The sequence below is a fragment of the Mus caroli genome, unplaced genomic scaffold (genome assembly GCF_978045245.1).
Source record: "Mus caroli unplaced genomic scaffold, Mus_caroli_1 scaffold_8, whole genome shotgun sequence".
NCBI lineage: Eukaryota > Metazoa > Chordata > Mammalia > Rodentia > Muridae > Mus > Mus caroli.
This window is the reverse complement of record NW_028227263.1, coordinates 35,863,051-35,929,135: the sequence shown is the minus strand read 5'-3', so window position 1 is coordinate 35,929,135 and position 66,085 is coordinate 35,863,051. Positions and strand designations below refer to the sequence as shown.

Below are 66,085 nucleotides of genomic sequence, written 5' to 3'. Positions count from 1 at the left end.
CGTGAGCCATGTCTTCAGCCCCAACTTTATTTTTCTTAATTATTATTTTACTTTATGTGTATAAGCAGGTTTTTTGTTTTGTTTTCCCTGCATGTATGTCTGTAAACTACATGCATGCCTGGTGTTTCTGCAGGCCAGAAAGGGTGTCATTCCTTCAGGAACTGGAGTCACAGTTGAGAGCTTCCATGTGGGTGCTAGAAAAAATGCTTTTTCCTTTTGGAAAAGCAGCCATTGTTCTTGACTACTAAGCCATCTCTTTAGCTCTAACACAGAACTGTTTCTGCAATTCTGAGTTTTGACTAATGAAGCTTTAGACAAATTACATTAAGTTTTTTTTATTATGATGATTTATTTTTATGTGTGTGGGAGTGCACGAGCCAAGGTGCATGTGTAGAGGTCAGAGGACAACTTGGAATTTGTTTTCTCCTTCCCTCCAGGAGGTACTAGTGACTGAACTCAGTCATCAGATTTGGTAGTAAGCACCTTTACCAGTTGAGCTATCTTGCTGTCCGTACCCTGAGCATGCATGCGGGTCGGTGCACACACTGCTCGTGTGGGAGTTCAGGACAACTTTGGTTCTTTCCTTTCATAGGTGAGTCCCAGGGACTGAACTCAGGTCATCAGACTAAGTTGAGAATGCTTTAATCTGCTGAGCCATCTCCCCAGCCCCAAGGAAGCTTTAAAAGGAAACCAAAACAGAACAAAAACTCTAGAAATCTATCAGAGGTGAACTATTTCTCCAGGGCTTAAACACAAACTAGAAAAGACTGCTTTTTGAAAAGCCCCTCTAGTCTCATGGAATATTCCTCTGATTACCTCACTGAGACAAGGATCGTTCTTAGTTCTGAAGAACTTTGTCTGGAGGGCAGAGCTTACGTTAATGAGAACAGGCCTGGACTCATGTGCTGCCCTGTATTTAAAGTACTGGAGACGGTGTCTCTTGTCTCAGCTAAAATCCTATTTCGCGACAAGGAAGGTGAATGAGCCAGTAGGGGCATTCAAGGCTTTTATCTGCTAAGTCATTGGTCTAAGGAGGATAAACAAATTGTTCTCCCTCCTGCTAAATTCTTCTGTATTTTTTTTTTTTTTTTTTTTTTTGTCCCAGAGCTAACTGTACGAAGAGTGTGAGTCTGCAGCAGTTGCCAAGCAACATTACTGTTAGGAACAACTGGGTGGAGAGAGAACTGGAGATTTGACTTCTCCAGCCTGGGGCAAGTGGGTGGAACCCTCCTGTCTAGTACATTTTGTACTGTACTTGGAGGAGCATACAATTTTAAAACTCAGAATTGTTTCAGTTAGATGTTGCTGAAATTAAACCATAACATCATGCCCTGTGCTTAGCTGGAGGGAGTGGGGCCTGGGTAGCTTAGTCATTTGGGGACTTCTGTCACAAAGATCACCACTAGGTTTTCCTTTAAAAAGTTCCTGGGATTAAAGTCAATGGAGCTGTAGAAACAAAACTTGGTTCTAGCCCTGGGTGGAAGAGAACAGACAAGTGAACATCAGGCAAAAGAAAAGTCACAGATGGTTTTAACAGACTGGTGTGTGAGTGCATGTGTGTGTGTGTGTGTGTGTGTGTGTGTGTGTGTGTACAGGAGGTCACCTCACAAGTGCTAGGTGAGTGCTCTACCATTGAGCAGTATCTCTGATAACATTTCATAATCTATATAAGAGCACATTGTACATCAGTTTAACATTACACTTTAGCCGGGCAGTGGTGGCGCATGCCTTTAATCCCAGCACTTTTTTTTTTTTTTTGGTTTTTCGAGACAGGGTTTCTCTGTAGCTCTGGCTGTCCTGGAACTCACTCAGTAGACCAGGCTAGCTTTGAACTCAGAAATCCACCTGCCTCTGCCTCCCAAGTGCTGGGATTAAAAGTGTGAGCCACCACCACCCGGCTCTGGGCCCTGTTTTAACATTTATTTTTAAAGACAGACTCACATAACCCAAGCTAGCCTCCTATTATTTATGTACTCTCAATTCTTCTGATTCTCTGGCCACTACTTCCCAGGCACATACTTCCCAGGAATGCAGGTATGTGCTACCACACTCTGCTCAGGCTATCAGGGATTGAATCCAAAGCTTCACACAAGTTAAGCAAGAACTCTACCAACTGAGCCACATTCCTAGTCTATTTGGCTTTTTTGCACAGGGTCTCTTTTTTGGCCCAGGATGCCATTGCATTTTCAAGGATCTTTTCCTTCTATCTCAGTTTCCAAGGTGCTAGAATTACGAATAGGTATGAGCCACTGAGGGTTTTTTTTGTTTGTTTGTTTTTGATTTTTTGTTTTGTTTTGTTTTGTTTTTGGTGATAGGGTGATGGATGTAGACCATGCTGGTCTTGAATTCAGAGTCTCCTGCCTCTGCCTCCATTGTGCTGGGACTAAAGGCGTGCGCCACCACAGCCCATCTGAGTCTTGCCTTTACTTTTTTCTTTTCTACATTTGTGTGTGAGCAAATGTGGAGGTCAGAGGACATGTTTTGGGAGAGGACATGTTCTTTCCTTCCATCATGTGGGCTCTGGGGAGGGAATTCAGACCACCAGGCCTGGGTGCAAGCACCTTTTCTTGTGGAGCTATCTACTGCCAGGCCAGCAGGCATTTTTAACTTTCATACTACCATACTACCACAAGGTTTGGGAACTGACCTCTCCCATTCTTCCTGACTACTTGCATGGCAAGAGTCCAAATCCTAGCTCTACAGACTAAGAGTTCTTCCTATCTGGAACCAATGTCCTTTGGGCCACCCAGCCTTACTTGGAGGAGCTCCCAGTCTAGAGAGGTACGCAGGTGGCAAAGTATGAGATAAAATCAAAACAAACACTATTAACAGTGTTTAGCTCCAGGAAATTGGGTTGGGAATGAAAGGGAGATCTGGGAGACTTCTGAATCTTTGGAAACTTTATTATTTTAGAGAAAGGGGAAAAGACCATGGAGGAAAAATAGTATATCTGTTTATAAGCTTTCATTGAACACAGTAGTAACCTTGTGTAACATCTTAAATAGGCAAATTTACTTGGAACAAGAAAACAAACCATCAAACATCTTAATTAAGGGCCCTTTATCAGTTAAAAGATAATGAGCACCAAAGCCACAAGAGAAGAGCGCAATAATAAAGGAGACTGTTTAGTCCCTGAGGGTGGCAGGGATGGTAGCAAATGCCTTGCAGATGGATGCAAGCTGGAGAAGGCACTAAAGCAGAGCCTTGGGCCTGGGTGTGAGCTTGCACAGCCGCAGAGCTTTTATTATTACATGTATTCAAAGCTGGTTATTACCTCCGTGTGTATGTGTGTGTGTGTGTGAGAGAGAGAGAGAGAATATTACACTGTATGCATGTGTGGAAGTCAAAGGATAACTTGTGGGAGCTGGTTCTCTCCTCTCAACGCGTGGGTCCTGGGGATCAAACTCAGGTTGTCAGGCTTGGTGGCAGGTGCTTTTGTGCTTTTTACCAACAGAGCCATCTTGCTGGCTGTAAATGGAATTCTTATATAGGAGAGGCTCAGAAACATCTATTGAATTTGGGACAGGTATGTAAGGGGTTTTAATGTTCCCCTTCACCTAAAAAGCACAATTTAAGATATAGCTCATTGGGGGGCGCTATGGGGGACTTTTGGGATAGCATTGGAAATGTAATTGAGGAAAATATGTAATAAAAATATTAAAAATTAAAAAAAAAGATATAGCTCATATTACAGATAAATTAAAGGCAGTTTTCTAAACTTACTTTTATTTATATGCCCTGTAAAATTAAGAAAATGTCAACTGTCCATAAAAAAGTGTGGAGAAAGGGAGGTGTGAAGAGGAGGTGACAGATATCCCCTCCAGGGCTCTCACCACCATCAGGTGTAAAGTTCTTATCCTACACAGAATTAAAGGCAAGTAAGTGTGTGAGCCAGGTGTGATGCACCTTGGAATCCTGAATCTCCACTGATAGAGACCTACAATCACACAGAGAGAACAACCAGCTCAACGTAATTACAGTTTGGGTTAGAGTATGAAAAGACACATTTAGACAGTTGTGGTTACTTCGAAGTACCAAGTGGGATCTCAGGAAATCCTTCATGCTATGTTTTTAGGTACTAAAATGGGCTTTTATTAAAAATTCAGCTTGGCAGGGCTGACAGATGGCTGCTCACAGAGTGAAGGCCTTTGCAAGCCTGAGTTTGATCACTACAATTCAAGTAAAGGAACATGTCCTTCACATACATACTACAGCACACTTACATAGTAGCATGTACACAAACACTAATAATAATAGTTTATTCTTGAAATAGGGTCTTACTTGGTAGTTTCAGCTGGATGGTAGTTTCTGCTTGCCTCTACTCCTGAGTGCTGGGATTAAAAGTGTGTCCCGCCCAGCCTGGCAATAATAATAATTTTAAAATTTAGCTTGGAAGCTGGACCTGTGACTCATAATTGGAGGGCTTTAAAAAAAAAAAAAAAAAAAAAACCAAACCTCAGATGAACTGAGAATCTCAGGACAGAAGAGTTGACAAGCTGATAAAATTTGCCCACAAGAAGATCACTATAACAACCTCCTTTGTATTTACGCTTTTGAGATACTATTAAGTGGAACAGATCTGCATATGGAAACTTCCACTCTAGAAGTTCTCTTTGAAACTGCCAAACTCACTGGCCTGCGTTGTTCTAAGTAAAGGACAATTTGCTTCTGTTGAGCTCAATCTTACTTTCAGGTCACCCTGATCAATCCAAACCTACCAGCAATGTCAGAACTTCCAAGTCAGATGGATCCCTGTGAGTTAGTGGTCAGCTAGGGCTACACAGTTTTCTTATCTTGAAAACAAAACAAGACAAAACCAAACCAAACCAAACCAAAGATCAGTCCATCAGCCTGGCCTGGCAGGTGCACAGGTCTATAATCCCAGCACTCTGGAGGTGGTTCAAATAATCTGGGCTACACGGCAAAGGCAGGTCTCAAAAACAAAAATCAGTTTGACTTTTCAGCCTTTGAAGTGTTAAAAAAAGCACACACACACATTAATACTCCTAACTACAGTAAATGACAACATAAGAGTATAATCGGTAATTATCCAGATAATGTGAATCTACATTAAAAAACATCAAGCTTTCTACTGATAGCGTCAGCTCCCCAAAAGTGGGTTCTAATTTCCTAGTGAAAAAGAAACTTACTTTTCTGTATGACAGTCTGGCCTCAGAAATTCCCACTCCAGCAGAGAATGCTAAAAAAACAAAAACTGATAACAAGGAGAAATGATTGATCATAGCATACAAAATGGGAACACACTTGTTGTAAATAGATTTAAGTTACGGTTGGTAAGGTTGTGGAAACTTATTTTTCCTGGAAATTATGAGACAGGACCATTACAGAGCAAAGGGGTTTTAAACTTCTGTCCTCCTGCCTCAGCTTCCAGACTGTTGGAATCACAGGTGTGTGCGCTAGCACTCACCTTTGTTTCACTTCAGTTTTGTTTGTTTTTTTTCTCCCCCCGGACCAATCAGTTTGGCTAGCGCACTCTCACGTGTTAGCGAAGAAATATAAACACCACGGTTGCAGGTCAGGCATTCGGGCTTGTGGCAGGACCAATTATCACGGATAAGTATGGCTGTGAGGGACACAAGACTGTGAGAGGCCACCTCTGTGTCCTGGTCCTGCAGCTAGCTCATTATCTGAGTTCTGCGCTGGGCAAGGTCCAGAGCTCGGTCACTGTTTCCGGCTCGGACCGCGACTATAGAACGTGACTGGACACAGCCACGCCCAGAACGCCCCAGGGGTCGGGCCTCAGAACCTGGGGTTGGGCCAGGCTTCTAGGCGTCCCCAAAGGCTGCTAGGTGTCCGGATGCTTCTGAACCTGGAGACAGGGAGGCCGACCCAAGGCCAGCACAGGGCAGTAGCCGCCGTCCTCTCGCCCCTCCTCGCAGGGCGGCTCCCGACAGGCTCCGGTCCTCTAAACATAGACACTGGGCGGGGTTCTGTGCAATCCAGGCCCACTCATTGGCCCTGGATGCCGCGACCCGCCCACGACTGGCGGCGCGCCTAGGCTGTGGGGCGGAGTCAGCAAGTTCCCGCCAAAATCGCGTAGATGGTTCCTCCCCCGTAGGCTACGTCGCGCCCTCCCTGTTTTTTCAAACCGGGGCTGGGCGGGGATTGGTGGGCTGGGTCCTCACGTGGTTAACGGTCGCGGGAAGCCGCGGAACCCGAACTTGCGGACGAACTTGCGGAGCTTTTCGCCAGCACTGGACCGGTCAGTCTCCGCTGGACATACCGCGCCGCAGCCGTCGCCGTCGCCCCGTCGGGAGCTTGACGGACTTCGGAGTTGCCGCCGCGCAGGCCCGCTGCAGCCTCAGCCCGGCGCGCCCGATCGCACGTGGCGGACCCGCCCCCTGTGCCAGCCGAGACCTGGACGCCGCTGGCCTCTGCTCGCCGGTCCTCTGTTCTCCGGTGCTCCGCCGTGACTGCAGCCGGGAAATGAGCTTCCTGAGCCGACAGCAGCCGCCGCCCACCCGCCGCGTCGGAGCCGCTTACAGTCTGCGGCAGAAGCTCATCTTCTCGCCGGGCAGCGACTGTGAGGAAGAGGAGGAGGAGGAGGAGGAAGGCAGCGGCCACAGTACGGGGGAGGACTCGGCCTTCCAGGAACCCGATTCGCCCCTGCCTTCTGCACGCAGCCCTGCCGAGGCCGAGGCCGAGCGCCGCCGTCGCTCGCCCGGCGCGGAGCCCAGCAGCCCCGGAGAGCTGGAGGACGACTTGCTGCTGCAGGGCGGCGGCGGAGGCGCGCAAGCGGCGGGTGGAGGCGCCGAGGGCGACTCTTGGGAGGAGGAGGGTTTCGGCTCCTCGTCTCCCGTCAAATCACCTTCGACCGCCTACTTTCTGGGCAGCCCGTTCTCGCCAGTGCGCTGCGGCGGCCCCGGGGATGCCTCCCCGCAGGGTTGCAGGGCTCCGCGGGCCATGGACGACCCCTGTTCGCCGCAGCCCGACTTCCCGAGCACCCCTCCGCACAAGACTTTCCGCAAGCTGCGCCTGTTCGACACGCCGCACACTCCCAAGGTAATGGAGGGGGCGGAGGGGCCGGCTCCAGGGCCTTTAAAAAAAAAAAAAAAAGCCGCGGAGCTGCAGCCCTGCGCGCCACTGCCCGGGTTCGGTTACATAACCGCCCCGCCGCACCCCGCTCGCTGTCCTGCACCGCCACTCAAAAAAAAAAAAAAAAAAAAAAAAAGTTGGCAGCCCCCTTTTTTGGCTCTGCCCAGAAGTTGTCGGTTAAGATTATGTAACTGAACAATGGGCCTGGTCTGTAACTACTCCACTTTACAAAGGGCCTGGTCCCCGCTGCCCAGGTGGTTGAGTATTGGGTCCCGGTGGCCCGGTGTGCCAGGGTGCCGGATTGCTGCTGGCCACCTGACACTCCGAGCCATATGGTGCCTGTTAAATCCGGTGTCCGGGCCTGTAATTTGGGGGGCACGGATGGAAGGAGTTAGGTTTATTAAAGGGTTTGTTCCAACCCCCTGGACTTGTGGTTCCATGTGATATGGCATTAGAGATTCTGCGCGTCCTTTTGGGTCTGTGTGTTTACCGTCGTGAACTCATGGATATTCCAGGTTGCTTTTGATTGTCTTTCGGGATTTAGTATTACGGAAGCTTTGTGTTTATTCTGGAGTTTTCCCTGCCGTTTTGTTGGTCTGTGTGTTAAAACTAATGTGCCTTAAAGCAGTGTGTGTTCAGAACCCGTTCAGAATAGCCGGTGAATATGCATACTGTCATGGTAATACTTGAGAAATCACAAAAACATTAAGAGTAGACAATTTCCAAAATAAAAACTGGCATGGTACCTGTAAGTTTAACACGGGAAATAAGACCCCCTTTTTTGAGAGAACGTTTCTCTGTGTAACCTTGGATGTTCTGGAACCTACTTTGTAGGAACTCGGAGATCTCTGCCTCCCGAGTGCTGGAACTAAAGGCGCCCTACCATGCCCCTCGACATAAGCCTTTTAAAGGGAATCTGTTGATTTCCATGCAACTTTAGTCATAAACCTCGAGCACCCATGTGCTTTTGTGCTTTGCTATTTTATAGGCCGACAGGCCCAGGGCACCATCCCCCTTAGTAAGGGGAGGAGTCCAGTGAGGTGGCCTGCAAAAGCCTACTTGAGGTGGAGGTGGGGATTTTTTTTATGAGAGTGAGTGTTTTTATTTTTAGAATGTTAAAAGAGCCTGTTAATTTTTAGCTACTGATAGGAACTTTTTTTGTAGTTTAGTCACTGCAAATGGTCCTTTTTAGGATTAGCTACGGGTTTTTACTTTGCTATCTTTTGCAGATAAGTAGTTAGTATTCAACCTGACTCCTAAGTCAGCCGCCGTTGGTTTTACTTGAAATATAACTAAGGCTTGTGTGTTGCCCCCTCCCTTGTTCTTTTCTTTCCCCAAGTCGGGTAACGGAACCTCTCTGTGCATGGGCTCTAGTGCAGCGCTTCATTCACAGTGTGCTGCTTTGGGCTACATACTTGGCCACTTAGGAAGGCCAGTTGGAGGTTATACAGAGAAGACTCCAGAGGACGGAGTCCTGAAGATTGTATTTCCCTTTCCTAGAGTTTACTTTCCAAAGCTCGAGTTATTGATTCCGGCTCTGTTAAACTCCGGGGTAGTTCTCTATTCATGGACACAGAAAAGTCAGGAAAAAGAGAATTCGACACACGGCAAACTCCTCAAGTGAATATTAACCCCTTTACTCCGGATCCTGTACTGCTCCATTCCTCAGGACGGTGTCGTGGGAGAAAGAGAGCGTATTTTAATGAGTAAGTATAGTTTGGTTCCTCTGTACACCTAAGGTACACTAATGTAAGTAAGTAAGTAATGTAACTAACGTAAGTAATGTAAAGTAAGGCATACTATCACAATTAGGTTTCTTTCTTTTTTGGTTTTTTGAGACAGGGTTTCTCTGTGTAGTGCTGGCTGTCCTGGAACTCACTCTGTAGACCAGGCTGGCCTCGAACTCAGAAATCCACCTGCCTCTGCCTCCCAAGTGCTGGGATTAAAGGCGTGAGCCACCACCGCCTGGCACACAATTACTTTTTACTGAATGGCATGAATGTCTTCACTATGAAAGTTTTTCTTACATTAGCACTTAGCTCTCAGGAGACAGATAATCAGTTACAGGAAAGAAGTGGTCTGAGAAAGGGAAAGAATAAGAATTGGTGATTCCTATGCCTGGAGAAGTGGTTTAGGCGGCTTAGGTGTTGAGCTCTTGTTCTTGGGGTTTAGTTCTCAGCACCTATGTGGCAACTCACAAATGGCTGTACCTCTAGTTCTAGGGGATCCATTGACCCTTCTGACTCTTCAGGCACTAGGCATGCATGTGATTTTGATACCCACAAAACGCTTATACACAAATCTTAAAAAAAAAAAAAAGCCTAGATTTCTTGTCAGGTTTATGGTGTTAACTAATGGGAGAGAGTTGTTGTGCTCAGGTGGCAAGAGAAGAGGTAGCTAGAGCTCTTTCTTACCTTTGGAGCCAGTGCTTCTGAACCTTCCTAATTCCTTGACCCTTTGACCCCTCAACTAGAGTTATTTCCTTGCTATAACAGTAATTGTAACTGTAATTTTGTTTCTGTTGTGCTTTATAATATTGAGATTATAATATCTAATATTGAGAACCATTGTTCTGAGCTATTTTGGTGGCCCAAGACTTCATTCCTTTTTTTTTTTTTTTTTTTCTTTTTTCTTTTTAGTTTTTCGAGACAGGGTGAAACTTCATTTCTAATGCTTTAATTTTTGTCTATGTGATACCAGTCTAGTTAGTGAGCTTATCTCAGTAGGGACTTTTTTTTTCTATCATTTGAGTCAGATTTTTTTTTAGGGTTACAAAATAAGATGCTTTCTCTTTTGTTTGTATACATTAAAAATGCCTTTCACTCTGTAGTTAGTAGGTAAGGTCTCAAGTTGATGTTTTGGTAAAAACCCATATTTTTTTCAGTTCCTCTGAAGACATGGAAGCCAGTGATTATGAGTTTGAAGATGAAACAAGACCTGCCAAAGTAAATAACTTTTTATGATTTAAAAGTTAATATATGTTTGCATGTTAAATAAACTGCAGAACCTAAGGTAGAATGATATTTCCAAGTTTCATATCTTTGTATTGTACATGGACACTCTTCTCTTACAGAGAATCACAATTACTGAAAGCAACATGAAGTCACGGTACACAACTGAATTTCATGAGCTGGAGAAAGTTGGCTCTGGAGAATTTGGTTCTGTGTTTAAGTGTGTGAAGAGGCTCGATGGGTGCATTTATGCCATCAAACGGTCAAAGAAACCACTGGCCGGCTCTGTTGATGAGTATGTAGTAAACACTTTTGCTTTTGCTTTTTATTCCCTTTGTTATTAATAAACATTAAGGTTTTGGGTAACCAAATACCTAATGCTTTTATTTATTAATTTTAAAGGTTTATTTTATGTATGGACCTCCGGAAGTCCATTGCTTTTAACTGCTAGGCCATCTCTTCAACATCCTAATGGTTTTGTGTGTAGCTCAGACTAGCCTTGGTGAGCTCACTGACAATTTTGAATTCCCATTCTTCTGCCTCAGTTTCCCTTATGGTAGGTGTGTACCACCATGCCAGTTTGCATAATTCTTAATTCTCTTAAGTCACCTTTTAGCATAGTGATAGTTTAAAAAGGCTAGGCTTACTTTATGGTGCATCAGATAAATTGATTATTCCTGAGTAGAAATGATTTAACATCTTATTTATATTGTTTTCTAGGCAGAATGCTTTGAGAGAAGTGTATGCTCATGCTGTGCTTGGACAGCATCCCCACGTCGTTCGCTATTTCTCTGCCTGGGCAGAAGATGACCATATGCTTATACAGAACGAATACTGTAATGGTAAGCACCATGGGAATATTTATTACAATCTTAAGTTTTTCTTTTTGGGGGGGGGGAATGGCAGTTCCTCATGTGTTAGGATACATCCCTGGCTCTCTCTTTGTGTGTGTGTGTACATTGAGATTTTTTAAGCTATTATTTATTTGTTTATTTATTTATTTTCAAGACAGGGTTTCTCTGTATAGCCATGGCTGTCCTGGAACTCACTTTGTAGACCAGGCTGGCCTCGAACTCAGAAATCCACCTGCCGCTGCCTCCTGAGTGCTGGGATTAAAGGCGTGCAACCCCCCCCTCCCCCCCCAAAAAAAAAAAGAAAAAGAAAAAGGAGTGCCCTACCATGCCCGGCTCTTAAAAAATGTATTTTTATGTGCACTGGTGTTTGAGGGTGTCAGATTCCCTGGAACTGGAGTTGCAGACATTTGTGAGATGGCATGTGGTTGCTGGGAATTGAACTCAGGACCCCTGGAAGACCAGCCAATTCTCTTAACCGCTGAATCATCTCTCCAGTCCCCTTGTTAGTATTTTTAAGATAGTTTTACTATGTAGCCCTGGCAACATGAATTTTGAGTTGGAAGCCTTATTCCTTCTGTGACATCTTCATGCCTCAGTAGTAGAACCTGTTAATTGTGTTTATATGCCTTTCACTCAGTGTTGAGCTTCCTGGGAAGACTGAAGACTGGTTGCCTTGCTGTGTATATTTTGGTATTCCCTACCATATAGTATAGTTTATGGGCACACAGGAAAGATTGTCTTAGTCTTATCTTTAGTTTGGCAAGAATGCAAAGAGATCAGCAATTATATAATAAAATTGATTTGGTTTGTTTTGGAGGCTAGGAAGTCTAAGAACATGGCATCAACATCAGAGATGGTCAATCATGCTGTATATTTTCATGTGGATTGCAGGTTTTACTGTGTGGTCCTGGATGGCACTCTGTATTTTCGATGGCAAATCTCATGGTGATAATCTTTTTCTTTGTGGTACCAGGAATTGAACTGAGAGCCTTTTGAATGCTCTCAAGTGCCCTACCACTGAACTATATATATCTTCAGTTCTTTTTTGTATTTTGTTTTGTGACTGGTTTTACTAAGCAGTTGTCCAGGGTTGGCCTTGCTCACACTCTAGGCAAGGCAGGCCTTGATCTTATATTCCATCTCAAGTCTTCTAGGCTTGTTCCACTAGGCCAGACTTAATTTAACATTAAACCATTTTTGAAGGTACAGCCCTGTTTATCTTTTACTAGCACCCTGTTTCTAAAAATTGAACTTTGGGAAACACATTCAAATCATAACAAATATGTTTTCAATGAATACTTATCTTGTTTAGGTTTCTCTTTGTTAGAACATTGATGTTAGTTGCTCATAAAAGGACAATGAGTCCATTTGTTTAAATTTAGCCATTTCTTGAAGACATTCTGAAATCCTGCAATATTCCCACCATCGGTCCAGTCTAGTTACTGCTATAGTTCATTAATACTTATATTAAGTAAGTGTCTTAGAGTCTTATTGCTGTGAAGAGACACCATGACCAAGGTAAAGATAACGCTTGTGAAAGAAAACATTTAATTGAGGCAGTTTCAGAGGTTTGGCGATCTTGGTGAGAAACATGGCAGTGTATAGGCAGACATGGTGCCAGAAGAACAGAGAATTCGACCTCTTAAAGATTTATTTATTTATTTTATGTATATGTATATGCCTCTGCTCGCTCAGGCCCAAAGATTTATTTATTATTATAAATAAGTACACTGTAGCTGTCTTCAGATGCACCAGAAGAGGGTGTCAGATCTCATTACTGGTGGTTGTGAGCCACCATGTGGTTGCTGGGATTTGAACTCAGGACCTTCAGGAGAGCAGTCAGTGCTCTTACCCACTGAACCATCTAACCAGCCTGAGAATTCTACATCTTGGCAGCAGCCAGGAGGAGGTTCTCCCCCACTAGGCAGAGCTTGTTCGTAGGCCCTCAAAGCCCACCCCCACGGTGACACATTTTCTCTAACAAGGACACCTCCTATAGTATTTCCAGTGGTCCAAGCATTCAAACACATGCGTCTATGAGGGCCAAATCTATTCTAACCACTGTGTAGTAAGTTATGGGTTTTTGTTTTTGTTTTGTTTTATATAATACACTTTAATGGTAAAATTTTGACAACACAGTGTATATCTGACACCATCTTCTACTTGAGCCTCTATCCAGGCACCTCAGAAACAGAAAGGCAGTCACTGCATGTCCACTTGTCACAGGAGCCGTAAGAAAACAAAGACTCACTTCTCTGGCTTAGAGTAGTTAGATTTTACATGTTACTATAGTAACATTTACATGTTACATGTTTAAAAAGTAAGTTTTACATGTTAAAAGTTGTCTATATGCGCTTTTACCTCAGTTTAAACAAAACAGGAAAATAAAGGCCAGCTATGTATAGCTTTTCACAAGTCTTTCACCTTCCTTTTTCATTAACCCTTTACCAGAAGTTCTGAATTCCAATCGTTATAGGAATCTCCTTTTATTACAAGTTACCCTTTCACTTTTTACCCTGGCTGTCATGGAATTTGCTCTGTAGACAACTCACAGAGATCTGCCTGCTTAGGCATGAACCATTACATCCAGGTTAAACATACCGTTTTAATACATAATAGGTTGTTTTTATTTTTAAATTGTTTCCATAAAGATAGAGAAAATTATGGTTTAGGAGGCCATGAAGATGGCTCAGTAGTTAAGAGTACTTGCTGGCAATAACAAGCACTAGAGTACAAATTCCAGACTATCTGCAACAAGCTAGGCTTCCTGAATATGCCTCTGAGCCCCAAGTCCTGGGGAAACAAAGACAGGAGAATCACTGGGGCTTCTGGTTTGCAGGATAGCAGAGAAAATGTGAATAAATCCTGGGTTCTAGGAGAGATCTTGCCTCAAAGAAATAGGTAGAGAGACACCAACACCCTTTTCTGCCTTCCAGATGTGCATTCACTTATACAGGCACATAAGCTCATATATATTTATAAAAATATATATATATATATATATATTTTAAAAAAACATAGCTGGTTGTTGTGGTACACTCTTTAATTTCAGTACTTTGGAGTCAGAGGTAGACAGATCTTTTGAGTTTGTGGCCAACCAGAGCTACATAGAGACCCTATTTCCAAAAAACAAAACAAAAAAAAAAGGAAAAAAAAGAAAAGAAAAAAGAAATGTAAGGTTTAGAAACACTTGATAGTAAAGGTTTGTTTTTTGTTTCATAACTAATGGGTAGTAAAGACCCTTTCCTAGTTTAAGTCAGTTTCTTATTTAGAGACAGGGTCTTGCTGTGTAGATCAGGCTGGCCTTAAACTCTGATATCTGCCAGCCCCTACCTCCAGAATGCTGGGATTAAAGATTTGTGTAAAACGGTCTGGTTCTTGTTCTACTCTCAGGGAGTTCCCCCATTTCACTCAACAAATGTACATTCGGCCTACCCACTCCTACTTTTCTTTTTTTCTTTTACCCAGAAAAAGAAACTGACAGTTTATTCTGAGAAAGTGAACAAAAGTTGGTTGCTGAGGTTGATGGGTTAAAAGAAAATGTAAATTGTGTTTTCCCCCAGTGCTGAGAATTGAACCTAGGACCTCTACATGCTCAGCCAGCATTGCATCCTGCCCTTAAAATTGAGACTGTGGCTTAGTAAGTTGTCTGGGCTAGCTAACCTTAAACTCAATTTGTAGCCTAAGCTGGGCTCAAACTTGTGGTCCTCCTACCTTAGCCTCTCAAAAGCTGGAATTATGTGCCTAATCACCAGGCCTGGCATTTTGTATTTTCTATAATTGCAAATATACTAAATACTAAAACAATAAATAAAAGTTGATATCCCAAGAAAGTTGAACCAAGAGATTCTAATAAATATAATTTTCAGGGTGCAGAATTGCAGTTGTTGAGTAGAGAGAGAAGAGAAAATAAAATGTTAATTTTTGCTGTCTCTATTAGGTGGGAGTTTAGCTGATGCTATAAGTGAGAACTACAGAGTCATGAGCTACTTTACTGAAGTAGACCTGAAGGATCTCCTTTTGCAAGTTGGCCGGGGCTTGAGATACATACATTCAATGTCTTTGGTTCACATGGATATAAAACCTAGTAAGTATTACAGGTGCTTTGGCTGTGTTGTTGGGATCTGGATATAGGAAATGAAGTACTTCATTGTAGCACTGGGAAAGAATTGTAAAAGTATCTTACTTTCTTGCTAGGGTTTTATGATTAGACCACTCTGACACCGGCCCAAGTCTTTCATAGTTGGTCTGTTTACATTGGTAAATATTTCAGGACCATGCTGTACATCTGGTTATATCATTACCCTTTTCAGGTTTTATCCTGCTACTTTTTCTTTTCTTTAATATCTTATGCTCATTGGTGTTTTGCCTATGTGTATGGCTGTGTGAGGATGTCAGAATCCCTGAAACTGGAGGTATAGGCAGGTGTGAGCTGCCATGTGGGTGCTGGGTATTGAACTCTGGTCCTCTGGAAGAATAGCCAGTGCTCAAAACTGCTGAGCCATTTCTCCAGCCCCTCTACTTCTTACAAATGGTAGACTTACTCCTACAGACAGACGTCTGTGTTTAGCTGGTGGCTTTCTTGTATTTTTTACCTTCTGCTTTCCGTATGCTTCCTCAAGTTAAAAGAGTAAATGAATTCAAACTAATTCTAGCAAGCAAGGTGCTTTTCTCATTTAAAAACAAAAACTAACCACCGACACAACAACAAAGCTAACTAATTGATTACCTGGGTATGGTGTACACTCTCAATTCTAGCACTCATGAGCCAGAAGCAGGTGGATGCGTAACTATGAGGCCAGCCTGGTCTATAAAACAACAAAGCAAGCCCCGGTACAGTAAAAGTAACTTTTCTTTTCCTGATGTAATTGTTGTTTCTGAGGCTTACTGCTTCTGTCTGCTGTCCTAGTCTTAGTCCTGGAAGCCTCTAAACTCCATACAATCTTATCTAGGCCTAGAATGTTTTTTGCCTCTGAGACTTGATGCTGAGTAAGCTCACCCTTTCCTAGTTAGTTCTTTTCGATCTCTGGCTAGTTATATAATTAACTGTTCTGGCTCAAACTCCGATGCAAGCTGGCACCTCTCTCTCTGCCTCTCCTGAACTGCTGTGTTTGGCCTCATACTAACTTTGGCAATCTGTTCTTTTATTTATTTATTTATTTAATGTGTAGGAGTACACCATAGTTGTCTTCAGACACACCAGAAGAGAGCATCAGATCCCATTACAGGTGGTTGTGAGCCACCATGTGGTTGCTAGGAATTGAACTCAGGACCTCTGGAAGAGCAGTCAGTGCTCTTAACCACTGAGCCATCTCTCTAGCCCGGCAATCTGTTCTAATCTTGTGTCTTGTGCTCATTCTCTGGCTTGTTCTGTCTTCACCTGTATCTAAGACTGTCCCAGTAAAATTGCTTTCTCTCGCTCCTTTCTGCACTACTCTCTCTCTTTTTCTTTTTAAGATTTATTTATTATTATATCTAAGTACACTGTAGCTGTCTTCAGATGCACCAGAAGAGGGAATCAGATCTCATTACTGATGGTTGTGAGCCACCAAGTGGTTGCTGGGACCTTCGGAAGAGCAGTTGGTGCTCTCCACTGAGCCATCTCTCCAGCCCCTTAAATAGCTTCCCTTTTCTCTCTTTTTGGAGAGTTGGGCATATTCTGTTTTGTCCAATCTTTCTCTGATTTTTCACTTTGTCTGCCACTCAGACATCACATTCAAACATGGTGCTTCTTTATACAAAGTAGCTTTAATGTCATTGTTTGGAATTAAAGGTGTATGCTAAGGACTTAGCCACACCATAACTAGAAGACAGGGGTTGGCTTGTTTTTGTCTTTAAGAAAATAACACAGGGCCAGGCGTGGTGGCGCAAGCCTTTCATCCCAGCACTTGGGAGTCAGAGGCAGGCGAATTTCTGAGTTTAAGGCCAGCCTGGTCTACAGAGTGAGTTCCAAGACAGCCAGGGCTACACAGAGAAACCCTGTCTCTAAAAAAAAAATAAAAGAAAATAACACAATATCAGGGTTCACACTGTGATCAAATATCTTGCAACAACAAAGAGAAACTACCCTGAAAACAGAAAAGCGTTCCTGGGGCGTACAGCCTGGCCTTTACCCTTGATGTTGTTGTTATCACTCAGATGAGTATAGAATGTAATAGTCTGCATTTTGTAAGACTTTAAGAATATTATTGTTTTGTTTTGGGGGTTTTTGTTTTGTTTGTTTTGTTTTGTTTTTTTGAGACAGTGTTTCTCTGTGTCCTAGAACTCATTCTGTATCCCAGCCTGGCCTCGAACTCAGAGGTCCGCTTCTTCTGTCTTTCAAATACTAGAATTAAAGGCTGTGCCGCCGCCGCCACCCAGCATGTCAACAATTTTTTACAACTTGGCAATAGTTGGTTTTCTCCTTTCGTCATGTGGCTTCTGGGGATTGTACTCAGATTATCAGGCTTGGCAGCAAGTGCCTTTACTTTTGGAGTCATCTCACCAGCCTTATGGGTGATTTTTTTTTTTTAAGATTGATTGATTGATTGATTGTATATGATGTATACTGTAGCTGTCTTTAGACACATCAGAAAAGGGCATCGGATCCCATTACAGATGGTTGTGAGCCACCATGTGCTTGCTGGGAGGACCTTTGGAAGAACAGTTGGTGCTCTTAACTGCTGAGCCATCTCTCCAGTGCCCCCTCCCCCTTTTTAAAGATTTATGTATTTATGGATGGATGGATGGATGGATGGATGGCTTTTATATTTGGCCTTGTATAGGCATAAATGTTTTACAACCTACTTTTAATAAGGGTTCAACTTCTCCCACCACCTAGCAGAAGTAGTGGAAGAGGAGCTGGAGAGATGGCTCAGTGGTTAAGAGCATTGCGTTCAATTCCCAGCAATTACCTGGTGACTCACAACCATCTGTAATGGGATCTGATACCCTCTTCTGATGTGTCTGAAGACAACCACAATGTATTCACATATATAAAATAAATAATTCTTTTAAAAAAAAAAGTAGTAGAAGAGAAAAGCTATTAGGATATAGGGGAAGTCGACCTGTACAGCAATAGTTCTTTGGGAGGCAAGCTTGATCTTCTTTTTTTTAGCAATTCAGTCCTGTAGCAAACACCAACTATGACTCAACAGCTGTAGACCAGTTCTCTAGGCAGGCAGAGTCCAGGCATGAACTAGCAGCTAAAGTCCAGTCCTTTCAGTAGGCAGACACCAGGCATGAATGCCAGCTGGCCTGAGGCAAGACTACAGAAGCAGCAAGCTACCCAGGAACCCCACAAGCAGTTCTTTTTTTTTTTTTTTTTTTGGTTTTTCGAGACAGGGTTTCTCTGTATAGCCCTGGCTGTCCTGGAACTCACTTTGTAGACCAGGCAGGCCTTGAACTCAGAAATCCACCTGCCTCTGACTCCCGAGTGCTGGGATTAAAGGCGTGCACCACCACCGCCTGGCTCACAAGCAGTTCTTGGTGAGTTTTTCTCAATGGCAGTGTTATCACAAGTTGAGCTCAACAACGCTATATAGTAACCGATACACAAGTGTCATCGCCAAAGTCTCCCACTGCCATATTTATACTCCCGGTCATATTTATACTTCTTCATCACAGGTACTTGTACATGTTATATCAGAACATTCTTTCATGTTTTTGCTTTAGCAAGATATCCCTTTACTTGTGTGCCCAGCAAAACATCATTTGACATAACTAATTTTCCAAAGAACTAGAGTTTCTAGTTCAGCCTATTTTGTTAAATATAGTTATTTTTATCCAACAGGTAATATTTTTATATCTCGAACCTCAATCCCAAATGCTGTCTCTGAGGAAGGAGATGAAGATGACTGGATATCCAATAAAGTTATGTTTAAAATAGGTAAAACTATTTTATTTAACTGTTAGGGTAACTGTTAAAATTAAGGGTGTGGGTGTGTGCATAGGTGTAGTGTGGTTGTGGTGGGAAAGACTGTGCCGTAGCATGTGTGGATGTTAGAGGACAGGTTGAGTGTTAGTTCTCATTCCTCCTTGTTCCAATGTGGGTTCTTTTTTGTTTGTTGTGTACTGCTTTGGATACGAGGGTGGTAGCCTGTGAACCCTGGGATGTTTGTGTCTCTAGCTACCATCTAGACGTTGTCCTGGGTTTGCAGACATGTGTTCCTGTGTTGGTTTGTACATAGGTCTGGAGATATGAACTCTGGTCCTTACTCTTGTGAGGCAGCATTTTGTCCACTGAGACCTTTCCATAGTAGCCTCTTATAAATGCCCCACTGGAGGCCAGGGGAAGCATCCGATCCCCAGGAACTCAGTAACAAGTAGTTGTGAGCTACTGTGTGGATGCTGGGAACAGAACTTAGGTCCTTAGCAAGAGCATCAAATGTTCTTGTCTGTGAGCCATCATCTCTCTAGCCCCTGTTTATATATACTTTGAGACAGGATTTCATGTATCCTGGATATATCCCAGGTCTGCTTCCTTGAGCTTGTTGTATAGCCCAAAAAGCTGAGAATTCCCCTGCCTCTACCTTGAATCATAGGATTACAGGCATGTGCTGTCATGGTTAATTTATGTGGTTATAGATATCAAGGCAGGGCTCTGCATGTTAGATAAATTGTCTACTAACTGAACTACTGTGCTTTTCTAATACCTCTAGGTGATCTTGGGCATGTAACAAGAATCTCTAGTCCTCAAGTTGAAGAAGGTGATAGTCGTTTTCTAGCAAATGAAGTTTTACAAGAGGTAATTTCTTCTTCCTTGGATTTGCTGCATATCAGTTGACAGAAGAATGAATTCTAATATGTTGAAAATTAAGTAACCAGTAGACAAAAGTAGAAAGTTGAAACCTATCTGTGAGGGAGTCTGATGGCACTGAAAGTTGTTCCAGTCACAACTAGTTGAACTTCAAAGTTGTATAGCCTTTCTAGAGACCAAATTGTCACTATATTGATATTTTAAAAAATCACATTTCCAGCTGGAGAGATGGTTCAGTATTTAAGAGCACTGACTGCTCTTTGAGAGACCCTCGGTTCAATTCCCAGCACCCATGTGGCAACTCACAGCTGTCTGTAGCTCCAGTTCCAGAGGATCTGGCACTCGGGCACAGAACAGCAATGCACATAAAAAGAAGTAAATCTTTTTTGTTTGTTTGTTTTTGTTTGTTTGTTTTTTTAAGATTTATTTATTTATTATATGTAAGTACACTGTAGCTGTCTTCAGACACTCCAGAAGAGGGCATCAGATTTCGTTACAGATAAGGTTGTGAGCCACCATGTAGTTGCTGGGATTTGAACTCCGGACCTTCGGAAGAGCAGTCGGCGCTCTTAACCACCGAGCCATCTCGCCAGCCCGTTTTTGTTTTTTCGAGACAGGGTTTTGCTGTGTAGCCCTGGCTGTCCTGGAACTCACTCTGTAGACCAGGCTGGCCTCGAACTCAGAAATCTGCCTGCCAAGTGCTGGGATTGAAGGCGTTTGCCACCACTGCCCGGCAAAAGAAGTAAATCTTTAAAGTAAATAAAATAAAATAAATAAATAAATAAATAAATAAATAAATAAATCACATTTCCATTGACCTAGAATTTTTAGTCCAAGAAGTTTTTTTCTGTAAGAATGATTATGTATACATAGAGAACACTGTGAAAATGTTCTATCTACTATTAAAACGAAAGGTAAATTGTGACGTGTGTCACATAAAGTCTAATGTAGTTTCCTTGCTCTTCTCTCCATGCACATTGGTCTGCCTTATTGAACATATGCATGTATGAAACTTGTATTTCTGCAAGTACATTGTTAGCATATGCATCCTCAAAGGCTAGAGGCTTGCTTCCCAATGTCATGGGCAACTGATAAAGTGGCATTTGTTTGTAGATCTATTTTTATTATTAAATTATTTTATTTACATTTCTAAATGTTCTCCCCTTTCCCAATTCCTCCTCCCAAGTTTTTCACCCCATTCCCCCTCTCCTTTGCGTCTGAGAGGGTACTCTCTTACCCATCCCCACCTCACTCCCACTAGCATTCCCCTTCTTTGGGGTATCAAGTTTCTACAACATTAGGCGCATCCTCTTCCACTGAGGCTAGAAAAGACAGTCCTCTGCTACATATATGCCCAGGGCCAAGGACCAGCCCATGTATGATCTTTAGTTGGTGGCTTAGTCTCTGGGAGCTCTGGGAAGTCTGAGTTAGTACTGTTGTTCTTCCTATGGTGTTGCCTTCCCCTTCTGCTCCTTCAATCCTTCCTCTAACTCTTATATAGGGGGTCCCTACCCTCAGTCCAATGGTTGGCTATAAGCATCTACAGAAAGCTAGTAACAGAATAAAGGGGGGTGGGCCATATTCCAGCCCCAGCAAGCATCAGAGCACGGCAGCTTTGGCCATGTGGCATTGGCTTTAGAGTGAAAACTAAAAGGGACTACTGGGAGAATTGATGCTGGTTAGCTGAAGCTAAGAAATTGTTGGTGATTTAGGAGAGAGGTGAAATTTTCTGGCAAGTGTTTTCTGAGAGCACTAAGAAGCTGTGTTCCAGATATAGCCAAGGTTGTACCTCATATTGCAGCTCTGCTTGGTAATGTATAACAACTACCCAGGCTGTACTGGTTTTGAAGGCATGAAAGGGTCATTAAGAACACCTGAGGCTTGGCAGTGTGAGAGGCTATGGAAGGCCATTGGTGAAGGTACAACCTCAGTTTCAGTTGATGGCCCAGGACTGAAGGGATCATGCAAAGGTGTTAAGGCTAGGCACCATGAAGAGAGCCTATGAGAGAGGCTATTGGTGAAGCCTAGTTGCAGTGGAAGATCCCATTGTATTCAAGAACAGCAACAGTGGAATGGAGTCAACCAGAGCCTAGAGTGCTACAGAGGGCAGAGCTAGAGAAGTGATGCAAGCCCTTTGGTGGAGCCCAGAAGATCCCAGTCATTGGAACAAGAAGTTGTAATGTTGAAGTTGCCTTAGAGACTCTGAGATGTTCAAGATGCCAGAGCTGTTGAATACCTGCTGAGGAAAGCTGCTAAGAGGGAGTGGAATCAGCTCAGGAGAAAGAACTTTGTTGTAGTTAACAAAGATGAGAAAGGAGTGATCTGAAGACCACTTTGACATCAGACATGGCAATGCAGAGTTTGGAGTCTGCCCAGCTGATTTCCTGTTTTACTTTGAGAATTACAGTTAGTAAGTGATTGGATGGATCTCAGAAGAGACTTCTGACTTTGGACATTGTTGAGACTGCTATAGACTATGGGAACTTTGGAAGTTGGTCTAAATGTATTTGTTATTATGCTATGGCTAGGTATGGCCCCCATAGACTTGTGAGTTTGAACAAGCCTATGAGGGTCAGGGAGTAGAATGTGGTAGTTTGAATATGGTTGGCCCAGGGAGTGATGCGATGGAGGTGTGGCCTTGTTGGAGGAAGTGTGTCACTGTGGGTTTGGGCTTTAAGACCCTCCTCCTAACCACCGGATAGCCAGTCTCCTCCTAGCAGCCTTCAGATGAAGATGTAGAACTCTCTTCCTGTACCATGCATGCTCCCACCTTGATCATAATGGACGGAACCTCTGAATTTGTAAGCTAGCCCTAATTAAATGTCTACAAGTTGTCTTGTCATGATTATCTCTTCACAGCAGTAAAACACTAAGACATCCTACATCTGATAGAGGGCTAATATCCAGAATATACAAAGTACTCAAGAAGTTAGACTCCAAAGAATGAAATAACCAAATTAAAAGAGGTCCTGAGTTCAAATCCCAGCAACCACATGGTGGCTCATAACCATCAGTAATGAAATCTGGCACCCTCTTCTGGTGTGTGTGTCTGAAGTCAGCTACAGTGCACTCACATACAATAACAAAGAAATCTTTAAGAACAAATGATGAAGATCTTTTACTTTCTTTCCTAGCCCAATGTCAGACTCTTGTCAATATCCTTGAAATGGCATCGAGAGCTCGCCACGGTGCAGGGAAATGGATAGAACTAGAAAATAGCATCCTAAGCAGACCCAAGAGGACATTATAAGTCTATATTCAACCCCTCCCACTATATATTATTTGTAGTTTCATCATCTTCCTAGATTTAGCAGCTTATTTTCTGAATAGATGCTTAAATGTGGCATTCAAAAGTGTATTACAGAGACCATCATGGTGTGCAATCTTATTTTAGCTAATACCTTAATTTTTTTTCTCTTTTAAATTTTACAGAACTATAGCCATCTCCCGAAAGCAGATATTTTTGCTCTTGCTCTCACAGTCGTATGTGCTGCTGGTGCTGAACCCCTTCCCAGAAATGGAGAGCAGTGGCACGAGATCCGGCAGGGTCGGTTACCTCGGATCCCACAAGTGCTTTCCCAGGAGGTGACAGAGTTGCTGAGAGTGAGTATTGTACTAAGGAGGTTTTTTGTTTTAGTTTCTGTTTTTTCTTTTTCTGAGACAGGTTCTCTATGTAGCTCTGGCTGTTCTGGGAACTTGCTCTATAGACCAGGCTGGGCTCTGCCTCCAGAGCGCTGGGACTAAAGGAGTGCGTCATCACATGTTGCTCTAAATAGTTTGTAAGCATTACTTTGCTTTTGTTTTTTAGGTTATGATTCATCCTGACCCAGAGAGAAGGCCTTCAGCAATGGAGCTGGTGAAGCATTCAGTGTTGTTGTCTGCATCTAGAAAGAGCGCAGAGCAGTTACGAATAGAATTGAATGCTGAAAAATTCAAAAATTCTCTTTTGCAGAAGTAAGGAGGATTTTATTATTGTTGTTGTTTTTACTCTACCTTTCTCACTGATTCTCAGATTTTAACAGCTCATTTAGGGTTTTGTCAGACTTTGTAATTTTGTGTGAGAGAACCAAAGTGAGGCAGTGCTCAGGAGGTGAGATTTGCCACACATACATTAGGACCTGAGCTTGGATCCCCAGCCCACTGTAAACACTGGGCACAGGCTTGTGTCTATAATTTCAGCACTGGCAAGGCAGAAATAAGTAGGTTCCTACCAGCTCAGCTGAATCATGATGTTCCAAATTTAGTCAGAAATACTATCTTAAAAATAATAATGTGGCGAGCTGGAGAGATGACCCAGCAATCATGAGTATTGACTGCCCTTCCCGAGGACTGAGGTTCGATTCCCAGGACCCACATGAAGTCTCACAACTGTCTTAACTAATTCCAGGGAATCCATTGCCCTCTTCTGGCTTCCTTGACACACAAACGATGCACAGACATACATGCATATAAAACAATCACTTATACCCATAAAGATTTTTTTCTAAAGTTTTATGTTGCAAAACCAAAGATTTTGAGTATTAAAAAAATAAGGTGGATGTCAGTTGAGGAAGACATCTGCTGCTGACCTCTGGTCTCTGTGTGCACAAATGTAAGAAGGCTGTGTGGACAGCTCTGTTGCCTGGGGTATGGGATGCTCTGTATTTACTTTTCATTACCTTTAAGGCAAAATCAAAGCAAAAGTAGGATTTGAAAATGTGTTTGCGGGGCTGGAGAGATGACTCAGAGGTTAAGAGCACTGACTGCTCTTCCAGAGGTCCTGAGTTCAAATTCCAGCAACCACATGGTGGCTCACAACCATCTGTAATGAGATCTGATGTCCTCTTCTGGTGCATCTGAAGACAGCTACAGTGTACTTACATATAATAAATAAATAAATCTTTTTTTTTTGTTTTTTTTGTTTTTTTTTTTTTAGGTTTTTCGAGACAGGGTTTCTCTGTATAGCCCTGGCTGTCCTGGCACTCACTTTGTAGACCAGGCTGGCCTCGAACTCAGAAATCCGCCTGCCTCCGCCTCCCGAGTGCTGGGATTAAAGGCGTGCGCCACTTTTTTTTTTTTAAATGTGTTTGCTTACAAGTGGCCATTATCTCTAAGCTCTAAATCATGGTAGAACCTAAATCAATCTGTAACATTTCTCTCAGAGTCTCAACAAAATTAATGTTAAAGCATTTTTTCAGCGTGTTTTACAAAACAGTGAAGTAAATGGCAATTATGTGGCTACATGATTTTTTATTGGTAATGTATTGTTGTAAGAGGGGCATTTGTCACTGCATACATGGAGGTCAGATGACACCGTTTAAAAGCCTGTTTTCTCATTCTGCTATTATCTGGGCTTCTCCAGGGATTGAATTTAGTCTGTAGACTTGTGTGACAAGTGTCTTGCTTGCTAATCTTTGCTAACCAACTCACCAACTTGTAATGATTCTTTTATTTGATCTGAGGGACTTGGCAGTTTCAGAAAGCTGGTTGCAAAGATAAAGTTGTTCAAAATTGCATGGTGTGCATATGGATATGCATCTGTACAGGAACTGAGGGTGAATATCAGATGTCTTCCTTTCTCCACCTTAACGTTCCCATTTCTTCTTCAACACAAGGATTCTCTGTGTAGACCAGGCTGGCCTCAGAGACCTGCCTGCCTCTGACTCTGTGAACAAATGTGTACACCACGACACCAGTTTCCTACATAAGGGTCTCTCATTGAGCCTGGAGCTTGCCAGTTCAGCTAGATTGGCTGTCTGGGCAAGCCCTTAGCATTTCTTGTTTGCTTCCCAACTCTAAGATTACAGACATACCTACACTGCATCTCACCCTCATAGCTGAAGACCATATCTATGACTCTAATACTAAGCTAAATCCTCAACCCCCCACCCTGCTTCCTGGTTGGGTGCTGGGGGTCCTCATACTTGGGCAGCAAGCACTTTACCCATCTTCTCATTCCTGTTTTGTTTATCTTTTCAACTTAGATTTCATTTATTTTTTGGGTGTATGTGCAAATGCCATGTTTTGATCTTAGGAATTCTGGTATGAATTCTGGCCATCAAACTCAGGTTGTCAGGCTTGGTGGCAGGTGTTATCACTGATGAGTCTTTTCACCAGCTCCAGGGGTGTCATATACCATTATAATGCATCCAAGAGTCATTGTCCACAATGGCTTGGCTCCTCCCACTCCAATCACTGATTGGGAAACAGGTTTGCACCTAGCAGTGGTGGTGCACGCCTTTAATCCCAGCACTCGGGAGGCAGAGACAGGGGATTTCTGAGTTCAAGGCCAGCCTGGTCTACAGAGTGAGTTCCAGGACAGCCAGGGCTACACAGAGAAACCCTGTCTCGAGGAGAAAAAAACAAAAGAAACAGGTTTGCCTGCAGCCTGACCTTGTAGAGGCATTTTCTCAATTGAGGCTCCTAGTTTGTGATGACTCTAGTTTGTTTCAAATTGGCATAAAACTAGCCAGCACAGTGATTGAGTTTGTACTTGGCTTCTTAGACTCTTTCCATAGAATTAATGCAGTAGGTAAATTAAAAGTCTTGCTTCCTTTCTATTTTTGTAGAGAACTCAAGAAAGCCCAAATGGCAGCCAAAGTTGCAGCTGAGGAACGGGCACTCTTCACAGATCGGATGACCACTAGATCCACCACCCAGAGTAATAGAACTTCTCGACTTATTGGAAAGAAAATGAACCGCTCTGTCAGCCTTACTATATACTGAACTGCTCACATTCCCCAGCCCTTCCCCACTCAAAGGAAAAACTGTGACAAGAGGAAGCTAGGTTGGAGTCACTGCTAGAGCCCACTTCGTGAATTACTTGCCCATTGGTATCAGTAGTTTTCCTAAAACGTAATGCCTTCTGTGACTTTGTGAATTACAGTTGAGAGCTGTATTCTGACTTGGCTCTGTCAGGCTTTTGTCTCATCTTCCCGTCTGTTTCATGTAGGATGTCGGTCACTGTTGGATGTTCCAGCCCGCTTTGCAGGGTGCGCCACTGTGGTGGTGTGCTGCTTCTCAGTCACTATTGCAGTGTGATGAAAGGTGTCTTTCCTTGTTGTGACCTGTAGAAAGGACTCAAGGGCTTTACTGCGAACATCCTCTCCCTTCAAAAAGGGAAATGCTCAGAGACTCAGTACTCCTCCGCCTCCAATGTACCTGTGTCAGTCTTGCATTTCTTTTTTCTATGTGAATTACACTTGTATATCCAACTGGGAGCACTTTAGGCATCGTGTGCGCCATGGGATGGTCATTCTGTGGAGGCCTTGCCTTGTGAATTTGCTGCTATTTTAGTTTCCTCTTGCTGTAAAACTAGCATTAAACAATCATTGTTGTTAATAGGCTTTCTTTCAGAACAATTATGTGAAATATATAGCTGCTCTTCATGAAAAGCAGCTTCGCATCTTTTTCTTTGGACTTTGAAGCTACTGCATTGAAAAAGTGCACCTACCCCTCCTTGTTTGAATGCTGTATTAATGTAGTATAATTATTACTGGTTATGTAAATTTTTCTTATAATGTCCCCTGCCTTTAAAACATGTTTCCTTCCTCCTGTCAAGTCTTGTACTTGGTTGTATGGTTAGCCTATTTTTAAATGTTTTGCCCAGTTTCTCTTCAATATTTGTGTATATAAACTGATCTTGGTAATACTGTACATAGCTGTTTAAAAATACCAGAATGACTTCTGACTATTCCAAGTTTTCCACAAAATACATTTTACCTGTGAATAGCCATTTGACTAACAATATTTGGCTAGTAGATGCTGCCCTCCAAAAGGAGGGGAATGTCTCACTTGTTTTCCTATTAACTTTGGTCTGAAACACATTTGCACTTGTCTGTTTGACTTGTGTCTTATTAACATGTCTGGTGTATTAAAAGTCATTCTGTGCTTATCTTAATTTTCTGAATCTTCACGGTGCCTGTTTCCTACTTTAGAGTCCTCACTGCTCATTACAGAATGCGGATAGATAGATATAACTCGCTAAGAGCAGAGTGCACTTCCTCTTTGAAACAGGTTCTCACCTTATAGTCCAGGGTGGCCTGAAACTTAGCTGCCTCCCTTACCGCCCTAGTGCTGGACTTATATATGGAACTAAAGATGTGCTTTAGTCCTTGCTAGGATATCTTGAGATCCAAGGGAAGTTTTGTTATTACCAATATAAATAATACATCTAAGCATATCACATGTTCATACACATGACACTAGAACTGAGGTATAATTTTAAAGGTTCAGCTGAAGTGGATAAAATATGCAACTCCTAGCTTTCTAAACTAGTCTGAATCACAGAAAAGCTTATAGTGTTAAGAAACTGGCTTGTGTGTACATTTACACACAAGACAACCCTGGGCCTTGCCCTTGTCAAGCACTCCTCTAAACATCCAATCCAACATACTTTTATTTTAAAGGTTTATCTGTATTTATGTTTTGTCTGCATGTGTCTGTGTATACCATGTGTGTACCTGGTACCTGTGGACATCAGAAGAGGGCTTCCTCAGGTTCCACTGACCTGAAATTACAAATGATTGTGAGCTACCATGTTGCTTCTGGAAACAGAACATGGGCCTGTTGCAAGAGCAGTAAGTGGTCTTAATTGATGAGCCATCTCTTCACCTATTTTGGTATTTAAGAAAAACCTTATTTGGAGGGTTCTAGTGAGATGACTCAGCAGTTATATGATGGCTCTTCCAGAGGACGTGGGTTCATTTCCCACACCCACATGTCAGTTTATGCCTGTAATTCCATACACCCTCATACAGACATATGCACATAGAATAAATCCCAGCATTCAGGAGGCAAGGCAGGCAGATCTCAGAGTTTGAGACCAGCCTGGTCTACACGGAGAGTTCTAGGACAGTCAAAGAAACCTTGTCCCTCAAAACCAAAATTTAAAGGAAGAGAGAAAGAAATCTTAAACCATCTGCAAGTAAGGTATTTTTTGTTGAGTCATTTTTATCTGTTAACAGAAATAGTTTGGGAAGCTGGCAATTCAGCATAGAGTGTTTGCAGTCAAATGTGGTGACCTTATTTCAATCCCTCAGATCCACATGGGAGAGAACTGACTTAGAGTTGATCTGTGACCTTTCCCTGCATGGCCTGTCACATGTTCATGGCACTGTCTTAGTTATGGTTTTACTGCTGTGAACAACATTAAATTAAATGACCAACATTTAATTGGGGTTGCTTATAAAAGTTCAGGCCATTATCACCAAGGTGGGAGTATGGCCGCATCCTGGTAGGCATGGTATAGGAGTAGCTGAGAGTTCTACATCTTTTTCTTTTTCTTTCTCTTTTTTTAAAGATTTATTTATTTTATGTAAGTACAGTGTAGCTGTCTTCAGACACCCCAGAAGAGGGCATTCAGATCTCATTATGGATGGTTGTGAGCCACCATGTGGTTGCTGGGGTTTGAACTCAGGACCTTCAGAAGAGCAGTCAGTGCTCTTAACCACTGAGCCATCTCTCAGGCACCAGAATTCTACATTTTCATCTGAAGACTGCTAGCAGAATGCTTGATCCCAGGCACCTAGGACAAGGGTATTAAAGCCCATACCCACAAGGCCATACCTCCCAACAGTGCCACTCCCTGGGCCAAGCATATACAAATCATCACAGCACACACACAAATAGATAAATGTAATTTTAAAGATGATTAAATATGTGCTAGGAGAGATTACTCAGCAGTTAGCACTTTCACTCTTGCAGAGGACTGGTTCATGGCAGCTCACAATTTTCTGTAATTCCAGATCCGTGGCCTCTAATGCGCTCTTTTGATCTCTGGCCACCAGGTACACACATAGTGTACATACATGTGTATAAGCAAAACACATTAGTTTGTATGATTATTTTGATAGCATGTATGTATTTGCTTGATTCCTGTGGAAACCAAAAGAGGGTATCAGATACCCTGGAATTTAAGTTACGGGAGACTGTGAACTGCCCTGTGTAGTGCTGGGAATCAGACCCAGGCCCTCTGCAAGAACAATACATGTTCTTAACCAAGGCTCATTTTTCCAGCTCCCTAAAAATTGGGGGGGGGGGGGGAATAAAAGTTTTTGCTAGAAAGAGTGGTGATGCATGCCTTTAATTACAGCACTGGGGAGGCAGAGGTAGGTGGACCTATGTGAGTTCAAGGCCAGACTGGTCTACAGAGCAAGATTCAGGATGGCTAGGGTGACATAGAGAAACCCTGACTTGGGGGAAAAATATTTGTTTACTAGGGATAAAATGGAGTTTCTTAGAAATACATAATAAAAAGAAAATGTGCTGTCCCTGTTAGAGGGGTTGAGTAACATCTTGAATAACAATTCAAAAATATGAAAGATTATCCAAAAATACTAAGATGCAAAGTTCTATTATTGTTTGAGGCAGATATTTACCATTGATAAAACTTTTGAAAGCTTGACTTTAATAGAAACCAAAAGTGGGTGGAAGGAGGAACCAAGTATAATTCACTTCAATTAAAACTGTTTGCTTTATCATACCAGAAAAAAAAAAAATGATGCTAAGATGTGAACTGTACCCCTTTAGTTTTGAGTTAATGTCTTTAAACTTTTTGATTATATTTATTTATTTTGTGGGATGTGGGAGGGACTCATGTACCATGATGTTTGCCCATGGAGGTCAGAGTGCTGCCTGCAGGAGTCAGCATGCTTCCTCTGTCATGTGGGTCCTGGAGATTGCTCTCAGGTCTCTGGGCTTGGCAGTGAGCACCTTTACCCACTGAACAAGCCCCAGGAAGAAGAATTTTCAAGCTTTGATTTTTTTTTTTAATATATTTTGTCCCAGAGGTCAAGAAATTATGGAATTAACAAAGTTCCCAGGCTGGATCAAAGACATGAGTTCAATCCCAGAATTCTCATTAAAAAAGCCAAGCATGGTGATATGTTCTTGGGGCTTGCAGGCCAAGCTTGCCTAGGCATCTTAGAAATCTCCAGGCCAGTGAGAAACTTCCATCTTCAAATTCATGGTCAATGTTACCAAAGAAATGACAGCTCAAGTTGTCTCATTGCAACATGAAAACGCATGTGCACGAGACACACAGAAACAGAGACAGGGGAGGGGGAACTTGCCTATCAGTAGTATCAAGAGATGTCCCAGTGATTAAGATTTCGTGCTGCACTTGCAGAGGACCTGAGTTCAATTCTAGTACTCATATCAGGTGGCTCACAACTGCCTATAACTCCAGTGCTCAGGATCTGACTCTCTCTGGCCTCTGGACAACAGAAATGCAATATATCTCTAATAGAGAACAAAAAGAAACCCAAACCCACCCTAAACTATTTTTTTTTAAACAGTTTTAATGTGCCTGAGTCTCTGCATAGATAAATGAGGGATCTGAGGTGGCTACGAGGGTATGAAATATCTGGGCACTGGAGTTACAGTGTGAGACACCTGATGTGGGTGTAATGTTGGGGACTGAATTTGAGTCCTCTCCAAAAACAGGACATGGTCTTAATCTCTCTAATTATGAACTTGTTTTTTTTCCGGACAGGGTTTCTCTGTAGCCCTGGCTGTCCTGGAACTCACTCTGTAAACTAGACTGCCCTCAACTCAGAGATCTGCCTGCCTCTGCCTCCCAAGTGCTGGGATCAAAGGCGTGCGCTGCCACCTTCACCTGGCCTGTACGTGAACTTTACAAGCAATTTGTGAACTAGTTTTAGGAAGGTTTTGGAAGTGTTTTAGATATTGTGATAATCTTAAGTGAAGCCTGGGACTAGCACCATTGAAATGATTTATAGACTGAATGGGTCTTTCCCCTCAAACCTGGTAGCATTGTTAGAAGTTTCTCAAAAACAGTCGATTTCCATTATAAATTAGGTAGATAGATAGATAGATAGATAGATATATAGATAGATAGATAGATTAGGTCATCATTGGAACTGTTCCTCTCCCAACATTTAGCATCAACAGCTTTGGAGAAGCACTCACCTGAGCATCTTTGAACTTCTTCTTCTTCTTCTTCTTTTTTTTTTTTTTTTTTTTTGTGGCAGATATTCCTAATTTTCAATGCAGTTCAAAGGTCTGTGGAATAAGGAGAAATAGCTGTGTATGCTCTAGGAAGATTTACCAGGAAAAGGTGACATGTTCTGTCAAAACTTCATTAAGCTAAGAGTCTGGGAGACCTCAACCATTCCAGCCTTCAAAGAGAATTACCTTGAAGAAACAGAATTCGTGTTGTTTAGTTGTATGTAGCTAATAAATATTTCAAAGAGCATTTATTTGTTTTGAGTGCTGACATCCTTATGGCATAGAATGGGTTCAGGGTACAATAATTTTGGATTATTTTCACAAAGGGGTCATCTTTGTGAAGGCAAAAATGTAGAGGCTCAGGTTGGAGAGATGGCTCAGCAGTTAAGGGGACTCAAGTCTGGTTCCTAGAACAACACTGGGCAGCTGATGACCTGTTAACTACAGCTCCAGGGGCTCTGACGCCCCCTATTGGCCTCCTCAGGCACTTACACATATAGACAAGCAGACAAACACACATATAAATTAAAAATTTAAATATATGGAGGTTCAAACCATATAGGAATAGGAACTAAATAAATAGAATTGCAGCTCAGATATCGCTGCGCTTTCTCTGGGTGTGTGAATTTATTTTTTATTTTTTGGATGTGTACAAAAGTTGGAAGGAGGCTGGGCGTGGTGGCGCACGCCTTTAATCCCAGCACTCGGGAGGCAGAGGCAGGCGGATTTCTGAGTTCGAGGCCAGCCTGGTCTACAAAGTGAGCTCCAGGACAGCCAGAGCTATAAAGAGAAACCCTGTCTCGAAAAACAAAAAAAAAAAAAAAAAAAAATACAAAGAGGATTCAGAAATGACCCAAAGATGAGCCAACACAGTGGGCAGTAGGCTGGGTTTAAAGAGAAGATGATCAAATAGAGGCAGATCTACATCGTTTTCAAGAAGTATAGCTAAGGAAGGGCAAAGCAGGAAGGCTGAGAGCCTGTGGGGAGTCTGCTGTGGGGAGTCTCAACAGCTACCATGAAGTATTTGACAAGTACATTCCTCATAAGAACTCAATGACAAGCTACCATCCAATCCAACAGATAAGATGAATGTCTAAGTTACACAGCTGTGGTGTCAGGATTCAGACTTAAAATGTTGGGTTGAAGCACAAGTCAAAGCAAGTCCTGTGAGCATGGACCAGAAGAGGAATCCCTGTGGAAAACAAACTTGGACGTCAAGGCCTCTCAGCAGCTGGAATTGTGCCGTCAACGGAAGGAGCCCCCACAGGGATGGAGGATGGCGCTCATGGAAGCAACACTGTAGGAAGGGTTGCCACACAGTTCCATTGCTACCGTTCTCAACAAGGGGGCCGGAAATTTTTCTGGGTACACTCATCACTTTAAAGGAGGTTTTTTTGTTTTTTTAATATTAAAATTAACTCCATAAGAATCCTACATAATGCATTTTGATCATGTTTTAAAGATTTGTTTTAAATTAAATAAAGAGGGCATCAGATACTATCTTAGATGGCTGTGAGCCACCATGTGGTTGCTGGGAATTGAACTCAGGACCTTTAGGAAGAACAGTCAACTGCTCTTCATTATTGAGCCATCTCACCCTGACTACTGAGATTAAAGGTGTGCAACACTACCACTGCATGGCTTTTTTTTTTTTTTTAAATAATCCATCACAACCAATTTTTGGCACACATAACTCCTGGTTGTGGGACCATTCACTGGGACATGGTCAATATACTAGGGGCCACACTCTTAAAGAAAACTGACTGAGTCAGGGCTGAAAAGATGGCTCAGTGGTTACGAGCACTTAGAGTATCTGAGTTCATTTCCCAGCACCCACATTTGGTGGCTCATGGACTGCACAGCTCTAAGAAGATCCTATGCCTCTGGCATCAATGGGGATCTATACTCCTGTTCATGTACTTGAATACAGACATACATACACACATAATGACAACTTTTAGTTAAAAGAAAAAAAACCAACTCTCTCCCAACATCTATTAATTGCCAACAGTTCCTCCACTAAAAGAGACTGGGCATCTACATCCTACATGCTTGGGTTTTGTCTGGCTGGGGATTGCACAGGTTTTGTGTATATTGTTATAACCACTGTGAATTCATATTTGCAACTGCCCTGTTGTGTTTGGTCATCTTGAGTGGTCACCTACTGCCTCTGACTCTTACAATCTCCTCCTCCGTATTCTTCCTAAATGATCCCTGAGCCTTGGAAGGAAGGGATGAGCTATAGATGTCCCATTTAGTGATGAGCACTCTGTAGTCTCTTATCCTGTTCACACTGACGAGCTGTGGGTCTCTGTGATAATTACCATCTATTGAAAAAAAAAAACCAACAAAACAAAACAAACAAACAAATAAACAAAAACCAAGCTTCTCTGCTGAAGGTTGAGAGTGTAACGATATAACTCTTAAGGAGTTGGTTTACTATTATGAACATTTAGCAGAATAATGGCTTGTTTTCCTCAAATCTTCTGACTCATCTAATCACAGGTTCTTGACCCTGAAAATGGTATCAGACATGGGTTCTGTCTTGTGAGCGGGCCTGTATTAGTCAGGGGTCTCTAGAGTCACAGAACTTATGGGTAGTCTCTATATAGTAAGGGAATTTGTTGATAACTTACAGTCTGTAGTCCAGCTCTCCAACAATGGTCAACAGCAGCTGTGAATGGAAGCCCAAGGATCTAGCAGTTGCTCAGTCCCACACGGCAAGCAGGCAAAGAAGAGAGTAAATCTTCCTTCTTCCAATGTCCTTATGTAGGTTTCCAGCAGAAGGTGTGGCCCAGATTAAAGGTGTGTGTCAACACGCCTGGATCTGGAACTTGCTTTGTCCCAGATGACTTTGAACTCAGAGATCTCCTTGTCTTAATCTTCTGGGATTCATAGTCACCATGCTTCAAGATGTCCATGCCAAGATTGTCAGAAACTTGTATCTTCCAGCCTCCAGATTAGGATCACAGGTGAGCCTTCCAATTCTGGATTGTAGTTCATTCCAGATAGACTCAAATTGACAATCAGGAATAGCCACTACACGTCTTAAATCCAATTAGAAAGTGATTGGTTAGTTGCTGTCTTAGTCAGGGTTTCTATTCCTGCACAAACATCATGACCAAGAAGCAAGTTGGAGAGGAAAGGGCTTATTCAACTTATATTTCCACATTGCTGTTCATCACTGAAAGAAGTCAGGACTGGAACTCAAGCAGGTCAGGACTGGAACTCAAGCAGGAACTGATGCAGAGGCCATGGAGGGATGTTCTTTACTGGCTTGCCTCCCCTGGCTTGCTCAGCCTACTCTCTTATAGAACCCAAGACTACTAGCCCAGGAATGGTCCCACCCACAAGGAGACCTCCCCCCTTGATCACTAATTGAGAAAATGCCCCACTGCTAGATCTCATGAAGGCACTCCCCCAACTGAAGCTCCTTTCTCTGTGATAACTCTAGCTTGTGTCAAGTTGACACAAAACTAACCAGTAGAGTTGCATAACATTTGTGCCACTATTGCACCAGTCCATATATCTTAGCAGGTCAGTCACTATTGTGGCTCACAATGTTCACAGCTTGTCTTCTCCAGTAGCATGCATAGCACTATGAAAGGTGATCACTAGCGATGAAGTTTCCAGGTCAGGACCAGCTTGATTTCTCCATGTTCCATGACCAAAGTGTATGCTGTCTTCAGCAATAGGGTTTGACCATCAAGTTCTGGAGGGTAACCAAGAACAATGGCAATAACCTAGAATGTTTGGGGTCTATGGGCTCTCATTAGCCAACAAAGTTAATCCATTTCTGCCACGGACCAGCTGGTTTGGTACATAGTCATCATTATTTGATATTCTATTGTGTCTAGGAATATTATAATACTCCTTTAATTCCATTAAAGTGTGTGTGTGTGTTTGGAAGCTTCTATAGTAGGAGATTTTCATATGACTTTTTCAAAGGTCTTTGATGTTCCTCTTTGAATATTTCATACATGTGTATGACATATTTATTTTATATTTACCCCTGGATCTACCTCCAGAGCCTCTTGAGGCTCTATCCTGCCATGTTCCCCTCCAACTTCATATTCTAGGTCCTGAGTTCAATTCCAAGCAACCACATGGTGGCTCACAACCATCTGTAACAGGATATGATGCCCTCTTCTGGTGTGTCAAGACAGAGACAGTGTACTCATGTATCATATGTATCATATATATATATATATGATACATGAGTACACTGTCTCTGTCATATATATATATTTGCTAAACCAAATATATATATATATATATATATATATATATATATATATACATACAGGGTTTCTCTGTATAGCCCTGGCTGTCCTGGGACTCACTTTGTAGACCAGGCTGGCCTTGAACTCAGAAATCTGCCTGCCTCTGCCTCCCGAGTGCTGGGATTAAAGGCGTGCGCCACCATGCCCGGCATAAATATATATTTTTAAAAGGTAGGAAATAGTAGCCTTTAATACCAGCACTCTGGAGGCAGAGGCAGGCAGATCTCTGAGTTTGAGGCCAGTCTGGTCTACAGAGTAAGTTTCAGGACAAAACTAAACAAAGGAGAGTAGGACATGGTGACAAGTGAGCAGATGAAGGTTGAGAACCCCCAGCTTCAGGAGTCAAGTCACAGTGGCTGGACATGGTGGTGCACATCTTTAATCCTAGCACTCTGGAAGCAGAGTCAGGTGGATCTCTAGGAGTTGGAGGGCAGCCTGATCTATTTGGTGAGTTCTAGACATCCAGAGCTACATAAAGAAAGTCTTTGGAGAGAGAGAGAGAGAGAGAGAGAGAGAGTCACAGTGACTCTGACAGGTAAATGAGATGAGTGTCACTGCCATTTGGTTTTGGCCTCTTCTGATCCCCAGTTTGGAAAGGGCCTGGGGTAGTTACACTCGCTCAGTCTTTGGCCTTGCTGTCTTCCTTCTCAGTAAACCAGTTCAGGGCACTGTCACATCCTCCTCCTGTCAGTGTTCTTGGCTCTTGGTGCAGCTCCTCTGTGCTTGAGCCTTAGCTCAAGCTCCCATGGTTGTCCCTGACTCTGAATCCCTGAATGCTGAGTGGCCACAGTAGACAGGTCTGAGGAGCTGGTGATGGAGGGAAGGGCCATCTTGTCTCCCTTTCTTACTCCTTGTTACCCAGAGGTGACCTGAAAGTGCTTAGCTCCCTCCTCCCCTGGAGTAGCATACTTCCTCTTGTGTGCCTCTAAAGAATTGCTGGAGTGCGCTGCGCAGGACAACTCTATGGCAGGTTGGGTTTGGGGTTTAACATAAAAGCTGAAACTAGAAGAGATTCATTCAACCTTGAGTGACCAGAGGGTGCATAAGGCCTGAAAGGAAGCAGTACTCAGTGCAGAAAGTCAACTTCAATCACAAGCAGAGGTGGAAGGCTTGCATCCTGGCTGGCACGGGAGGGAGTCAGGGTTGGGACAGTGGCCATCTGCCCACAGCTGTCTCAGTGTTTATATGGTTGGTGTATCATCCTGGCACACCCAAGAGCCTACACATACCTTGGCTCACATTCTCCCACAGAGAGGCCCCATGCCTCTGTGTGAGGTCTGCATGGAATCCTTCCTTGAGCATAGACTCTGGCCCAAGTGCAGATTCATACTGGCCTAAGTTTTCCTTTGCCAGAAGAGGTATCATGTTGTTTGTTTGTTTGTTTTTAGCAGCTGGTCTCAAGATAGGAGGAAGGGAACACAAAACGAGATGAACAGACATGTTTGCAGGTAGTATGGGAGGAATGGAGAGGCTAAGGTCCCAGAACTCAGCCGAAGAGCCAGAAGGTGTGCTGATTCAACCTGTCGTCTCAGCACTTGGAAAGCTGAGGCAGGAGGACTACTGCAAGTCCAAGGCCAGCTTGGGCTAGAGTGACAGCATAAGAACATGTGTAAGGGGAAAGAAGCCAGGTGTGATGGAAGTGGAGGTAGGAAGATCGGAAGTTCAAGGTCAGCCTCAACTATTTTGCTGAGACTCTATCTCAGAAAGAAAGACAGGACAGCAGACAGAGCAAAGAGAAAGAACTTAGGGGTATCCTGTGTGCTTCGTTTAGCACATGAACTTGGCTTAGGCGATATGCTGAGGCTATTTTAAACAACAAAAAAGCATTAAATATAACCTTTACAAAGCCTTGGACAAAGTGTCCACACATTGCTAGTGCTAGGTGAGGAACCAATCTTCTTAGTCCTCCCCACTGTAGAACCCAGATCTATCACTAACCAGTACCAGACGTTGCACCTCCCCCATGCTACTCCTTCGCTGACTGGAGGAGGCAAGACACTTGTTTTGGGGGCTGGAAAGATGGCTCAGCGGTTAAGAGCACTGACTGCTCTTCCAAAGGTCCTGAGTTCAAATCCCAGCAACCACATGGTGGCTCACAACCATCTGTAATGATGTCTGACTTCCTCTACTGGAGTGTCTGAAGACAGCTACAGTGTACTTACATATAATAAATAAATAAGTCTTAAAAAAAAAAACGCTTGTTTTCCAGACTGTATGTTGTTCTTGCTTTTATTTTCCTTCACTGGCCTCCGCTCAGAGCCTCTTGGAAGCACAAAAGCAATGGCATTTGGGGTGGAGAACAAAGGCAGTCCAGAAATCCAGACCTATCAGTCTCACATTCATTTCCAGGGAGCTCAGAACGCTGTGGCTGATTCAACATTCACCAGTCTCTGGCCCAGAGATTCACCTGAGGCACTAAAGAGCAGCTGTGAAGCCCTCAGAGCTCCACAGAGAGGAGAGTGCTCCCAACGCAACACTGAGTCTCTCTCTCTCTCTTCTCTCTCTCTCTCTCTCACTCTCTCTCTAGCTCGCGCGCGCGCGTGTTTGTGTGTGTGTGTGACAGACTGGGTGGATGCAAGGTCTAGGTTTTATGTAGCCCTGACTATCCTGGAGCCCCTTTGTAGACCAGGCTAGCTTAGAATGGACAGAGATCCTCCTGCCTCTGCCATCTTATTTTTTAGATTGTCATTTCCTATGATGTCACACATCTATAATCTTAGAACTTGGGAAGTAGAGGCAGGAATATAGGGAGTTCAGGTCATCCTAAAACAGCCTCTGCTACATGAGATCTTGTCTCAAAAAAAAAAAAATCCACATGTATGCCCATTGCACCTGGCACTACTCTGTGTAAGGACAGATTCATATAGGCGTACATTATGTACATTGAGCATGTGTCCGCAGTCCCCTCGCCACCTCACGTGCTTCCCTCGACAGTCCCCTTTCTTTCCCTAGACAGCTTCATTCTTTCTATCATAGGTCCATATGTGATTTTATACATCTAAAGAAAATCTAGAGGGGCTGCAGAGATGGCTCAGTGGTTAAGAGCACTGAGTGCTCTTCCAGAGGTCCTGAGTTCAATTCTCAGCAACCACATGGTGGCTCACAACCATTTGTAATGGGGTCTGGTGCTCTCTTGTGATGTGATCGAAGACAGCAACAGTGTACTCACAAACACAAAATAAATGAATAAATCTTTAAGAGAAAAAAGAAAATGTAGAACTGCATAAGAGAAAACATATTAATTTACTTCAGATTGCTTCTTGGATTTATTTCCCCTGAAATGACATAATCTTTTTTTTTTTTCAGTAAAGTTTAAAAAAATTCCTTCTGTATGTGTACCTTTTTCTTCATCTGTTCTGTTACCGGGCGCCTACGCTGGTGACTTAGCTATTATGAAGAATGTTGTCACAAACAACCAGCAAGCATCTGCGTTATGTCAGCATAGAGTTGGGAAGGTGTGGTATAACAGGTAGATCTGTTTACAGTTGCTTTGTTTTTTTAAGATTTACTTGCTAGGCGGTAGTGGCAAGGAATGCTTTTAATTCCAGCATTCTGGAAGCAGGGCAGGCAAATCTCTGAGTTTGAGGACAGCCTGGTCTATAACGTGAGTTATAGGACAGCCAGGGCTACACAGAAAAAAAAAAAAAAACTGTCTCAAAAACAACATCAACAAAAAATTTACTAATTTTTGTTTTATGTGTATGTATGTGTGTGCCTGCTTGTCTCTGTGTGCAAAAAAACATGCAGTGGTTTTGGAGGCCAGAGGTGGGGATCAGACCCCTGCACTGGCTGCTTTGAGTCACCTCATGGGTGCTGGGACTCAGACCTGGGTCCTCTGCAGGAGCAACAAGTGCTCTTAACCACTGAGCCATCTCTCTGGTCCTAATTCACTGGGCTTGGTGGCAGACTTTAACCACAGCACTTGGGAGGCAGAGGTAGACAGACCATTGTGAATTTGAGGCCAGCCTGGTTTATATAGTGAGTACCAGACCAACCAGGGTCACAGTAAGAAAATCTCAAAGATTAAAAAACTTTTTTACATTTTATTTATTTAATTTGTATGTTCAAGTACAGGCCACCGCACACATGTGGGAGTCAGAGGTCAATTTGTAGGAGTTGGTTTTCCGAGTGATGGGATTATAGGTATAGAAGTCAAACCATTCCCCATTTCTGTAGTGGTCGGGATTGAACACAGAGCTTCATGTATGCTAGGCAAGCACTCTGCCAACTGAGTTATAACCCCAGCCCTTAAGTGAAGGCAGCTTTTTTTTTTTTTTTTTATAAAATTGTACTCTTTTTTTTTTTTTTAAGATTTATTTATTATATGTAAGTACACTGTAGCTGTCTTCAGACACTCCAGAAGAGGGCGCCAGATCTCGTTACGGATGGTTGTGAGCCACCATGTGGTTGCTGGGATTTGAACTCTGGACCTTCGGAAGAGCAGTCGGGTGCTCTTACCCACTGAGCCATCTCACCAGCCCGTGAAGGCAGCTTTAAAGTATATTGGTGGAGAAGCTGGAGAGGCTCCTTGGCAGTTAAAAGCACTGGATGCTCCTCCGCCATGCAGATTTGATTCCTAGCACTCACATGGGGGCTCACAGTCCTCTGTAACTCTAGACTCAGGGCATCTACTGCCTTCTTCTGGGCTCCACAGATATACATACAGGTGAAACACCCATGTGTGTGTACGTGCGTGCATGTGTATGCACGCGCACACACATACATGCAGGTAGAAAACCCATTTGCATATACAAACACACACACAAATGCACACACACATACATGCAGGTAGAAAACCCATGTGCACATACAAACACACACACATGCATGCAGGTAGAAAACCCATGTGCACATACAAACACACACACACACACACATACATGCAGGTAGAAAACCCATGTGCATATACAAACACGCACACACACACACACACATTACAGTGGTGGAAACATCAGGTGAGTGGGTGACAGCAAAGTGGGGAAATCTGTCATGGGCCTTACAGCCATCTGGTGACATTCTTAGCTTTTAGATTGGTGGAAGCTAGTGCTGAGAACACATTTTTAAGGTGTGAATAGTCACAAGATTAGGTCAGACATAGGGATAGACAATGAATGGCTTTCAAGGGGACTAAAAATAGCCCAAGATCATTTGGTAGTGTCTGCAACATTTTATCTCTGTTCAGTCATTTGACCTTGTATTAGTAAAGTCTCTCTCTCTCTCTCTCTCTCTCTCTCTCTCTCTCTCTCTCTCTCTCTCCTTGTCTCACTGTCTCTGTTTTTCTTCCCCCTTCTGCTCCCCCCACTTCATAATACTAGGTGACCATGTCCCCATAGCATAGCTATCTAGTCCAGGGCCAATGGCAGGCACTTGAACCAAGAGGGCTCCTCAGATCTCAGGACAGGTGACAAGGAGCCAAGCCAGAGCAGATCCCATTCTGCAAATAAAGGTGGGTGGGGTCCAGAAAGGTGAGGAGCTGCTGGCAGTCGGCTCACTGAGGGTTCCTGCTGCAGCCTGCAGAGAGAACCAGAGAACCAGACACTGCAACTGGGGATGTGTCCACAGCCTACACTCAGGGGCTGCCCCTCATCCCTTTAGTACAAATGTCAATCAAGCGGTTTCTGTTAAAGTTCCCAAAGCTTCATTCATTCCGAGAGAGCCAGATTATTCGGTGTCCTTCCCTGTCAGCAGGACCCATGAGGAGCTGCAGTGGTGGGACTTTGAAGTTTCTTTATCAGAGCCTTCCTTCCCAGGACACTCCCGATCCATTTATGTAAGTACTGGTGTCTGCCTGAGACAGCCCACAGTGGAGAGAGGAACCCACCCAAGGAAATTCCTGGAGTGTCTTCAGAGGACAGACATCTGTCCTGAACTTCACCCGTGACTCAGACTGTCTTAACAGTAGTACAGAGAGGCAATACCCATTTCTAAACGTGTGACTTCAGTGACTCCTGTCAGCCTGAGGCGGGCAGCTGGAGGAGGCTCAGCATTTCCTGCTGAAGTCATCCACAGTTCACAGTACAGGAATTCACAGTTGAACATCTTAGGACTTTAAAGGGAAAACAGGATAAGTGTTCTTATATTCAGGAGCTTGCTGACAAAACGGACATTCACGACTGCTCACCACACCTTAAACTGGTAATAATGAATGGCGTTCAAGCTTCCGCCTCCATCCAGGAGAGGAAACATCTGTTGGCCTTACTTATACCCTGCTATGTGACAAGTGACAACATGTCTGAATGAAGAGAAAGGAGAATTTAGGCTAGAGAACCAAAAGCTCCACTTTGCTAATCTGTCTCTGAAGTCAAAGCCTCATATAGCTGAGGCTGGGTTTGCACTCGATATGCAGCCAAGGGTGAGACTGGACTTCATTTTAAAAAACTCTACTAAAGTACCATTTATGTGTATGCATCTCTTAAGAGACAGAGAGAGAGAGAGAGAGAGAGAGAGAGAGAGAGAGAGAGAGAGAGAAAGAGAAACAGACACAGAGAGACAGAGAGGGAGTCAGAGAGAGAGACAGAGAGACAGCGAGAGCCACATGTGTGCAAGTGCTGCCAGAGGCCAGAAGACTGGATCAGCTCCCCAGGAGCTAGAGCTACAGGAAGTATGGGACACTGGCAGCTGGGAACCAAACTCAAGTGTTCTGGCAGAGTAGGAAGTACCCCTAAATCATTGAGCCATCCTTCCAGCCTTACCTTGAACTTGAGACATTTCCATGTTCACATCATAAGTCAATATTTCCATTGCAGGCACGTGACAGTTTGCCTTTTATGCAGTGCTAGGGACCAAACGCAAGGTTTTGCACAAACGAGGCTAGCACTTCACCCACTGAATCACATTCCAAGCCCCTACTCTGTTTGCCTTTTCCTCAATGCTACAGACCAAATCCATGGCTTTGGGTATTCCAGGCAAGCTCTCTGGGACTGAGCTATTCTGCCACCTTAGAAAATTCAGTTTTGGCCATGTCAAGTTTAAGTTCACTAGGCATTTTGGGAAATCAGCTTTGTAAGGCCCGGAGTTGGATTTGGGTCTCACGGCCATTTGGGGAATTGTTGTGTGTGAGGTAATCTGAGACAGACTTTTAACATAACATATACATTCAAGATGGAGTCCTGAGAATGGCAGTATTCAGATCACTGATAGGGGAAAGGGAGTGTGGTGAGAAAGACACCCACGGAGAGAGAAGGACACACTGCCTGAAAAACCAAACTTACTCTGTCCAGGAGATGACACAGCCTGTACTAGAGTTCTGCTGAGAAATAGAACATAGAGCAGACACACAGTTTATCTAAACATTTCTGCTTAGAGAGTGTGTATGCCTATGTGTGCATGTGTGTATGTGTGAGAATTTGTGTATATGCGTGAATGTGTGTATGAGTGTGTGTGCACAAATATGTGTGTGGTGTATGTGAGCATGTGTATGTGTGAATGTGTGAGTATGTGCATGTGAGGATGTGTGAGCATATGTGTATGTGTGTGTGTGTGAGTGCATATGTGTATGTGTGTGTGAGTATGTGTGTGTGAGAGTGAGTGTGTGTGTGAGAGTGTGTGTGTGTGTGAGTGTGTGTGTGTTTGTGTGAGTGTGTGTGTTTGTGTAGTGCTCCTGCCATGGCAGCTGTTGCGGATGTCAGAGGACCACTTGCAGGAACCAGTTCTCTCCTTCCACCGTATGGAACACAGAATAACGAGCCAGTGGCCTGAATGGCTTGAGAAACACTGAGGCAGCCTAGAGGGGTGTTAAAGGGAAAGTCGGAGGCCAGAGATATGGTGAGGCAGGTGACCTAGGGCCTGGGAAAACCTCAGCTTTTATATTGGTAGACAGGGAAACCTTTAAGTACAGGACTTCCAAGAACTGACTTCCTATTTATCTATTTAATCTTTTTTTTTTTTTTAAAGGCTGCTGGTGGTATGAAGACAGGCTCTTATGTTGCCCAAGCTAGATTTGAACTTCTTACATAGCTATCAATGACCTGGGATTCTGGGTCTTCCTGTCTCCCCTGAGTTTGCAGGCTGGTGCCACTATGCCTGGTTTTGTTTATTTTACTTTTAAATTAAATTTGTTGGATGGTGGCAGCACATGTCTTAATCCCACCACTCAAGAGGCAGAGGCAAACAGGTCTCTGAATTCGAGGCCAGTCTGGTCTACAGAGTGAGTTCTAGAATAGCCAGGGCTATGAGAGAAGCCCTAAAATCACTTCCCCTAAAAAAATTAAATCAAATGTATTTGTATACGTATGTGTGCATATTTGCATTAGCACATGCATGCAGATCCCTGAGGTCTCCAGAAGAATCCAGAAGAGGGTGTCAGAGCCCTGGATCTGTAGAGTTGTTAGCTGCCTGGTGTGGGTCAAACTCTGGGAGCAGCAAGTGTTCTTAACCACAGAGCCCTCTCTCCAGTCCTTTCATTGATTTTGTTTGTTTCTGCTCTTAAATCTACTTTTGTTTTATACGTTTATGTGCATAGACGAGGAGCAGGCAGCAGGTGTAGAGGTAAGAAGACCACTTCCCAGTGGGAGTTTCTTTTTCCATAGTGTGGGTCCTGGGTTAAACTCAGGTTGTCAGGCTTGGCAGTAAGCACAATGCATTACCCACCGAGCCATCTTGTCAGCCCCCCCCCCCCGTGTGTGTGTGTGTGTGTGTGTGTGTGTGTGAGTGTGTGTTGAGACAGTCTCATGTAGCTCAGGCTGGCCTTGAACTCCTAATCCTTCTGCCTATCTTTTCTGCACTGTTTTTCCTATGGTGCCAGGTGTGGGTTTTGTTGTGCTCTCCTTTTTTTTTTTTTTTTTAAAGAGAAGTGTTAAAATGATCCAAGCAAATGATTGACTTGCTGTCAGAAGCACCCCCCACATATAAATGCATGTCCATGTATGTGTGTATGTTCATACGTGTGTATATGTGTCTGTGTATGTGATTCAGGAACAGCAAACGGAGAACAGTGCTCATTCAAATGTTTAGACACTCAAATGTTTAAAATTCTTTCTGTCTATTTATTTCTTGTGTGAGAGCTGTGGAGTGTGTATGTCCCATGGAATGTGTTTGGGGTCAGAGGTCAGCCTGCTGGAATCACTCTCTCATCTCACCACACGGGTCGTGGGGATTGGATTTAGGTTGTCGGGCATGGTATTAGATACCTTTATCTGAGCTGTCCAGCTTAGACTTTCAAATTTGAGGGGCGGGGTGTTGGGCATCTCCCTAGAAATCAAGTGTATAGATGGATCTGAATGTGGAGCTCAGGACAGAAGTTGGTTCCGGATTTTATTTGAAGATTGGTAGAGTATCAGTGGCATTTAAATCCACAAACCCAGAGGCTGGAGAGACAGCGGCTCAGCAGCTTGAAGCATCTGCTGCTCTTGCAGAGGACCTGGGCTCCGTTCCTAGCACCTACGCTGGGCAGCTCAGAACTGCTCGGAATTCCAGCTCCAGGATATATGGCACCCTCTTCTGGCTGCTTTAGTGGCCTTTAAAAAAAAAAGATTTATTTATTGTGTACAGTGTTCTGCCTGCACAACAGAAGAGAGTGCCAGATCTCATTACAAATGGTTTTGAGCCACCATGTGGTTGCTGGGATTTGAACTCAGGACCTCTGGAAGAGCAGTCAGTGTTCACAACCTCTTGAGCCATCTCTCCAGCCCCACTCAATGCTTTATGACTCTTGCTTTAATGACTCTATGAACTATGATAGTATTTTAATTCATATCTAGAAAACATTTGAGCATATTAAATATGAAATCTTTTTTTTGAGACAAGACCAGACTGGCCTTGAATTCAGAGATCCTCCTGCCTCTGCCTTCCAAGTGCTGAGATTAAAGGTGTGTAGGTGTGTGCCACCACTGCCTGGGTTAAGGATAAAATCTTTTTTTTTTAAAGATATATTTATTTGCCGGACGGTGGTGGCACACGCCTTTAATCCCAGCACTTGGGAGGCAGAGGCACGTGGATTTCTGAGTTCTAGGCCAGCCTGGTCTACAAAGTGAGTTCCAGGACAGCCAGGGCTACACAGAGAAACCCAAACAAAACAAAACAAAACAAAAAAGATGTATTTATTTTTATTTAAAGTACACTGTAGCTGTCTTCAGACACACCAGAAGAGGGCATCAGATCAGATCTCATTACGGGTATTTGTGAGCCACCATGTGGTTTCTGGGAATTGAACTCAGGACCTCTGGAAGAGCAGTCAGTTCTCTTAACCGCTGAGCCATTTCTCCAGCCCCTCCCCCCTTTTAAGATTTATTTATTTTTTATTTAAAGTACACTGTAGAAGGATGAAATCTTAATACCTAGTGTCTGACTCTAGCTTTGGAAGAGGGGTGGGTGAAGTGATGCTTTTACAAAGTCACCTCCCTCTGAGGTTGTTTATATTAGATTTATTTGGCTATATCAGTTTAGCCTAATGAATTTATGATTGTTTTTCAAAGTACTATTGTATGCTCAGTTCACACAGAATCCGTGGGTGCTATGCTGGGCACGCACTCTTGCCTCAGGGCTATTTTAATATTTTCTGTTCCTTTCTGTTTCCTCCCTCAGGTTGAAGTAGACCTGTTGCTCATTTCCTCGTCTCTTAGTTCAGATCTCATCTTATCGATTACCCCCTACCCTGCCTAACCAGATGCTAGTAGCATGTTTCATCTAGCACTGTTCTGAGTTTTCTCTCAGCCTTCTCATATAGATGGTGGATCGGATCGCATGAGTTCTAGGCCAGTCTGGTCTCCACAGCAAGTTCCAGGCCAGCTAGGGCTACATAGTGAAACCCTGTTTCAAATAAGAAAGTGTCCACAGAAGTGCAATCTCTCAACTGAAGTTTTCTCTTCTCAGGTGACTCTGGCCAGCTGGCGGGCTGCAGGTTTTTGTTTGTTTTGCTTTTCCACTTTGTTTTGTTTATTTGTTGTGCTGCAGACCTACACCAGACTCTTAAGCATTATAACCCATCCCCCCAGGCAATTTCCTGTGTTGCTAGGGATGGCTGACTGGGAACACACTGTAGCTGTAGCTGTAGCTGTGCCTGATCTTAAATGCCTGATCTTGCCGGGCGTGGTGGCGCACGCCTTTAATCCCAGCACTCGGGAGGCAGAGGCAGGCGGATTTCTGAGTTCGAGGCCAGCCTGGTCTACAGAGTGAGTGCCAGGACAGCCAGGGCTACACAGAGAAACCCTGTCTTGAAAAAAAAAAAAAAATGCCTGATCTTCCTGCTGCCACTTTTCAATTAAGCTAAGTAGTTAAGAACACTCAGTTAACAACTGTCTGCAACTCCAGTTCCAGGGAAGCCAGTGCCCTATTATGGCCTATATAGCTCAAGAGTCTATTTTTAAAATTATCATATCGTTAGGGGCTAGAGAGCTGACTCAGTTGCTAAGAGGACTGGCTGCTCAATCTTCTCTATGACCCAGGTTCAATTCCCAGGGCTCACTTGGTAACGCACAACCATCTGTAACTCTGGTCTCAGAGGACTCTAGCGCCCTCTCCTGCCTTTGGTGGGCACTGCATGCACATGGTGTACACATATACACACAAATAAAAATACAGGAGGGGAGAAAAAGTGGCAGTTTTGAACTCCTAATCACCTGCCCTACTTCTCAGATGGGCGGTGCTACCCACCCATCTTATTAGATTTGTTAGCGTTTTTTTCTTTTTGTTTTTGTTTGTTGTTTGTTTTCTTTTGAGACAGAGTCTTGTGCAGTACAGGCTAGCCTCAAACTCACATTCTCTGATTTTGAGGTGCTAGATTACAGGCTATCACCAATATATCTGTTTTATGTAGGAGGCTGGCAGGGGGGAGGGGGTTGTTTGGTTGTGGGGTTTTTTGTTTGTTTTGTTTTACACAGGGTTTCTCTGTGTAGTCCTGGCTGTCCTGGAACTTACTCTGTAGAACAGGGTGGCCTCGAACTCAGAAAGGTGACTGACTCCCAAGTGCTGACGTAAGGGCACGTGCCACTACCACCCAGTTCTGGTTTGTTTTTCTGTATAAAGTTTTATTCATTTGAGATACTCTCAGCTTGAATTTTGTTGGAGACAGTTTTCCTCAAGCTATTATTATTACTTTTTAAAACTCTGTTTAGTGTTCATTGTTTTGAATTCCCTTGTAATATTTTGTTATTTAAAGCTGGAGAATTCCACAGCTATTTGTCCACAGATAAAACATTTACTCTAATTGATATTGCATGCCTTTGTCTTTAAAATATTTACCATTTTAATCCCTGAAAGTTCATTTGATGTATGACATGGAACTTAACATTTTTTACACCTCGACGTTTTCATTCACTTCCTAGAGCAGCTAACCCTCCTTATTGCCGTATTTGGAAATGTTACTTCATATCGGCCTGATCGTTTCTCTACGCTTGCTGTCTCATGCTTTTCAGTTGAACTCAGCTTCTATTTTTAACTTCAGTTGAGCGGGGTTAAAAGGAACGTCTCGCCCCCTGCTGGCGCCCGTGGTCCGGGGAGACCTGACAAAAGCCACCACGTGGCTCACATCCTGGGCTCAGTTTTCTTAGGAACCCAGAGCCCCATGCTTGCTAGGCAAGGGCCCCAACCCTGATCAACGCTTTAGCAGGCGTCCTTTTGCTCAAGTTTAGAGCGTCCCTGGTGCCAACTCTCCAGCACAGGGAGGAATTGGCTTTGTCTTGCTGCAGAGTGGGCTGGCCCTGCCAAATCCAGGGATCCGGGCACTTAACACTGTGTGGTCGCTGTGCGGAGCTAGACTCTGGGCGCTCCCGTTTTTTCCTCACCACCCAGGTGTCCATTTTCTCTTTGCCGCGACGTGCCTGCATCCTTTTCTGCCTTGGAATTATAATCGAAACACTCGATTCAGTCGTGAGAAACAGTGTTTCATATATTCAACGGGTGCTCCGATGTTTCTACGACTAGCTTTAGGAGCCTAGAGTAGGGTTTGGTGGTCAAAGTCATGATGAGAAGCAGAAGGTCTGAGGAGGTCGATGGGAAGGCACGATGAACAATATTGGAGAGCACAGTACTGGAGTTGCCGAGGCTAGGCAGTCCGCTGGGCTAGGCACTAACCCCCCAGAACTCTGCACCGCCCCGTGGTGCCAGTGCGCAGCCGCAGTCCCGTAGCGGGACCGAGCGTTCCCAGCAGAGGGCACTCACGGACAGGACAGGACATTCCGCAATCTCATCCTGGGTGACCCAGGGACTGCACCTGTGGCCTGGGTTTCCTTTGATCATGCCCTGACAACCCGCGTCTGGGAAATTCAGTCAGAATCAATCCAAGAGCACAATTTAGAGACAGGTAAGCTTGGCGGTGGTTGCAGCGTTTGGTGAAACAAAACGTCAAGACCAGCCTCTGCTACATAGAGCATCTGAGGCTATCCTGAGTTACAGTGAATCCTGTTTCAGAACAAATCCCTCAAAGTCCCATTGTCTCTCTGGCCTTGAAGCTCTTGAGCCCCAGGACCTAGGATAATGCTTGTTGGACTAAAGGGCTCACTGATCACCTTTCCCAACCCTGCCCAGGTATACCACCTCTGTAGTAAACATACTTAACTAGTCTGTGAAGGCAGTAGTTCTTTTCTTCTTTTCTTTTTCTTTTTCTTTTTTTTTTCTTCGAGACAGGGTTTCTCTGTATAGCCCTGGCTGTCCTGGAACTCACTTTGTAGACCAGGCTGGCCTCGAACTCAGAAATCCACCTGCCTCTGCCTCCCCGAGTGCTGGGATTAAAGGCGTGCGCCACAACGCCCGGCTGCAGTAGTTCTTTTCAATGAATTCCTATTTATTTATTTATTTTCTTATTTATCACCGTCTGTAAACAGGCTTTGAAGGCAGCATGCGTTATAAGATGTATTTATTCAAGCCTACCAGGGGTCCTTAACCTGGGGGTTGACTCAAGTAGAACGTTTTTTAGGATCCAGGGTTGCTCATGAAACTGGGTGAGCTGTTTCAACTTTTTAGGCAGATGTGCAGTGTTTTTGGAACGAAGTCCAGTAGTTTTTCTAATTACCAAAGAGTTCTTAAGTTTAGTTTGTCGGTCCAGGGCTTGGAACAAATGGCTCAGTGGTTAAAGCACTTACTGTTCTTCCGGAGCGCCCAGGTTCAATTCCCAGCACTCACTTCACAACTGCTTGTAAGTCCAACTCCATAGGATTCAATGCTCTCTTCTAGCCTTAGTGTAGACACACATCCGTTAAAAATAAAAATAAGTCTTAAAAAGCAGAAATGCAGGTGGCACATAGCCCTTCCTTCAATCATAGCTATGGAGGCAGAGGACAGCAGATGGGTCTCTGTGAGTTCCAGGCCAGCCAGGGCTACATAATAAGACTCTCAAGGAAAAAAAAAAATCTCAAATCAATGTTGGACTAGGAAAGTATGACCGTAACACATAACCCAGGTGTAGTGGCTCATGTCTATAGTGGAGAAATAGATACAGGAGGATCCAAAATTCAAGGCCTTCTTTGGTTATGCAGTTACTTTGAGACCTTGCTTCTAAACAAATAGATAGTAAATGAAAGGAAATAAAATCAATGTTATAAATTCAGGACCCTGCCCCGAGACCTGGAGTGTTGCCTGGCCTCTACAGGAGGAGTCATGCAAAGTCACTAAGGCCTGGGTTTCTCTCTCTCTTTACAGAAGGCCCCCATCTCCACCCAGAAAACTCCAGAGGCACAGTTGTTTCCTTTTAAAGCCATGTAAGGCCCAAGTAGATGCACTTCTGCATTTTTAGCATTTAAATAGAAATGGCTCTCTGGTGGGTTTTCCCCTGCGTTAGTCATGCGAATGCTCTATGCCTCACTTACCACTCAGTTTCGGGTGCCTGGATGGTTCTTTTGCACACGTCCTGCTAAGACCCTTCCTCACCTCCTTGTATGGGAGTCCCTGGGGAAACTTGAGTGCTGACTTCACCGTGCTGGGATTTTCCTTAGAGTACCTGGGGGATTAAAAATGTGCCGTTTTTTTATGGTACAGAAAAAGAAAGAGAGAACACAGGTTGTTCTAGTCATGAAGGAACGGTACTGAATCCCGTTTATAAGTTTACCACGAGAACTTTGTTTTGTTTTTTACTTTAAATTTTGTTTAATTAATTAATTTAGTTTTGGTTTTTCGAGACAGGGTTTCTCTGTGTAGCCCTGGCTGTCCTGGAACTCACTCTGTAGACCAGGCTGGCCTTGAACTTAGAAATCCACCTGCCTCTGCTTCCCAAGTGCTGGGACTAAAGGCATGCGTCACCACTGCCCGGCTGATTTTATTTTATATGTACGAGTGTTTTGCCTGCATGTATGTAAGTGCTTTGTATGTACGTGGTGGCTATGGACATGGCGGGTGTGTACGTGGTGGCTATGGACATGGTGGGTGTGTACGTGGTGGCTCTGGACATGGCGGGTGTGTACGTGGTGGCTCTGGAGGCCGGAAGAGGGTGCTGGTTTCTCTGGAATTGGAGTTACAGATGAGTATGAACAGCTGGGAATGGAACCTGTGTCCTCTGCAAGATCAGCAAATGCTCTGAGTAGCTGAGCTGTGTCTCCAGCTCCAACAGCGTTGTTTTAACATAGGTTTTCCTATGAAGGCTTACTTTGCATTGCTAAATTATAGTGGGACATAACTCTGTGTTAAGAATAAATATGTTTTACAGTCTCTATCTTTTTTTTTTTTTCCAAGACTGGGCTTCTCTGTGTATCCCTGGCTGCCCTGGAACTCACTTTGTAGACCAGACTGGCCTTGAACTCAAAGATCTGCCTGTCTCTGCGTCCAGAGTTCGAGGATTACAGATGTGTGTCACTACTACCCAATCCGGTTTCTACCTCTTTATAAGATGCTGCAAGCATTTGTGTGTATGTATGTGTGTGTGTGTGTATGTGCATGGGATTGTAAGAGCCTGAAGTTAAGGTCCCTCTACATTATATTTATTCATTCATTTAAACACAAATTCTCCTACTGAATCTGGAGCTTGCAGTTTTGGCTATACTGGCTGGCCAGGGAGTCCCTGGGACCCACCCCTCTCATTGCTCCTGTAGCCCTGGGTTTATGTGCCTGTTCCCATACCCAGCTTTTTCCCAGGGTCTCTGGGGATCTGAACTCAGATCTTCATGCTTGCACAGAAAGCACTTACCCACTGAGCCATCATCACAATCCCCATTTTTTATTTTTTGGTTTTTCCAGACAGGGTTTCTCTGTATAGCCCTGGCTGTCCTGGAACTCACTCTGTAGACCAGGCTGGCCTCAAACTCAGAAATCCTCCTGCCTCTGCCTCCCGAGTGCTGGGATTAAAGACGTGCGCCACCACGCCTGACCACAGTCCCCATTTTTTCTGTCTTTATCGTAAGCGGCTTGGTTTTCGTTTACTTGTTTTTGAAACAAAATCTCACTGTATACCCTAGCTGGAAGTCTCTATGTAGATAGGCTGGCTACAGAAATCCACCTGCCTCTGCATCCCTAGTGCTGGAACTGAAGGCTTGTGGCACCATCTCTAGCTACTTCTTGGTTTTAAGACTGGGTCTCATCCCCAGATGACCTCAAACTCTGAATAGACGACAAGTAACCTTGACAAGTGACCTTGAGTGTCTTCTGACCCTCCTGCCTTCGCTCCCTCAGTGCTGGGCCTGCAGGAGTAGCCTCGGCATTCAGCTTGCGTGGTGCTGGGACTTGAGCCTAGACCTTCAAGCTAGTCTTCCAGCCCAGCTCCATCCGGCCTCAGATTTAGTGTTTTAAATAGCTGTATACTGTTCCACCATGCAACATGCTTCATCAATTCCCTTCCCTGTACATTTTTGCCTGGCTTTCAGGTTGAGAGGTGTGTGTGTGTGTGTGTGGTGATGAAGAGCATTTACACAGCGACCTCTTCTTTTCTTAGGCCATTTCCTGGTGGCATGATGAATTCTTTTTTTTTTTTTTTTTTTTTTAAAAGATTTATTTATTTATTATATGTAAGTACACTGTAGCTGTCTTCAGACACTCCAGAAGAGGGCGCCAGATCTCGCTGCGGATGGTTGTGAGCCACCATGTGGTTGCTGGGATTTGAACTCTGGACCTTCGGAAGAGCAGTCGGGTGCTCTTACCCACTGAGCCATCTCACCAGCCCATGATGAATTCTTTACAGAAGCCGCATTTGTTGTACTCATCCATTTAGCAGCTATTTAATGAATATCAACTACATGCCAGAAATTGCTTCGAGAATATAGAAACGGTGCTGGGCATAGTGGCGCACGCCTTTAATCCCTGCACTTGGGAGGCAGAGGCAGGCGGATCTCTGAGTTCGAGGCCAGCCTGTTCTACAAAGTGAGTTCCAGGATAGCCAGGGCTATACAGAGAAACCCTGTCTTAAAAAACAACAACAAGCCGGGCGTGGTGGCGCACGCCTTTAATCCCAGCACTTGGGAGGCAGAGGCAGGTGGATTTCTGAGTTCGAGGCCAGCCTGGTCTACAAAGTGAGTGCCAGGACAGCCAGGGCTACACAGAGAAACCCTGTCTCGAAAAACCAAAAAAAAAAAAAAAAAAAAAAAAAAAAAAAAAACAACAACAACAAAAGAATATAGAAACGGATAAGACAGAGTCTTAGTTACTGTGGGGACTGCAGGACAATGGAGATTGAATGGTGGCCAAATGTACTTTGTGTGTGAAGTGGTTGAGAAGGCCATTTTGATAAAGTGACACTGGAATAAAGACAGGAAGTGTAAGAGAAACTCTTTTTAAATCCCAGAAAGTGCCTTCTAGACAAGGAGGTATACATGCAAAGGCCCTGTGGTAGGAATGTCCTTGAACAGATGGAGGCGATCAGTGTAACAGGAGTCGAGTGGGCCAGAACAAGAGGGAAGAAGGGATATGACCAGAGAGAGATGAGGCCTTTTACTTGGATATGAAGAAGCCAGGAAAGGATTTGCAGCAGCTGACAGCATGGTGTCGGGTACATGCCTATGATCTCAGCTCCTGGGAGATGGAGGCAAGTTCAGAGGAGAAGTTCAAGGCTAGCCTGCTTCTGCTATACAGCAATTTTGTAGCTAGCCTGGGTTACACAAGACCCTGTTTTAATATATTTTAACTGTACTCTTTTAAAAGAGGCAGTTTAGGTAAGGGGGGGGGCCTTCAGAGATGACTCAGGAGATAAGAGCACATAATGTTCTTGTTGAGGACCCAAGTTAGGTTTCTAGCAACCATGTTGGGTGGCTTCAACTCACTTGTGACTCTAGCACCAGGGATTGAATGCTCCTTTATAGCCTCTACAGGCAGAAAGTGTGTATACTCGTGTATACACACACACACACACACACACACAAATAAAATTTAGCAGGGTGGTAATAGCTCATGCTTTTAATATCAGCACTTGGGAGGCAGAGGCAGGAGGATCTCCAAGTTCAAGGCCAGCCTAGTCTACTGAGTGAGCTCCAGGATAGCCAGGACTACACAGAGAAACCCTGTTTCAAGAAACAAAATAATTAAATAAAAATAAAAATCTTAAAAAAAAAAAAACAAAAAGGAGAATCAGAGTGAGTTCCAGGACAGCAAGAAAACATAGAGAAATCCTGTCACAAACAAACAAAACAAAATAAAACAACAGAAGCAGTTTGATTACTGTGGGATTATTGTTGAGTTTATTTGTTTAGAGTTGTGTGTGTGTGGTTTTTTTTTTTTTTTTCGTTAATTGTGTTTGGTGGAGAGAGATGGGGAGTTGTGTAAGTTTAGGTTTAGACAGGTGCATTGAAGATGGCTGTTGGATTGCTCAGTCAAGCAGGTGTTTGGAGTTTACAGGAAGGTGCAGTTATGGTTTGGATCCGAAACGTCCCCCACACACTCATGATTTGAACACTTGGTCTCCAGCGGAGGATATTCTGAGGGCCATGGAGCTGTTAGGAGGTGGAAGCTGCTTGGCAGTTCACTGGAGGTTGGTGCTTTATGCTTCTTCTTCTTCTTTTTTAAAGATTTATTTATTTGTTATATGTAACAAGATACTACAGAAGAAGATACTACAGAAGAAGGCCATCAGATTTCGTTACAGATGGTTGTGAGCCACCATGTGGTTGCTGGGATTTGAACTCAGAACTTTCGGAAGAGCAGTTGGCACTCTTAACCACTGAGCCATCTCGCCAGCCCCTGCTTTATGCTTCTTGTCTGCCCTGATATGAACAGGCCACAACCTCGAGTTCCCACTAAGGGCATACCCTGCTGTGACAGGCTAATTTTCCCTGAAACTGTGAGCCAAAATACGTCATTACCATTGGTGTTTCGGTCACTGGGACACAAAAGCCAGGAATACACAGACAACAGAGAGATCCGCAAAGATTTAAAGCCTGCAGTGTCAGGGGTCTGTCTATCCCGGTGTCTGGGGTCTATCTACCCAGGCCTCTTGCCTCACTCTTTCATCCGGCCTTCTACTTGACTGTTCCACTCACCTGTTCAAAAGACAATGTTGGTTTAAATTTTGTAAATTTTTGATATGGGTTTTAAAATGTTTTAATCTCTTTTTTAGACACCACCTACCAGAGGTAGTGGGAAAGAAAGGTTATTAAGATATGGGGGGCCGGGCGTGGTGGCGCATGCCTTTAATCCCAGCACTTGGGAGGCAGAGGCAGGTGAATTTCTGAGTTCGAGGCCAGCCTGGTCTACAGAGTGAGGAGTGAGTTCCAGGACAGCCAGGGCTACACAGAGAAACCCTGTCTCAAAAAACAAACAAACAAACAAAAAAGATATGGGGGAAGTACACCTGTTTAGAAATTATTCTTTGGAGCAAATGCAATCTGTGCCATGAGGAAATTAGTAGTTTAGTTCACAGGAATCAGCAGTGGCAACTCAACCCACTTGTAAACACTTTATGAATAAATATACTAGTAGTCTAGTTTAGTAGTGTCAGGATACCAAACACGAATCAGCAGTGGTGTCACGACCCAGAAGAAACAGCCAGGCCTCTGCCAAATCAGCATGAAATCAGCAGGAATGACTAAGACCATTAGGGACGCCAGGCGTGGTGGTGCACGCCTTTAATCCCAGCACTCGGGAGGCAGAGGCAGGCAGATTTCTGAGTTCGAGGCCAGCCTGGTCTACAGAGTGAGTTCCAGGACAGCCAGGGCTACACAGAGAAATCCTGTCTCGAAAAACCAAAAAAAAAAAAAGACCATCAGGGATGCCAGGAGAAATTCTCAGCTGTGTATCCTGCACACCTGGCTTTTTGCAGGGTGTTGGGGTTCAGAACTCACGTCTCTGTGCTTCTGTGGTGAGCACCTACCCACTGAGCCATCCGCCAGCCCTCATCTGACTTTTTTTGGCTAGACCACCCCTATTTAATACAGCACTTTTCACCCCTTGCTCCTGCTTTCTTGGCGGATCTTTTTTGTTGTCATATAAGTTTATAACACATACGTGATACACGTATGTCAGTTTTTCAGGAGTAGGAATCTTGGTTTGTCTTCTGCTTATATTCCTTGACTATCTCAGAGCAGCACCGGGAACGTGGCAGACAGTTGAGAGATGATTGGCTGTAGGCTCTGATGCAGTGAGTCCGACGGCCTCTGAGGCAGAGTCTGATGCTTCGTCCATTCCATTCATTTATTCACTCAGCTGTCACCAAGTAGATTCTCTGCATCTACTGTATAAAAAAGATCCTGGCCCATCAGTGCTGTATACAGATGGGGTCCTCCTGTGTTAAGGGGTGAAATCTATGAAAGAGGTGGGACCAGGGTGTTGGGGGACCAGCCTGCTGTCTCAGAGATGAAGGAAACTGGCATAAAGCAGATGTCTTTCATCTGCTCCAGTGCCACCCCTGTAGCTGTGTAGGCTGAGACCCGTCAGTCTTCCCTTCTTTCTTCATTTGTTGTTAAATGTCTGGGGCCAGCTATGTTCTAGAGCAAGTTATATATTGGCCCTTGGACGGGGCACTGAGAAGATCTACCAAGAGACCTAGAGATGTATCGGGTTAACAAGTGGTTTTTCCTTTTGTCTATTTATGCGGAGGTCAGAGGACCACTTTCAGGAGTCAGGTTTTGCCTTCCACCTTTCTGAGGCAAGATTTTTCTTTTCTTTACAGCTTTGCTGAATCTTCTAGGTCAGAGGTTTGAGACCTGTGAGTCTCGGCCCCTTTGAGGATTGAACGACCATTGGAAAACATAGATATTTTATTTAATTTATTATTTTTGTTTGTTTTTGTTTTTTTGAGACAGGGTTTCTCTGTGTAACCCTGGCTGTCCTGTAACTCACTCTGTAGACCAGGCTGGCCTCGAAATTCAGAAATTCACCTGCCTCTGCCTCCCAAGTGTTGGGATTAAAGGCGTGTGCCACCACTGCCCGGATGAAAACATATTTACATTATGATTCATAATGTAAAATAGGAATCACTATGATCCGTGACAGCAGCAAAATGAGTTATGAAGCAGCAATGATAATAATTTTATGGTTTGGGGTCACCAAAAATGAGGAACTGTATTAAAGAGCTGAAGTGTTAAGGTCAGGAACCACTGCTCAGGGTAACAGGCCTGCGAGCCTCTGAGTAATGCTGTATCCCTCTTCCATCTTGCTACAGGCGTGTTGAGGTTAGAGATGTGAGCCACTGCACCTGGATGCTAATCTTTTTTACAATTATTTTATTTGATTGTTTCTCTGTGTTGTGGATGAGCACATGTGAAGATTAGAGGATGGCTTAGGTGAGAGAACTGGTTTTCTCCTTCCATCGTACGGGTTCTGGAATTGAACTCAGGTCATCAGGCTTGGTGGCAAGTGCCTTTACCCACTGAGCCATCTTCTATACTCTGCTTTCCTCCTAGGTTCTGAGACTCAAACTTGGATTCTCAGGCTACCTGAGCCACCCAGCTCTCTTTCTCTCTTTCTCTGTATCTTTCTGGTAGTGGGGGTTGAGCACAGAACTCAGACATGATAGGTAAAAGTGCTCTATCATTTAACTACATTTTCAGCCAACCAGTGGGCTGTTCAATATGAAAGTTACAAAAGTCCAGAATGCATGATGCTGTTTCCCCAGAAATCAAGGGTGGTGCACAGCTGTAATCCCAAAACTCAGGAGGCAGAGGTCGGGAGATCTCTGCGTTCAAGGGCAGCCTGATCTACACAGCGAGTCCCAGGACAGCCAGGGTTACATAGTGGGACCCTGATTTAAAAAGGGGAAAAAAAGTGTATGTGTTGGATTCAGTTGATATGATAGTGGTATTAAGGATGGAGCATTTGAGAGGTAATTAGGATTAGACAACCTCACAACCCTGGGACTCCTGTGATTTGCATGTGTGTGTGTGTGTGTGTGTGGGCAGACAGACAGACAGACAGACAGGGTTTCTTCTCTGCATAGTCCTGGCTGTGCTGGGATTAAAAGAATGCACCACCATCATTCAGCTATCAGTGGGGTTTTTTGTTGTTGTTGTTTTTTGTTTTGTTTTTTCGAGACAGGGTTTCTCTATGTAGCCCTGGTTGTCCTGGAACTCACTCTGTAGACCAGGCTGGCCTCGAACTCAGAAATCCACCTGCCTCTGCCTCCCAAGTGCTGGGATTAAAGGTATGAGTCACCACTGCCTGGCTATCAGTGGTTTTTTTTTTTTTTTTTTTTTTTTTCCATGTTGTTTTTTTTAATTAGGTATTTTCTTCATTTACATTTCAAATGCTATCCCAAAAGTCCCCCATACCCTCCCCCCCACTCCCTCCCCCACTCCCACTTCTTGGCCCTGGGGTCCCCTGTACTGGGGCATATAAAGTCTGCATATGATTTGATATGTAGCTCAGGCTGGCCCTGAGCCTTCTGTTTCTGTCAAGTGCTAAGATTATAAGCACAGGCCACCATGCCTGGGCATGGCCCTGGGTTTGATACCCAGTACAGTAAAACAAACAAACAAACAACAGCAAAACACTACAGCTATTTTATTTAATAATTTATTCTAATAACTTATCAGCTTAGTGTGGTGACATACTTTTTTTTTTTTTTTTTTTTTGGTTTTTCGAGACAGGGTTTCTCTGTGTAGCCCTGGCTGTCCTGGCACTCACTTTGTAGACCAGGCTGGCCTCGAACTCAGAAATCCGCCTGCCTCTGCCTCCCAAGTGCTGGGATTAAAGGCGTGCGCCACCACGCCCGGCTCGGTGACATACTTTTAATCCCAGCACTCAAGAGGAAGAGGCCAGTAGATCTCTATGAGTTTGAGGTCAGCCTGGTCTAAATATCAACTTCTAGGTCAGTCAACACTGCAGAGTGAGACCTTGTCTCAAAACAAACAAATATATCAGGTAAAAATCTAATTTTGATGGTTTTTTTGGGGGGTGGAAAAATAGTTTTTACTCAAACCCCTTAATTCATCTAATACTGAGGTAGCTAGCCAAGGCAAACTTACAGACAGAGATCTCCTCTAGTCCAATGTACTCAAGAAGAATTGGGAACAGAACAGAACGGCTGGCCTGAAACTCACTTGGTAGTTTAGCCTGGCCTTGAAACAAAGATCCACATTCATCGGCCTCCTGAGTTCTGGCGTTAAAGACATGTGCCACCATGCCCAGCTCCACCTTATATTTCGAGGCAGGGTCTCTTTCTGAACCAGGAGTATGCAGATTTGTTTAGCTAGCTTGCTCTAGAGTGAGGAGACTTCAGGCCAGCCGCACCAGCCACACCAGCTTGACTCTTATGTAAGCGCTGACTGGGGATCCAAACTCTTTTTTTTTTAAAGATTTATTTATTTATTATATATAAGTACACTTTAGCTGACTTCAGACGCACCAGAAGAGGGCATCAGATCTCATTATGGGTGGTTGTGAGCTACCATGTGGTTGCTGGGATTTGAACTCATGACTTTCGGAAGAGCAGTCAGTGCTTTTAACTGCTGAGCCATCTTGCCAGTCTGAGATCCAAACTCTTGGTCCTCACATTTGTGTTGCAGATGTGCTTTACTCACTGAGCATTTCTTCAGCCTCTCCCAGTATTAAAATGCAAGCTGGGTGGTGTGGTGTAGACCTGTAATTCTAGGACTTGAGTTGTGAGCTCAGGGTCAGGTCAACCCGGCCTACAGAGTGAGATCTTGTCTAAAACAAACAAACAAATGGCGTTAAAATCACTTTGGTTCCCAGGCACCTTTGATTGTGGCTCTGGGTGCTACCCGAGGAGAAACTCCAACCCAGCCAAGTCTTTCATTTTCTGTTTTGATTCAGCCTAAGGGAGCCATGATGACTGGCTGGAAATCCTTCCTCGTTTTCATAGTTAACTTCTCTCTGTCCCTTCTTCTCAGGTCATCCAGTCCTGACACAGTCTGAGCAGATAACCTCACCTCCTGCACTTCAGAGGAAACTAGAGGCCCAGAGCCAGGAGTCCCTCTGTGTCCTGCTACCTGCTGCTCTTCCCTCTAACAGGAATGGTGGACCTCTTCGGCCAGCCCTACTTTCCAGCTGTGCTCAGCATCCAGTTGTTCTCACCTTTCAGGACAGTTTGATCTCTTCCCAATCCTCAGGCTGTCCCCAGCAGGTGTTGTTCCGGGTCGACCTGGACCTTTGGTCTTCACCTGGCACTAAACGCCCTCCCTGACAGCATTCTGTTTCTGCTCCCATTCACAGCTCGGAATCCACTTGCTGTGTTTCTATGTCTTTATTTCTCGTCTAAGTAAAGCATGCAACAGAGCTTGGTGGCTCACTCCTAGAATCCCAGCATTTGGGAGGTTGAGGCTGGAAAATCTCTGAGTTCTAGGTCAGCCTAGGTAGACTAAGACACTGTGTCAAACACTAACAAAGGCATGCCCCTTGGAAGTTCAAGGCTAGCCTGGGCTGCTGAGTGACTCCCACGACAAGTTGGTATATAAAACAAGCCCCTAGGGCAGTGGTTCTCAACCTGTGTGTCTCTACCCCTTTAGGGGTCACCTAAAACCATCGAAAACCACAAATATTTATATCACAATTCATAACAGTAGCAAAATATAGTTATGAAGTAGCAACAGGAAATAATTTATGGTTGGGGGGTCACCATGGCATGAGGAATCGTGTTAAAGGGTCAAAGCAGTAGGAAGGCTGAGAACCATTGCCTTAGGATCTAGTAGTAAGTGCCTATCCCTAAATGCTGAGGAGACAGAGGCAGGAGGGCTAGAGTTGGGAGTCAGACTAAATAGTGTCCTTTGGTCTCTCCTTAAATGAAGTTTGTGGACAAAACTCTTATTGTTTAAACAACAAACAAACAAACAAAAAACTCCAGGCAGTGGTGGCACATGCTTTTAATCCCAGCACATGGGAGGCAGAGGTAGGCAGATTTCTGAGTTCGAGGCCAGCCTGGTCTTATCAGTGCCAAGACAGCCAAGGCTACACAGAGAAACCATGTCTTGAAAAACCAAAAACCAACCAAACAAACAAAACCCCAAAAAACAACAAAAAACCAAACTTCTTGTCTTTCTTTTTTTTTTTTTTTTTTTTTTCGAGACAGGGTTTCTCTGTATAGCCCTGGCTGTCCTGGAACTCACTTTGTAGACCAGGCTGGCCTCGAACTCAGAAATCTGCCTGCCTCTGCCTCCCGAGTGCTGGGATTAAAAGCGTGCGCCACCACGCCCGGCTACTTCTTGTCTTTCTTTCTTTCTTTCTTTCTTTCTTTCTTTCTTTCTTTCTTTTCTTTTCTTTTCTTTTCTTTCTTCCTTTCTTCCTTCCTTCCTTCCTTCCTTCCTTCCTTTCTTTCCTTCTTTCTTTCTTCCTTTCTTTTTTTAAGTTTTATTTTTTTTGTTTTTTTGTTTTTTTTTTGTTTTTTTTTTTGTTTTTTTTTTGTTTTTGTTTTTTGAGACAGGGTTTCTCTGTGTAGCCCTGGCTGTCCTGGCACTCACTTTGTAGACCAGGCTGGCCTCGAACTCAGAAATCCGCCTGCCTCTGCCTCCCGAGTGCTGGGATTAAAGGTGTGCGCCACCACGCCCGGCCCTAAGTTTTATTTTTATCTTCATGCATGTCTGTGCACAAGAGTGGGTCAGACTTCCTGGAGCTGGCACTCATGAGTCACCTGATGTGTGCATGCTGGGAACTGATGCAGGTCCCCTGGGAGCACGGCAAGTGCTTCTACTTAGCCCCACACCCCTTCCTCTTATTTTTATTTTTTTTATGTGTATGAGTGTTTTGCTTGTGTGTATTAAGTGTACCACAAGCTTGCAGTGCCTTGGAGGGCAGAAGAGGGCAGAGGGCCTTGGTGTGGGTGTAGGGAACTGACCCCCAGTTCTCTGACAAGCAGCCAGTACTCTTAACTGCTGAGCCATCTCTCTGGCCTCCCTACTTTTTTTTTTTCCCTCTGTGTAGCCCTGGCTGTCCTGGAACTCACTCTGTAGAACAGGCTGGCCTCAAACTTAGAGATGCACCACCCTCTGCCTCCCTAGTCCCTAGTTTAAAGGAGTATGCCAACACTGCCTGGCATTTTTTGTTTTTAAACATAGTTTAACACATCCAGATCTAGCCTTGAGCTCCCTATGACCTTGAACGTCCACCGGGACTACAAGGTACCATACCACCACGGCCTCCCTCCACCCCAGTTTTAAATATGACAAGAACAGCTAGTGACACGAGCTATGCAGCAAACAGTTAGTGGAATGCATAAGGAAGAGTCAGGTGTGGTGGCTCAGAGATGAAGGCAGGACTTCAAGGCTAGCCTTGGCTACCTGAGACCTAAGTCCAAAACGAAATAAAGAACCCCCACCCCTAATAATTAAAATATGATGTACGTGGAATTGAGGTTCATGCTGACAACAGCAGAGAGAGCAAGATAGTGAGGGTGAGGTCTGAGCATGCGCACTAACAGATGCCCTTGAGTGGAGAAGGGAGGGGTAAGATGGTCGTGTGGACACCTGGGGAAGAACTTCCAGACAAAAACTTCAAGAGTAAAGCAAACCTGTCTGGTTTTCATACGGGGGAGATCTGGAAAAGGAGTTCAGTAAGGCCAGTCGGCCTGGAGCTAGAGGGGGAGGGGAAAGGGCTAGGCGGTAACCCAGGGAAAGGGAGGGCCAGCTCTGGCTTCAGCCTGGGGTGGAAAGACCTGGAAGATTCTGAGCAAAGGTTAGTTGTTGTTATTTGTCTGTTTGGTTTTGTTGTTTGTTTGTTTTGAGAACGTTTCTCACAATCCACACTGGCCTAGAACTCTACATCACCAAGGCTGAGACTGACCTCCTAATCTTCCTGTCTCTCCCCACACGTGCTATGACAGGCATGAGCCTATTATGTTTATGAACTAAAATAGCTGGAACCCCCCTAGCTCTGCAGAGCTGGAGGAATCCCACTAGCCTGAGGATAAAAAGGTCTCTATGGTTCTTTAAGGCTAGGAGGGGAAAATGCTTTTTCCCCTAAATATTGCTCGTTTTTACCGTTGCTTCTAAATTCACCCCCACCCTCCCCAACAATACCTGGCTCTTCACACTTCTCCATGCTTTTACTGACTGTCTGTTTCTCTTATGCTGTTTCTCTTATCTGAATTTGCCCCACCGTTCTGTCTTCTGCTTCTTACTCACCTGAGTCCCCAGTTGCCTTCGTCTCTTTCCAAAGGGAAAGTATACGTTGTGAGGAATGTGGGAGGCTTGCCTCAGACGCTGCGCTGCTGTGGGTCTGTTCCTCCTTCCCTTTGCTGGAACTTCGGAGCCACACATTTTAATTTAATTTGCTTTTGTGGTGCTGCGGATTGAACTCCAGCCTTGAAAAGCTGAGTAAGGGTTGTTGTGCCGCTGAGCCAGCTGAGTTAAAAACTTTAAATTAAGGTGCTGGAGAGAGGGCTCAGCAGTTAGGTGTGCATTCTGCTCTTGTAGACGACCCAGGATGGATTTGGTGGCTCTCCACCCTCTGTGACTCCAGTTCCAGAGATCCTATGCCCTCCTCTGATTGCTGCAGGCACCAGGGACACATGGTGCATAGCTATACATGTGGGCAGAACATTCACACATACAAAACTGAATAAGTATACCTAAAAAAAAAAATGTTGCCAGTGGTAGAGCACACCTTTAATTCCAACACACAGGGGTTAGAGGCATGTGGATCCTCTGTGAGTACGAGGCCAGTCTGGTCTACAAAGTGAGTTCCAGGACAGCCAGGGCTACACAGAGAAACCCTGCTTTTAAAAAGCTACCAACCAACCAAATATAAAAATAAATTTTATTAATTTAATTAATTCTCGTGTGTGTGTATGTGTGTGTCCGTGCGCGCCCTATGCATGTGTATTCATTCTTCAAGGCTTGTATGTGAAGGTGGGTACTAGGGATTAAATTTAGGTTGTCAAGCTTAGTGACATTTCACCAGTCCAAGATTGTTTTTATATCTATTTATTTGTATGTGTGTGTGTCTGCTGGAGTGCCTGTGTGTGTGACTGTGCACTCTTGTGTGCTCAAGGTGGCAGGAGGAGGCACTGGAGCCCTTGGGGATGGAGGTACAGTTGTTTTGACCTCATAATATGTAGCAACTACTGTTGCGCCCACCTCGGCCGGCAAGGAAGACACAACACGGTCGGATTCTTCTCAACAGCCTTTATTGCAGGAACGCCTCGATGCTGCTACGGGACCCCGGGAACCCAGGGAGGTCTGCTTATATACTCTCAGCCCCCATCCACTCACAGCAGGCCAAGTCACCTCACCAGGCATGCAGCTTCAGCCAATCAGGGCGGCAGGGGCATGTCTCCACCAAACATGGACTTGTTTACACCACCAGCATAATGGTATACCTGCGCAGCTCTCACGATGGTCATGGCTTATTTTCAGGTGTATGAGGAAGTCAGGTGCAAGTCATAAGACTTAGCTGCAGTCCCGGGCGCCATCTTGGGACTGCTGCCACACCCTCAAACTCACAGAGCTCCCTCTGCCTCATTAAAGGGTGCTCGGATTAAAGGGTGCGCCACCACCGTCTGGGGTGAGGGACTCACTTGTTTCTGCTTGAGTGTACTTCAGGAGAGGTGGTCCACACTCTTCTGCCTGATTCTCCTGTCTCTGCTTCCTTTTCTCTCTGAGTGCTGGGATTACGGATACACACCACCACATCCAGCCTTTTACACAAAGACTTGGCCTCAGGTGGTCAGGCTTTCCTGGCAAGCACCTTTACCTGCTGAGCCATCTTCCTAAGCCCTCCACCTTCTTTTTGAGAGGGCCTCTTATCACCCTGTTCAGCAAGAGTAGCCGGCCACCAAGCCCTAGGGATCCTCTTGTTTCTAACACTTCGTTTATAAACATGCGTTTTGTGGACATTTTCATGGGTGCTAGGGATCCAACCTCATACCCTCATGCTTGCAGGCAAGCCCTTTACCCACTGAGTAGTCACCCCAGGCCAGCTTTTCATTGACTGCTAGAACCCAGCGCCAGCGGTTTTCACTGGAGAACCTGTTCACTGTGTTCAGTCTGGAGTGTCTTCCTGGTAAGCCGAGTTTCAGCTAGGCTGTTTTTCTACTTCAAGGATTTCTAACGGGTTCTTCCTCATCTTGTTTCATTTCTGCTTATTTTTGCTTAATAATTTCATTTTGAAATGGAAAGTGTTCATTCATTTCTGAGTGTCTGCAACATCACTCAATTTAAAGCTTTTCATACCCTTTTACAAACTTCCCAAGGAAACTTGAGAAAATTTCTGATCTGATGTGAAGGTCAAATCTTTCTCACTGCTAAGGACCTATCTGTGATGTCTGATTTTGGCCCAAGTTGTTTGGCAGGCCCTCTGGCCTCAACCTGGAGTCGTGGTTCCACATCACGGATATGCCAGATCGTGGATCGAGTCGTGGGAGCAGCAGACAGCTCAACTATTCTGTTGAATCTCACCTCTTTAGTGCTGAGAGAGCCACAGTCTACAGCCTGGTGACCAGTTATCCCCATATTTAAAAATACTCATTATTATTATTTTTTATTTCATTAATTTTTTATTTGTTTTTAAACAGACGTGTGTGTGTGTGTCTGTGTCTTTGTGTGTGTACATGTAAGTGTAAGTGTGTGTGGAATACAGAAAAGAACATCAGATCCGTGGAACTGGAGTTATAGGCCAGGAGCTGCAAGCACCCTGATATGGGTGCTGGGAATGGAACTTTAGACCTCTTAATGAGCTGTATATACTCTTGACATGGAGCCGCCTATCCAGCCCTCTCCCATTTCTTTATTCATGTGTATGTATGTATGGGTGGGTACTTGAGGAAGCCATAAGGGGATGCTGGATCCCCTGCAGTTGGAGTTACAGGGGGTAACTGATGTGGGTGCTAGGTTCTCTTGCTCTGGAAGAGCAGAAAGCACTGTTAACCACACAACCATCTCATCTCTCCAGCCTGCCGGCTTGCCTGTCTATGGATCTCTCTTTCTCAAGATGGTTTCATGTAGAGTAGGCTGGCCTTATACTATGTTGTCAGGGCAGAGCTGACCTTGAAATACTGAACCCTGTCTCCACCATCCATGTGCTCTCACT

At 44.1% G+C, this 66,085-nt stretch overlaps 1 protein-coding gene across 3 annotated transcripts; it reads left to right on the top strand.

Annotated features, from left to right (window-relative positions):
* The first annotated feature begins 6,139 nt into the window (after nucleotides 1-6,139).
* Nucleotides 6,140-31,729, top strand: Wee1 (WEE1 G2 checkpoint kinase). Of its 3 annotated transcripts, XM_085841403.1 has the most exons (12): nucleotides 6,140-7,023; nucleotides 8,557-8,762; nucleotides 9,941-10,001; nucleotides 10,130-10,302; nucleotides 10,728-10,849; nucleotides 14,802-14,948; nucleotides 18,633-18,728; nucleotides 19,501-19,586; nucleotides 23,031-23,201; nucleotides 23,407-23,552; nucleotides 26,147-26,238; nucleotides 31,571-31,729. In XM_085841403.1, the coding sequence occupies exons 1-12, from the start codon at nucleotides 6,448-6,450 to the stop codon at nucleotides 31,687-31,689; spliced, it is 1,995 nt and encodes a 664-aa protein (XP_085697529.1). In that variant the 5' UTR covers nucleotides 6,140-6,447; the 3' UTR covers nucleotides 31,690-31,729. The 3 variants fall into 3 exon arrangements, with proteins under 3 accessions (XP_085697529.1, XP_021024176.1, XP_029335729.1); XM_021168517.2 differs by lacking the exon at nucleotides 31,571-31,729 and having other exon boundaries at nucleotides 26,147-27,477; XM_029479869.2 differs by lacking the exons at nucleotides 6,140-7,023; nucleotides 31,571-31,729 and adding an exon at nucleotides 7,353-7,571 and having other exon boundaries at nucleotides 26,147-27,477.
* The last annotated feature ends 34,356 nt before the right edge of the window (nucleotides 31,730-66,085 follow it).

Coding starts and splice junctions, on each gene's coding strand:
- Wee1 (XM_085841403.1), top strand. CDS start 6,448: ATGAGCTTCCTGAGCCGACAGCAGCCGCCGCCCACCCGCCGCGTCGGA. Junction 23,553..26,146: donor AAAAATTCTCTTTTGCAGAA/GTAAGGAGGATT, acceptor CTATTTTTGTAG/AGAACTCAAGAAAGCCCAAA. Junction 26,239..31,570: donor CACTAGATCCACCACCCAGA/GTAATAGAACTT, acceptor TTTTTGTGGCAG/ATATTCCTAATTTTCAATGC.